Genomic DNA, 72089 nt, shown 5'->3' with positions numbered 1-72089 from the left:
GCTTTGAAAATATTTTTTTTTGGTTTTTTGAGACAAGGTTTCTCTGTGTAGCTTTGGAGCCTATCCTGGAACTCGCTCTGGAGACCAGGCTGGCCTCGAACTCACAGAGATCCGTCTGCCTCTGCCTCCTGAGTGCTGGGACTAAAGGTGTGTGCCACCACCGCCTGGCTGAAATAATTTTATAATAATTGTTTTAAAATGATTGCAATTTGTTCATTTATCATATATATGGGGGGAGCCATAGTGCATGTGTGGAGGTCAGAGAACAGGTTTTGAGAGTCAGTTTTCTTCTTTTACCATGTGGGTCTTGGGGCTCAAACGCAAATCATGTTTGGCCACAGGTGCCTTTGCTTGCAGAGCCACTTTGCTGGTCCCACACCATGACAGTTTTTAATACTGAGCTAAGCTGTATCTCTGAAACACAAATTCAAATCAATATTGCATCCATTTTTCCCAGTGAATTGAAACTGAGGTGTACATGTTGCTGTAAACCACTTGTTGTTAAATTTTCCAATCAAATGTTTAGTCCTGGGGATAATATTACCATTCACATCTCTGCTTCCCCTTCTTTGAATAGTAAAATACACAAAACCAGCCAGCAAGCACATACATATTTCTATCTCTGTTTCTCTATCATGAGCACACAGACAGATGAACAGACAGACAGACAGACAGACACACACACACACACACAGAGAGAGAGGGGGGGAGCAAGAGGTCTTGTACCTAGGAGTCCCTGCTATTTACCAAACCTGACTTGCTAGGATGTACTACACACCTAGTAGTTTGTATTCAAGGATATTCTGAAAAAAAAAATGGATTACTCCCAAAAGAAATTCAGCTATGAGAAAGAAATTGTTTAGGACAAATTTTCTAGGTACACAGAGCCAGTCTAACATTCCCAGTCTTGGCACTGACTGTGTGAGCATTCTTAAATGCCAGCTTGAACATGAAAGAGAGGGGCAAGAAGGAGCCACGGCCAGTAGCAGAATGCTGTATGTGCAGTCACTGATAGCCCCTTACTGTAGGGTTGGGGGAGAGTCTACATATTACAGACTGAGTGCGCAAGTGACAGCCATCCCTCTCTTGCCCTACCCCTGTGTATTAAGTTACTTCACAGTGTAACCAAAGCCAGCAATGATTACAGCGCCTTGGGTATTACTGTAGTATTGGTGTATGCTCTGTGTTAAAAGAGAATAATTGCTCCTTTAATTTTTTAAATTACAGTTATTAATAGGAACACACAGTAACAGCATGAGACAGCGTTCTGTCTTTTACTGGAAGGGTGTTAAATGCCTGTTTTGTAAATACAGCACACACGAAGGTGATTATGAAAATAATGGCAGAATTAACAACAGTGAAAGGATCATTTGTTTTAGTCCATCTCAACAAATCTCATTTCACTGCTGTGGACGCAATCCACTTTATTACTGAAACAGCTGACAGCTGATAACATTATCTTTTGTTGCTGAGGCGTTTAATCCCTGTGTGACAGATGTCACTGGACGGGCTGGTACCGAGCTAGCAGAACTTTGCATATCATGTGTCGTGCACGTGATAGCCACCCTGCCTGGACTCAACTCTGACTATTTGGGGGCCTGGTCCTTTCCACATAGGTGCCACTTTCCTTGTCCAGGAAACTAGTTACATCTGCTGTCCTATAGCAACAGAGGCAGGGCTAGAAAGGACTTTAGAAGCCATCTTGTATAGTTTCCTTGGGTTTCTAAGAAGAACCAGTTAGAAAATCTTGCTCAAGATCACATAGCTTGTAGATAGCTGTTTGATGTGGTGAACTGAAGGGAATGTCTGTCAAACTCTGGCCCTACTTACCAAGTTCGGAAGCTGGGGATTTGGCCCAGGTCTTGATCTTTGTATTGTTCAGTGTCTCGAGTATTGTCTTAAACAAGACCATGCAGTAACTGGCTACCTCAGGACCTTCAGGTAAAGCTCTTAACCAAGAGCTCTTAAACAAAAGCCAAGAGTTTTCTGCCTCTCCCAACTAAGTGTAGTGTAGACGAAGGATTAAGTAAAAGACGACCAAAACCTTCTTATACTATTACGAAAATTAGGAAGAAATGTATGTGACAATATATCCACCAACTATCTGAAGTGGAGAGGACTTTCTGAGCTAAAGAACAATGAACAAAGTCACACCGTATGTAAGAAATTCAGGTATAACCAAGCCCCATAATAAACAAAATTTAAAGACAAAGAACATAGTAAAGTATATCAAATACAGTTCATATATTTAAATTAATAATATGTGACACCATCTTGCATGCAACATTTTTACAGACTGAGAAAATGATAACTCAATAGGAAAATCGACAAACATATAAACCATCAAGGAAAATTCAGTGGGTCAGTGTCAGCCCTGCTGGATGCAGACTTAAACTGTCTTATCCTCACAGGAGGGGGTCCTCACTAATTATTTTCATCATGGCTGGTTTTTCTCCTCTTCAAACTCCTGATCCCTGACATTAGAGAATGTCCTTCGAATCATGTAGGGGTAAATAGAGTATTTCAGCAAGGCTCTGGGACACATTGGACATGAGGCACCAGAGCATGGAAAGAAAAGGGGCCACTCATCCACAGCTCCTCCACACAGGGCAAGGGGAGCCAGAGTCACTGGCAGGTCCAACTGTTTGTGGAGGCACCCAGACTGTGATGTACAAACCTGTTCTTTAAAATTATCCCTGGCTATCTTTGCAGTGAGGGGTTCACCAGGACCAACATTCAGGCCCACATAAGGTTTTCTAAGAAGATTTTATAGCAAAGCCTTTGTAGAGAAGGAAGGATGTGACTTCTGTTAGTGGGTGACCTAGTGGATGATCAGGACACTGGGAGTCATGTTTGACCTTTCATGGAAGGGCTGTAAATACAGGTGAGGCTTGCAGCCACGCCCTCTCATCAGCTCAAACACCAGCAAAATGAGAAGTTTGGACTGAGACAGGCTGAGTTTTCTTTTTACTCCGCTCCTCTGAGGGGCGATGGTCCAGTATCCTGGACCTGCTGTGTTACCCAGCACTGGCTTCATCCTCAGGATCTCAGGTGTCCTTTGCTTCACTATCTCAGGAGGTTCATCACTCCCAGCGTCTGTTTTGTTTTCTGGCTTTGATGGAGGTGGAGGTGCTCTGAGAGTAGGAGATTCCATACCCTTGACAGTTTTCTTCTTCTTGGTCTCCTATCACATGGAAGCAAGGCAAAAGAGTAATCTGCTCTTGCCAGCAACTCTGCCTGCATCAATAGCAGCTCCTGGTGATCCCCAAAATAAGCCAAATGCTGTAGCATGGCCAGACATTTATAGTCTGATCCCTGCCAACTTCTTCAGCTCAGTCTCCTCTGTCTCAACCATGCCAGATGGCCCATGTAGTTTGAATGTATTGACTTTCGTCTACCTGTGTGGCTTTGTGTGTTCAGTTGTTATCTACTGCCTCATGAATTTTTCTTCAATTCCTCCACTCTTTCCAATAGGTGCCTCATCAAGGCCTCAGCTCCCACCTTTCTCCTTAATATTGGGGTTTGACTCCACACCCCTCTACCCTAGATGAGGTTAGTTCTCCATGAGGTGTTCCTCTAAGGGCCCTGAGTATCTTCAAGTCTACTACTCTTCACTGTTTATGATAATCATTACTCTAAATTGTTTTTCCCATTAATAGACTGTTCATTTTAAGGGACCCTGTCTGTCTTGTTACCACTATATCCAAAAGATTTTAACAAGCCTTGAATATAAAAAATACCCAAGATGTACATATCAAATGAGAGTTAAAGATATCACTGTCATCCAAATCCTACCATGCCCTTATGCAGTACTCCACCATCCAATATGACTAAATTACATCTCTCTAATGAAAAGCCTAGATTGCTGAGGCAGGGAGGATGGGGAGGGAAGTCCATTGGAAAGCCTGAGAAACCCATGACGACTGCTGGTTCTACTACTGGAATAGACACATACCAGAGACCTAGCAAGATGCCCAGGAACCCATCTGTGTGAGGACCCACCACAACCACACTCCTTCTATCTTCAAAGCAGCCGCTGTGGCTGCAGAAAAATTATTTTTTCCTATTAGAATGAATTAAAAGATACCATATTGTTTTTTAAATGGTAGTGTAACTTGGAGTTCAATCAGCTTTCTAAAACAAAGGAATATGTCTCTATCCAAATGGTGGTGATTTAAAATATCATTTTGACCAAAGAGTATCATCCATGATGGGGGAGTCATCTTACCCCATTCTGCTCTCATACCAGCTGAGCTGACTGCAGTGAGCAATTGGGTACTAGCGGTTGCCCTGGCACCTTTTTGCGCAGCATTGACTAGTTTCCTCTCTGTCTTTTCATGAATGTTTGCTTTACAGTATCCTGTCATTCTTTCCCAGAAGTTGGTCACAAACCCAGGCTGGTCCAACAAGACATTCTCTCTCAAGACCCCAATCTTGAGTACAGTGGCTACATTGTGGAAACTGCACCACATATCCACTCCAGGAAACAGGGTCAAGAGAAAAGGATTGGGTCCATGCTGCCTTCACACCAGATCTATCCTGGTTCCTGCTCTTGGCCCTCTAAAGTGACCTCATCTTCCTATTCATTATGCAAATTTTTGACATCCCTCCAGTGTAGAAGCTTCATGTATAAGGTTAACAAACGGTTTCTGCCTTACAAAGAATCATGGCCCAAACTCAAGTCCACTTGTGAAGATGTTTTGGAGTTCCATGCTGCCTCTGCTTCAGCATCATTGAACATTGTGAAGGTGAGAAATGGAAGTCACAAACCAGCCTTGGAATGTAGGTCAGTGACAGAGTGCCTGCCAGTGTGCACAGAGCATCGTGTTCCATCCTGACACCCTGAGAAGGACAGACAGACAGATAGATAGACATAGAGACAGAATGAGAAAAGATAGATGTAAATCTACCTAACCATGAGTAGAATGTGGATTTAAAACTAAACAACTACTTATAAAAGGCAAAAAACTGCAAGAAAAGACAGTAAATCCTGACTCTTAAAGACAGATCCATGCTCCATTTTTCCTAATTTTTCTATATTCGAAAATCACGTGTGACACAGTATATTAATAATAGATACAAACTTATAGTGGGGAAAACATGAATCAAGGGAAGGAAATCTTGTTTTCGTATTAAGACAATACAGAACCATGACCTACTTCCATAGTTACAAATGTAGTCCTGGCTTCTTTGTTCCAAATTTCTAGTTCAATTTCCTGCCAGGGTTCTTAATGCACAGTAGCAAGGTCAGCGCTTAATCAGCTCTTAATCACCGTTTTGTGGAGCTGCGATAGCGTGGGATCTGGCAATCATCTCTCCGTGAGAGCGACCACTCTGCCACATATTTCAGGATGAAGGATGACTCACTCCAGTGCAGGCTTGCTGGTGGGGAGGGACAGAAGGTCCAATGGTAAACAGTGGGAGCCATGTCCACAGGAGCTCGCTGGAGTGAAAGGCCAGCTTTTATCCACAGAGGGGTTTTAAAGCTTAAGAAGAACATTTCCTTCTTTTAGGTTGATTCATTCTAAATTAAGAATTCATTTGGAAATGGAAAAAGACAAAGAAAACTGTGTCTACTGCGATGCCTAAGAACAATCTGGACACTGGTAGGAAAGAGCTGTGCTATCTGACTTTTGTGTTTAATTCATTCTAGTGTGCATGAAGCAGGAGGCCACCAGTACCTTCCTTTCCATGTATGTTGGATTCCTGATGCTGTTCTAATAAATCACTCCAATTTCAGTGACATTAAAAACAACATGAATTCAGGCTGAGGAGATGGCTCCGCAGACAGAAGCAACTATCACCAACCAGTGTTGTGGCATATTAGTTAAAGATGTATTACATTCTTTTATGTCTTCATCCAGCAGCTGGTGGAAGTAGAAGCAGACACCCACAGCTAAACCTTGGACTGAACTGAAATCCAGATGCAGAGAATGAGGACTGATGAGCAAAGGGGTCCATACCAGGCTGGTGAAACCCACAGAAACAGCTGATCTGAACAAGGGAAAACTCTTGCTCCCCAAACTGATAGCTGGGAAACCAGCATGGGACTGATCCAGACCCCCTGAATGTGGATGTCAGTGAGGAGACCTTGGGAATCTATGGGGCTTCTTGTAGTGAATCAGTACTTATTGCTACCATAGGAATGGACTTTAGGAGCCCATCCCACATGGAGGGATACTCCCTGAGCCTAGATACAAGAGGGTTGGCCTAGGCCCTATCCCAAAGAATATGACAGACTTGGAAGACCCCCCATGGAAGTCCTCACCCTCCCTGGGGAGCAGAAAGGGTATGGGATGGGTAGGGTGGTAGTTGGGGGGGCAGGGGAAGAGGGGAGGGAGAGAGACCTGGGATTGACATGTAAAAAAGGAAAAAACTGTGTTACTTTACCTGCTAAAAATACCTGATTCGTCTAATAAAGAGGTGAATGGCCAGTAGCTAGGCACGAGAGGGATAGGCTGGGCTGCCAGGCAGAGAGAATAAATAAAAGGAGAAAAAGAGAAGGGAGGAGAGGAGGGTACCAGGGACCAGTCACCCAGCCACATAACCAGACATGGAATAAGAAGGAAAGATATACAGCAAAAGGTAGATGGAATAATTTAAGAAAAGTTGGCTAAAAACAAGTCAACCTTAGGCCAAGCATTTGTAAAAAGAATTAGTCTCTGTGTATTTATTTGGGAGCTGGTTATCTGGCCCCCAAAGAATAAAGGGTAAAAGAACAAACTACAAACAAGACAACCTGAGCTCAACCCTATATGATGGAAGGGGAGAACCTTGCGCGTGTGCGCGCGCGCGCGCGCGCACACACACACACACACACACACACACACACACACACACACACACTTACACTTACAGGGACTTAATTTTGAGTTGAAAAAAAATATTCCAAAGCCCTTAAAAGTCCTCTGAACAAGTACAATAACTGTTACTTTTTGTTCAAAAGTTTGTTTTACATCTCTTACTTAAACACAGTGGAGTAGTTTGGCTATTTTAGAAAGAATTTCATAGACATTAAGGAAAATATTCCTTCTGTGTTTGAGGGGACATGAACTCAAGCTTGTAGACAATGGCTTTCTACACCCATTACTCCCCATTGTGGAAATAGGCATGCTTTCATTAGTTTGCACTCTACTCATTCGGGGTTTTAAATTCTGGAGTATCTGTAATCCTCACCTTTGCATAACAGAGCATGAAAAGTCTGTGACAAGTAAAGTCCTAGCACAAATCAACTCTAACATACACGTCATCTGACTATCAGGCATGTAAACAAAGTTCTCCCAACTACTTCACTGCAAGCAGGAGCTACTCGGAATGTGTTTCTGTTCATCCTTCTTTATGTGTAAATACTTCGTCACTGGATCACTGTGTGTTGCTGAAAATAGTAAAAAAAAAAAAAAAAAAATTGTTTAAAGTATTTCCTCAAACATATTTAAAATTCAGATCAGCTACCTCAGTTTGCCCAAGTTAATGAGAATTCTTTTCCCCACATTAATTATATTTTAATTAAATCACCAGAAATGACTAAATAGATCTAAAATGATTTGAGCAACATGAAAAGAGTTTTAAAAGCACAATTACCATTTAGAAATGCAATTCAAGAGGTGAGCCATATTTAAGAGCCTTCCTTTGTAAGATGTGAAATCAAACATCATTTTCCACAGAGAAATGTTCCCTAAGATAGTAAACACCCAGCACAACGTACAAAGCCTTCACTGATACTTTCCAATTATCCTAATATTCCTCCCTTGATCTTACCTCAAACCATTTAGATAACAATTTCCACATTCTATAAGCCACGACCACCATAAGTAATGGACATACTGGTGTAGACACAGCATCCAAGTCTGGACATGTTTTGTGAGAAAACAGAGCCCTGGAACACTTGCAAAGCTACACTTGAGACACAGCTCTTGGAAGGGGAAGTCAGGTTAGGGTGGGCATCTAGCTTTTTCCAATGAGAAGCTGGTTCTTAGTCTTGCTGCTTTAGCCGGGTGTTGGTGGCGCACACCTTTAATGCCAGCACTGGGGAGGCAGAGGCAGGTGGATCTCTGTGAATTCGAGACCAGCCTGGTCTACAAGAGCTAGTTCCAGGGCAGCCTCCAAAGCCACAGAGAAACCCTGTCTCAAAAAAACAAAACAAAACAAAACAAACAAACAAACAAAAAAACCAAAAAACAGAATGTGGTTCATACACAATTTAAGAAAAAGAATTTAGTTCAGCCAAACAATTTATTTGGATTCTACTAGTTACAGAATTGGATGGGCCTAACAGTTTATGACTACATAGGGATTAATTAATATTTTTTATTTATTCAGGATTGGTTATTTTGGCTCTAGTTTGAAGACCAAAAGCTTAGGGCTGGGGATATGTGTCAGCTGGTAGAATGCTTGCTAATATTCACAGATCCCTGGTATCAATCTCCATCATTTAAAAAAAGCATGGTGGTATATGCTTATAATTATAAATTTAGGAGGTGGAGGCAGGGAAGACAGGAATTGAAGGTCACCCTCAGCTACACAGTGAGTTTGAAGCCACTCTGAGCTACAGGTGACCCTGTGTGCCCCTCCCCCAAAAGGAAACATTGATGAAATGATTTGATAGCTGGGACTTTGAGCAAATTTGGGAGTGGAGACTGTTGGTTATGGATGAACCCAGCCACGCCATAAGGCGGTAGTTGCCGCAGCTGGGTGATGAGCACACACAGCTCCCTTAGAGTCTTTGCCTGACTTTGCCTACTTGATATTTTTCATGATAAAAGGGAAATGGAGAAAGCTATGCCTGCTGCTGGCTGCTGGAAGATAAGAAGACTAATTACTAGCTTTGCTGAGGAACTTCAGCCCAACTGCCATCTAGATGTGAGTGGCTCTAGGTAATCCTGGGAAAACAAGAGCTTTCTGGGTAAGGGTCCTGTGATCTTTCAAAACATCAGGCTCCGGGCTCCGTGAGAATCGATCATGATCCTGTATCTGGTTCTCTTTGAAAATAGGTGTGTAGGAACGAGCTCACCCACACCCGCACTTTTAAAAATGTATAATTATACCCTTTTCTTGTTCCCAAGAGGATTTAAGATATTTGTGCCATGTGAAATCAAACTTAAATAGTTTTGCCATTTAAAGTTTCTCTCCCTAAAATAAAGCCTTATGAATATTTATTTGACATTTGCATAAAAAAGGCAAACACCTTGTCATGGGACCCTTTTGTACAGTTGGCTCACATCACTCAAGCTTGGGATGAGCGACTTTCCTATTTATACACAGACTGTTAGTTTTGCTTTGGATTAAGAACAGAAGAGTTACCTTGTTAAGAATTTTGCTGTTCTCCAGTAACATCTATTTCAAATTCTCATGTCTTGGTTTTTTCGGGCTGATTTTGGTGGTAGGAATGGAGCCTTCTGCCTTACATGTGAACAGAGCTGCTTCCATCCCTCACCCATGCAAGGGTTAATCCTGCTGGAGCTGGGTTGCATTGTCCCACAAAAGCCTGAGGATCAAAAAAAATAGCCACTCCCTTGCTAAACTAAACAGGGGCCGAATCACCAAAGACAGCTCTGACTGCCCAGAGGCTAAAAAGTACGAGGGAAAAAATATGTTCAATTGAAGCAGAGAATTACTCCATTCCACTCACTTCTAATCAGTCTAAAGAATGAATCCCGCTTGGCTGAAATTCTCCAGTTAATCTGTTAGCAACCAGAGTGTGACTGCCTGAGTAACAGAAGGACGGGCACACTTCAGGCACAATTGCTCCAATCTGAGGAACTTGGGGACCAGGAAAACACAGAGAATTAATTTCAAATCAAATTAACCTGGACTAAGGTTTTTTTAAAAACATTTAGTATTATTATTATTCATACCACTAACTATAGGTTGAGAATTCAAAGACAGCTAAATCCTAGTCACTCAAGCTGTGCCTCTAGACCTGTAATTTGTCCCATAATGGAGGTCAGTTCTCATTACTAAACTTGGGGGCATTTAATAGTTCAGATAGCAGAGGTAATGGAAAGCTGGTGACTAATCCCTGATGAACAAACATCTCCCCACCCCAAGTCATCTGAAACAGGAGAGAACATTTCTTTTTGAACATACAGAGCAGAGGTGATCCTCCAAATTATTGGAAATATTAAATGTCCCCCTCCCTACAAAGCCCTCCACATAACTTTCTGATTGTCCACACACTGGAAATGCCTGGCTTTCACTGGGACTGCATCTTCTTGGCACCTAAGACTGTTTAAACTTCTGGATTCTCAGCTTGAAGCCCAGACCAATTCAATCAAATGCAGACACCAATGTCACTTATAACTCTCCAGAGGGCTTTAGTATGTGTCCAGCTTAAAAGCTGGTATTCTAGATATATGATCTCATTCAATTTTCAAAATAATTCCAACAATAGGTATGTTCCATTTCTGTTCTGTGCAGGAAGAAATATGCCCAGCTGTTGTTTTGTAGTTTGAAATTTGTAAGTAATTTCTGACCTACATTTGTCTAAGGCTTGAACAAAGGGTCTCACTGCATTATCTAAGGGAAATCGCTATTAAGATACTGATCCTGAAGTAGCAGAACTCAAGGAGAAATTGGTTTTCCCACCTCACAAGCAAATGCCATGGACCCAGAGAATGGAGCCCAGAGAGGAGGTTGGGGTGTTCTGAGCTTCAGGTTACGATGACACGGTGATGGCTTAGGCTCACGCCTTGGAGTCTGGTCAGAATGCCAGAGTGATTGTGTTATTCGGAAGCAAATACTTTCTGGCTGCAGATGAATGCTGTTTCCCTTGAAGGTGAAGGAGAAGACATTGCCCTCTCCCTCCAACAACAACAAAATACCTTACTGAGAGGAGGAGCCATTTTTTCCCCTCTTGCATCAGGAGTTTTAGGAATCCAAAATTCTTTTGAGTAAGGTTTGGATAAAGAAAGAAAAAGGACATATCCCTTAACAAAGCAAGATGGGGGCCAAAAAGAAAGACAGTTTGGATTTTTTATTGGGTGGGGCTTTCATTTGTTGGTTTGTTTTTAATATTGCTGTGGATTCATATAGATATGGATCGATCATACTAGATAAGTAAGTACTATATCACTTACTACTCTTACTGTATCGCTTGCACTACCGGCCCTGACACTTGGTGTGTTAAAAACCCAATTGTGTATCCTCATCCTCGACAGACACTTCAGTAATCCCAGAGCTTCACCCCAATCACGTGGGATGTTGTGGGTATATATCTCTGGATAAAGCTCTGCCTAGAAGACAGCGAGGGCACTGGATAGTGAAAAACTGAATCTGCCCTGTTGTCATTCCCCACCAGCCCACTGCACAGCAGGCACGCTAGCGGGTCCTCAGACTGGTGCCAGAATAGCAAAAGGGAAGCCACACACTGCCCTCAGGCCAGGAGTGAGCTCTAAGAAATGCCTCCTCCAGGGCCTGTTAGTTATGGGTAGGTGCCTCTAAGCAATGGCACTCTCATCTCTGAGATGAAAAATGAGTGAAGAGTGACATCCCTAATGGACTCAATGCAATGCCTGCAGGTGTCAGAACACAGTGTTTTAAAAACCCAGCTAACCTTCCTTCTGTGGGATAAGCTTCCCTCTTTATGGTCAGATTTGTTGAATTTATTTATTCTGCTGTGAAACTTAATGGCTTCCTCTCATTCCTAATCTAGAGGAGCCAGGCCTAAGTAGAAGATTTTTCTTTTATTTTACTTGAGACAAAATCTCACTATACTATTCACGCTGACCTGGAATATATGAGCTCAACTGATCCTCCTGCCTCAGCCTCCCAAAGATCTGGGACCACAAGTACATGCCACCATGTTTAACCCAATTGAAGGATGCTAACAATTAATGGGGGGGTGGCAGGCAATGCACACTTACAAATATAAATTGTATTTGAATGAGATTCATTGGTCACATTTCCTAATTGGTCTACAGTATGGAAAATGATTCATAGCTAGTCAAGAAAATCATGTCCTGCTTTAGACAGGATGCTTGACTTATTTATATGGAAGAGAAGCTTAGCTTCCAAATGCAAGATAAAGTACAAGGAGCAGTATAAGCCAGGGGTTCTACCAGCTTCCATTTCCCAAGTCTTCTCACCAATTCACCTTCACTGCAGACCCCAACCACCAAAGGGTGCCATCACATCACACAACTCTTTGTGGTATGTGCCATGTCCCCATGTGACAGCTGATGGAAGGAATAGGGCCATCAAGATACATACAAGGACATAGAACCTTCTCCCCACCAGAAAAGCCCCGCAGCCGGATTATAGTAAGCCCACCTCTCTCCGTGGATATGGACTGTACACACTGGCTCTGCATCCTTTAGCCTTGCCTTCTGCCACTTTCTACTTACTCTGTTCCTGCCCAGGCCATCCCCTTGACTCTTCTTGGAATACAACTTGCTCCCACAGCAGGATTCCACGTGGCTCCTTCTTGCATAAGAGCTCCCACACACACACACACACAAATACCACTTCTCTTAATGGCAGGATCCAAGCACTAATGTCACCTCCTTTGAAAGATACCTACTGACTGGCTGTCTCAATTAATGTTCCCCTTCTTCCCCTTTTCTCCTGTCACTCCCTCCCTTGCCCCTTGCTGGATTCTTTCACAGTTGGATACCTCTCTAACTCTCGCTGTTTATTATTGTTGTACTTTTTTGTCTGTTGCCTGACTAAAAAGCTGCAACACTCAGTGCTTGGACAGCATTGTTGGCATTTAATAAATATCATCCATAAGTGAATGGGCAACTTGCCATCTCACACTGCAAGAGAAAATAAGAAATTATAGAAATTAAAGCCATGTAGAATCCCCATCACTCAGAAGGCAGAGGCAGGTGGATCTCCTAAGTTCGAGGCCAGCCTAGTTTACTGAGTGAGTTCCAGGATAGCTAGAGCTTCATAGGGAAACCCTGCCTTATAAACCAAAAGAAGGAAAAGGAGGAGGAGGAGGAGGAGGAGGAGGAGGAGAGGAGGAGGAGGGAGGGAGGGAGGGAGAGAGAGAGGGAAGAAAGGAAGGAAGGAAGGAAGGAAGGAAGGAAGGAAGGAAGGAAGGAAGGAAGGAAGGAAGGAAGGAAGATGAAAGTTCAGAGATGGGAAAGGCAGTCCCTGATGAAGGAAGCCCTTAGGGGTCTCTATAAAATGAGTATCAAAAGGTTGCCAGTCTCACTCACTGGACTTAGGAATAGTGTTGGACGATAACTAGTGGTCCCTTGTCAGAAAGCTGCAGGGATAATCATCCCAGGAGATATTCCAGGCATCTCCACAAGATGCCAGAACAGACCAGTGCCTCTGGGCCCTGCTTTCCTAACATGACAAGCCATCCTTCATGCCTGCATTGTCCTTGTTCTCACAATGAACATTCTAGCTCATGTGAGTCGATGCTGGTCCTCAGCATTGCCATCTAATGCCTCAGCCATGATATTACTCTGGGAAGGGGCTGGAGTAGCTCAGTGACTTCTCGAGAGTCACCCGAGCTAGGAATGGAGGCAGGGATCTGCCCCCAGAGTTGTCCTCCGACCCCAGAACAGAGCTGCCTCCCATAGCTACTGTCAGCTCCTCCATCCTACATGTAGCTTGCTAAATATTTAAAGCAATTATTTAGTTTGACAACTGCTTTTGGGAAATTCTGTGAACCCTTTTGGGGATGTGGGAGCACAATTAATTTATCAGTGGCGGTAGCATGATCTTCACACACACACACACACACACACACACACACACACACACACACACACACCAGAATGTTTTAACAACCTGAGTTAAGTACTTTCCCCAGGCCAAAACCAGTTATTTCCAAAGCCTTGCCAGCCTGAGGGCCACATGGATAAAGTGCTGACTCAGAGTCGTCGCTGGCTGTGTCCTCTTGCCACCTGATGAGTCCTCTCCTTCTCTGCCTCCTCCTCATTCGCACTTGGCATGCTGCCTTTGTGTCTCATATCCACTTTGGCCAGTGTACAATTTGAAGTTAAAATGCCAGCTGCAAGGCTGGCACATGCGGTCATGTGCCAAAAGCTCACGTGGAAGCAGAGAGCGCTGCTGCTGCTGTTACTGAGCAATCACGGGTGTCATGCCTAGCATAAATTCTCAGTCTTTTTCATCCAAAATGTTTCTGTCGCAAAAAATGTAGAACCCCCATGAAAAACCAGAAGTGGTGTTGGCTCTTCTTGTCAGATGTTAGCAAGCAGTTCTGTCTATGTCTGTGGAAGTGTGTGTCTGTGTGTGTGTGTGTGTGTGTGTGTGTGTGTGAGAGAGAGAGAGAGAAGAGAGAGAGAGAGAGAGGGAGGGAGGGAGGGAGGGAGGAGGAGGAGGGAGGGAGGGAGGGAGGGAGAGGGAGAGGGAGATGTGGGGGAGGAGAGGAGAGAGCGTACCCATGCAGACAAGGCAATGACCTTTTTGTCTTGCCATTTGGGATTTCTAGAAAAGAGTTGGATGGGGGTATGTTACTATTACAGGATCAGGCATGCCTACAGCTGCTTATCTTCAAACCCCTTTTCTGACAAAATGTATGTATGCGTTTGGGGGCCCTGGTAGTCCACACATTCTTAGAGAATTCCACATCATCAGAAATCTGTGTTTTCATGCCCTGTGTTGCTGAAATTCAAAACTGAAATTTTTTTCTTGCTGGTCTGTGCAAAACATAAATATGTTACTGGCCAAGTTCTAGAAAATAAATGGTTTTAATACAAATTGCATACCCCCCCCTTTTTTTTCCTGGCTGCTTCTTGTGAACAATCGTTCCAATGACCATGCCTCTTTGGAGACATTTCCCAAAGGATATGATCAGAAACAGCAGAGCCAAGTTATCCTACTGACAAGAATTTTTATGTATACCTTAAGATATGCCATCAGGGGCCACCTGGTGGTGGACATCTTGCTACATTAAGATTATTACTAAAAAAAATCAGGTCCTGTCACCTCACCAGGTAATTGTTACTGTTTCTTTGAAAGATGGCTTTGCATAGTCTACTGGTGATGATAATTTTGGTAACCCTATGCCTCAGCCATTTTCATTTCAGTAGTGCCAAAAAATTTCAGGGTGACACTCAGGAGGCCAGATTACAAAAATGCTCCTAACAAACAGCGTCACTTGCAACAGTGAGAAGCAGAAGTGTCAGTGTGCCTGTCCACAGGGAAATGGTAAATTGAGAGCCAGCACACAATAGAATTCTACACAGCAGTGAAAATGAGAGATTACTGCTACAGAAGAAAATATGGGTTAGTCTCCCACCCGTGGTGCTGAGTGAAAGAAGTCAGGCATAACTTGAATTCATTCAAGTAAACAGGTCAGAAAGTCTTGATCTCTGTAGGTACACTTGACCTTGAATACCTGAGTTGTAGAATTTCTACAATTAAAAAAAAATTCAGAGAAAATGAATAGGGAAGCACTAAAGTCATTGCTTCTCCTCAAACAGCTCCTGGAACTACCTGTCTTCATCACCGTCCTTTCTCTCATTCAAACCTGGGGTATAAGACCAGAAGCCAAAGGTGAGAGCGTGTCTCTGTGAGCCTCCAGGGGCTGCTTTAAGTCATTAGAAGTACTTAGTCTTGAACTTTAGAGTTTCAAATTCCATGTGACCTGCCTCCCAAAGGCTTTTTGACTTGATGAAAAAATTGCATGCCAAGAAAGCATCAAAATTCTATCAAGATTAATTATGCAATTTCTGTCTATAAATGACATACCTCCTGTACCCAGTGAAACCCACCCATGCACTAATTGGATATGACAGCTGCATCACCAACAAAGCCTCCTCCGCCTCAGTTCCCAAAGGTAGGTGCCTGCTGCTGGGGAGGCACTGGCAGCCCCTGTGGGGATGGAAATGCAGTAGACTCTCAGGTGAGCAATGTGTGACCACCCAGGTTTGCCAAGGGGTGGATCTTACTGGTGGGCCACCAAAAGGTAGCGTGAGGGAGTGAAGAGGTAGGTGGAGCCCACTGTGTTTTCACCTTTGGAACTGAAATCCATTCCTGCCAGAGACTATGCTCACTCATTTCCCATGGAGTCGTCTAACGAGGGCATCAAGCTTCTTCATTGCTAAGGTTATACAGAGTATTGTTCTCTCTTTGGCCAGGAATTCAAAGGGCCCCCTATTCACTACCTACATTGAGGACTCTGGACACTGAAGATCTCAAATTGTTATCACCTCTAAGACAGAGGAAGAACGGTCTGTCCTCTTGTGTATCTGCTGTCTCTTTCCTCTCTCTGAATGAAAAGACAAATGGCTAAGGACAGCTGAGTTTTCATGGAAATAATAGTTCTTCTTACTCTTTTCTAGAGTATTTGAGCTGGAAAAAAGACATAGCAATTAAAAAAAAAGGCAATATCCTCTCCCCCACATCCCTTAACCTCAGCCCCCAACCCATCATTCACTTCCTACTGGCTTTTGTTCAAAGGAAGATGACAGGAGAAACGTGGAGTGCTGCATCCATGTGCACATCCTTGGGGAGAGGGCTGCCCGGCTATTTATTTATCTTCACTAACATTATCTGAAGAGCTCTTTTTATGTGCAGAGGTAAAATCTGTAGTCAGGGCTGCAGCATTATTCCGCTGATGATAATTCCACTAACGCCTTTTGGAAACAGTTCCTTTGGAAGTGTTCTTGTGAGCCGTGGGGCCATTCCAGTGTAAGTGCTGAGGAAGTGTGAATGCATTTATAGAGCTGGTTCAAACAGAGAGGAAATTGTCCCCTCAGATATATTGTTTCTTAGAAGGAAAGATGGGTAGAGTTGAGAATAAACCTAATCCTGAACAATCCTCTACCAGGAAAACTTAAAACTTATTCTGCCAGTATTCCTTCTCACTGAGAAACCTTTACATGACCCCGGGTACACATATCAAACATCTGCTGATAGTAAAACTTAAATAAATGTGTTTTAAAAATCATTATTTGTGATGCATGTAATTTTACTACCTCAGAAAGAGGGAAGCAGACTTGCCTTTTAATGAGATGGGCAGTTTGTTAGTTTTACACAAGAATTAAATCTCAGTTGAATGCTTGATTCTGCAGGACACAGAGCATCTTAAATACTTTTCATAGCTGACATAGTTTGATTTTCATAATCTTCAATGCTGAGGACACCACTTCATATAAACACATAGTATTAATTGGCAGAAGTATGTTTACAGCCATTTCAGAGATTACTAGAATTCTATCTCAATCCCAAAGTAAAATTAACTTAATGATTTTTTTATGCAATTCAAGTCAACAATTGAAAACTCAGTTTTCACAGCCTAACGTTCTAACAGGATCCAATGGCAAGACACACTACTTTGATACTTATGTACTGAGAAATGATGGTAGAAAAGTACTGGCAGTGCTTGTTTCCCATAATTGAACCATTATGTTTCTGTAGAGCAAAAGACTTTGCATGTGCAATGCAAGCATGGTTAGTTGCATGCTTGCTTAATGGGCTCTGGAGCTGTGTACCAGGCAAGCCTGGAATCACCCCTGTGAGGAATCAGCCAGGCTCTGGCCACAGTTGCAATGAGAAGGCCCATCCTAAAAGTGGGCATTACAGTCCTGAAACTTCTATGGGCACATGGTGCACAGATAACAATGCAGACCAGATGCCCATACACATGATGTAATAAAGTTGATTTTTTAAATAAGAAGTCTCACTGGGCACCAGCATTGCTGTCCTCTGCTTCCTGAGTGTTGGCTTGCAGTGTGACAACACATGTAATGCAAAAATATGCATGCTGTGTGTTCAAAAGAAAGGTTGCAGGGAAGTCACATGACCAGTGCGTGTCCACAAACAGCTGGATCCATTAAGCATTAGATTTTGGAATACTTTGGGTAGTTGCAAATTCAGACACCTTTTACTGACACTGAATTTTTCTTGTAGACCAGGCCGGTTTCGAACTCACAGAGATCCACCTTCCTCTGCCTCCCAAGTGCTGGGATTAAAGGCGTGCGCCACCAATGCCCAGCTAGACACTGAATTTTTCTAACCAATAGCATTCAGTGACACAACCCTCTGTGGAGTCACGGCTCACAGTTTAAGAAGCTGGGCTGTAAACTAGCAGTCTTCGGAGTATGCCCCTTGACTGGCAGCCTTGGGCACTCACTGCCTTGACTAGTTAGAAACACAAATTCAAAATCCATGCCACACTGCATGTAAATTTCTAAATGTCCACAGGGTTGTGAAAGTCTGCTTCCATTTCCACGTTCTCACATAAAAATAACTCCTAACACCTTCAAGTCTCTTGCTAGATATCATTTTAGGATACTTGTGTGTACAATTTCATATTAACACAAAACATCCTGGCCTGCCTTCCTGTGTGTTGTTAGGCTGCTCAGTGTCAACTGGGTCACTTCAGTGGTTCACTGATCTGGTTTTCACAAGCCTGACAGTAGAAAAAAAAGGAAAATTACCCAATGCAACTTCCCCTCAAGAATCAGCTTGGTTTTCTTCCTTAATTAATTATTCTTTTCTTATGGAAACCCATCTTGAATTAAACCAGGAATTTTTCAGTCTCCAAGACAAAAGGCAAGCTGTTTTTCTCATCCCTGAACATTTCAGAACTCCTGGGGGTGGAGGCTTGGTTGAAGAAAGTCCAGAGACAGGGTGGGTACAAAGGTGACATCTGAAATAGATGGGGAGAACAGAGACATCTTGAGACATGTGTATCTGGAAGCTACCCTGGAGGGTCCTGTGTAATTGGTTACTCACAGTTTTCTTTGTCTTCAGAAAAGGATATGGGGACTCTTTTCCTTTTTTGGTAAATTCAAAGAAATGAAAAAGCATTTCATGACAACAAATGATTTCCCCAGCAGAGCCTGTCTTTGTTCCGGTTCATCACTGAATGTGTGCTACTAGATGTGTGTTTGTGAGCCAGGGTGGAGGTCCACAATGTCAAGAAAGCACATGAACAAGACAAGGCTGTCCACTCTCTCCATACTTCAAGTACTTGAAGTCATAACTAGAGCAACAAGACAGCTAAAGGAGTTCACGAAGATACAATTAGAAAGGAAGACGTCATCTTTATTTGCAGATGATATAATAATATACGTAAGTGACCCTAAAATTTCCACCAGGAAACTCCTGCAGTTGATAAACACTTTCAGCAAACTAGTGGCATATAAAATTAACTAAAAAAATCAGAAGCCCTCCTATATACAAATCACAAACTGTCTGAGAAGAAAATCTTTGAAACAACACCCATCACAATAACCTCCAATGATATAAACTATCTTAGGGTAACTCTAACCAAGCAAGTGAAAGATTTGTAAGATAAAAACTTGAAGACATTGAAGAAGATATCAGAAAATGGAAAGATCTCCCATGCTCAGTAAGATTAATATAGTAAAAATGGCCACCCCACCAAAAGCAATCTACAGATTCAATGCAATAGTCATCAAATTTGCAACATAATTCATCACAGATCTTCAAAGGATAATTTCAGTTTCATATGTGTCTTAGCTAGGGTTTCTATTGCTGCAATAAAACACCATGACCAAAAAGGAGGATGGGAAGGAAAGGGTTTATTTGCTTACTCTTCAACATTGCTGTTCCTCACTGAAAGAAGTCAGCACAGGAACCCAAACAGGGTAGGACCCCAGAGCCAGAAGCTAATGCAGAGACCATGGAAGGGTGCTGCTTACTGGCTTGCTTCCCATGGTTTGCTCAGCTTGCTTTCTTATAGAACCTAGGACCACCAACCAGCCTAGGAGAGGTGCCACCCCCCATGGGCTGGTCCCTCCCCCATTAATCACTAATTGAGAAAACAACTTACAGCTGGATCTCATAGAGGCATTTCTTTAACTGAGGCTCCTTCCTCCTAGATGATTCTAGCTCGTCTCAAATTGGCACACAAAACCAGTCAATATATATATATATATATATATATATATATATATATATATATCAGAATAGCTAAAACAATCCTAAGTAATAAAAGAACTGGCAGAGGAATCATCCTCACTGACCTCAAACTGAACTACAGAGGTGAAGTAATAATAACAGCATGGTACTGTCACAGAAACTGACACATCGCCTAATGGAATCAAACTGAAGACCTAGACATAGGTCCACACACATACAGTCACCTGATTTTTTATAAAGAATCCAGAAATACACACTAGAAAAAAGACAGCATCTTGAACAAATAAAGTTGGTAAAACTTTATGGCTGCATGTAAAATAATGCAAATAGATCCATATTTATCATCCTGAAAAAAAAAAACTCAACTCTAAATGGATCAAAGACCTCAATGTGAAGCCAGATCCATTGAAACTGTTAGAAGAGAAGGTTGGGAATAGCCTTGAATTCATTGGCACAGGAAAAGACTTTCTGAACAGAACACCATTAGCACAGGCACTAAGATCAACAATAAATGGGACCTTATGGAACTGAAAAGCTTAGGTAAGTAAAGGACACCATCATTTGGACAAAATGGCAGGCTACAGAATTGGAAAAGACTTTTTACCTATAGAGTACTAATATCTAAAATATATAAAGAACTCAAAAAAGAAAACTGGACATCAAGAAAGCGAATAACCCAATTTCAAAATGGGGAACAGATCTAAACATAGAATTCTCAAAAGAGGAAACACAAATGGTTGAGAAGAAAAGTTCAGCATCCTTAGTCATCAGAGAAATACAAATCAAAACTTTGAGATTTAATCTTACACCTGTCAGAATGGCCAAGGTCAATAAAACAAATATTCTGGTAAGGATGTGGAGTAAGGGGAACACTCATCTGTTGCTCACAGGAGTGTAAACTTGTTCAGCCAGTATGGAAATCTGTGTGGTGTTCCTCAGGAAGCTGGGAATCAAACTACCTCAAGATCCCGCTATATGACTCTTGTGCATATACCCAAAGGACTCTGCATCTTACCACAGAGCCCTTGCTCAACCATGTTCATTGTGGCTCTATTCATAATAGCCAGAAACTGGAAACAACCTAAATGACTGTCAACAAAAGAAGGGGTAAAGAAAATGTGATACATTTACATGACAGAATATTACTCAGCTATTAAAAATGAAATCTTGAAATTAGCAGGTAAATGGATGCAGCTAGAAAAAAAAATCCTGAGTGCAATAACCCAGGACAAATAAGGTATGTATTAATTATTTGTGGTTGTTAATGATTATGTGTTCTATGAGTAGGCTACTGTCTGTATAACCACAAACATTGGGTATAGAGTAACAGATTGGGAGGGGAGGATTGGATCTCCCTAGAAAGGGAAAATAGACTAGGTAGTTATAAATGATTTGGGGGAAGGGGAACTAAAATGGGATTATCAAATGGACCAATTGAGGAGTTGAATGGAAACCTAATGTAATAGAAGCTTCCGAAAATATACACATATATGAAGGTGTTCTAAATGGAATTACCAAATAACAGGGAGTTAGAGCTCCCAGGATGACATCTCTCATTACCAAATGAAGACTCCAGTTCTAGGAATAGGTTACATCTAATCAAGTTGTTGGTCAAAGGGACCCCCATGGGAACACCCTAACAATCCAGAATATTGCCAAGGCTATGGCTGCTCTCCACACTGCTTTACTCACTGTAAAGCTTGCTGATGAAAGCACCTCCACATCTCATTGAACATGAAGAAGTTGAGCTGGAGTCTTCACCTCTGCTGACTAGTGTTCAGAGTATCACAAGGTACTCTTCAGGCTACCAAAGAAGAAAGGTAAATGCCAACCTAGCTACAAAACCTTTGATCTATGAAAATTACTTGCATGTAAGAAGTGCTAGTGCAAAAGGGCTGCAAAGCCATGGATTGGATCAAAGGCCCATTCCATGACATGGAACCCATCCCCAGCACTGCTCGGATGACCAAGAACCCGAGACTAGAGAGGCCATGGACCTGGGAGAAAGACAAATAGTACTGTTTTGCTAAAGGAAAATAGCAATAATGTCCCGCGCGCTGTATTTTCTCGCCAGCAAGAAATACACGCAGGACACTCGGATCCTTCTGCAGACAAGCTTTAATGCATAAGCTTACCAGAGCGGAGACACTGAACCAAGAAAACCATCCCTTATAAAGGCTGGCCAGCCGCCTGGGACGTGTTACCCTATGAATGGCTTCAGCTCCTCAGGCCAAATGAGCCACGGGATAGGCAGAGATCAAAGGAATGGAGATTACCCAGCGCCTGTGAAGTAATTTACATCTTGGTGTCTTTAGGCACCATTATTGTAATGGATAATGCAGGAACCGGCTCCCTACATATCCCCCTTTTTTTATTAATTAATGAAAAGGCTTTATATTTTTACAAGCAAATAGGTCACCCATATGTTGAGGGATAGAGGCAGAGGTTGAACCTTCCCAAATCAAACATTAAGACTGTGTATGAGAGTCGCCATCAGGCTGTTAGCTTGACCCGAAGTACTCTCGACCTGTCCTCTGTCGTTTTTTTGGGAAAGGGAGTCTCGGGGCAGGTAACCCTTATGCAGGTCAACATACCTCCCAGAGAAGCCTGTATATTAGGCAACTCTGTGTGATGCCTTTGCTCAGCATCCCTCATTGGGGCTGCTCAAACCAGACATTCTACCCTGTGCAATGAGCCTAGGCTCCGGGTGTGCAAGAGCTGTCTGGCCGGCGGCCTATTGCTTAAGCATAGTTAGCCAAAATATAAGCGCTTGGGCGATCTCTTGGTTTGAGCCCTGGAGCTTACATGCCAGCCAAAAGTAACATCAATCCGCAAACGGCTGCATCAAACAATTCCACCCCCACCCCTTTTCTCACAGACCAGCCAAAAATAACAGCAATCCGCAAACGGCTGCATCAAACAATCCCACCCCCACCCCTTAAGCAGTGGCAATCTCTCCGCCAAGGACAGGAGTTAATCTGGATAACAATAGCGGCTCTCAACTCCCGGGGAGAGGGTGGAGTTCCGACTTTTGAAGGTCCGAAGAGGCTCTTCAGGTTGAGTCTTTCTGGGATCCATAGAGGATTTTCTTCATCCTGTGGGAAAACACAATATCGCTCCCCTGGATCTTATGAGAATAGGATCCGGGCCTCTCCAAAGATCAGTTAAGATATCTTTTTATTTTACCATTTTTTTTTTTGGCCTTTTAGGTTTTGAGGTGAGACGCTTGGCCCAAGCGTTAATGTTTATGAGGCTTTAAAGCCCCAGGCATTTTAGGCCTTTAAGAAGTGTTGAATAGCAGGCATGGCCTTTTCCCCTATCAAAGACTGGGAAAGCCATCTGTAATTTTCTCCGCTCCTCTGATGGTAAAAAGGAGTCGGTACCAAATAGTGGGGGTGCTGATGGAAGCACACCCGCTGGATTAATAGGCGATGGCCTCATATTTGTTTTCACTTTTGGCAGCCGATATCTATCGGGGTGGTATCGTGCTGCCTCCTTCTCTAGCTCTGTTTCCTTGCTAGAGTCTAAAATCTCAGAGTCTGAGCTGCTCAGCTCCAAGGCCTCTAGTTTCATTGTAGGGCAGAGGCTAGGTTTTGAGTCTTTATTTCTCTTAAATTTACCGGGGTGTGACCGGTTATCCCCTATTTTTTCTCCCTCCTTTTTTGTTTCTTTTTTATCTAGTTGAGCTGTTTTCTCTAAAACTTTATCTCTTGAGCTTTTAGAGTCATTAGAGCTATCAAGATTTAAAGTTTTAAACTTACTTATAGAATCATCTAACAAATTATTTATTCCCTTGTCAGTAGACATCCCAGGAGGTCCTTTTTTCTTATTTATTGTTGTTCTTAACAAATTATTTACTCCCTTGTCATTAGACATCCCGGGAGGTCCTTTTTTTATATATTTTATTGTTAGGCGCGCCCCATCTCTCACCATATTCGGTTTTTGATATGTAATTTTGGACTTCTTTAAGATTGCTACAGCAGTGAGAAAAGTCAAAATAGCTCCTAGTAAAAGCATAGAAGCCTCTATATTAACCTCCCACAATAGCAACATTCCCAAGCCAAAGTCCAGAAAAAACATACCTCTCCGAATTTACCACCCTGTAGTTCTGAATCCGCCTTGTAGCCAAGGGGTCCACGATGCCAGAGATGTTAAGCTTCCCGGGTTTCGGCACCAGATGTCCCGTGTGCTGTATTTTCTCGCCAGCAAGAAATACACGCAGGACACTCGGATCCTTCTGCAGACAAGCTTTAATGCATAAGCTTACCAGAGCGGAGACACTGAACCAAGAAAACCATCCCTTATAAAGGCTGGCCAGCCGCCTGGGACATGTTACCCTATGAATGGCTTCAGCTCCTCAGGCCAAATGAGCCACGGGATAGGCAGAGATCAAAGGAATGGAGATTACCCAGCGCCTATGAAGTAATTTACATCTTGGTGTCTTTAGGCACCATTATTGTAATAGATAATACAGGAACCGGCTCCCTACACAATAACATAACTCCTAATGGCATTCTGCTACACTCATAGATCAGTGTCTTGCTCAGCCATCATCAGAGAAGTCTCCTCCTTCATAGAGATCCACAGCTAGACAGTATGCAGAGAGTAAAATACCTTGGAATATTTGGTCCTAAATGGGATGTCTCCACCAAATCCCTCCCCTCACAGTTTAGAGAACCCTGTGGAAGAGGAGGCAGAAAGAGTGTAAGAGCCAGAGGGGATGGAGGACACCAGGGAAACAAAGCAGAACAATCAATGCATATATGAACTCACAGAAGCTGTACAGGGCCTGCACAGGTCTAGGCCTGATGGTGTTCCATGCCAAGAGGGGAAGTGACAGCCTCCATCCTTAACCCAGAAGCTCTCTCTAATTGATAACCACTGGCAAATGAAAAATTAGTTTTCTCTGATGGAGTCTCACCTAGGAGACTCACTCATAGGGTCAGGCCCATAAAATAAATTCAGTTGTATTTTTTAAATGTTTTTTTTTTCATCTCATAATGTGGTGGCCATGTCAGAGGAGCAGCAGGTGGTGGGTTCCCCAGGCTGCAATACTGCAATATCATAATGATTTGTCTATTCTTTCCTTCCTTCCTTCCTTCCTTCCTTCCTTCCTTCCTTCCTTCCTTCCTTCCTTCCTTCTCTCCCCTCTCTCTCTCTCTCTCTCTCTCTCTCTCTCTCTCTCTCTCTTTTCCTCCCTCCCACTCTCTTTCTTTCTTGTTTTTTTTTTGAGACAAGGTTTCTCTGTGTAACAGCTCTGGCTGTCCTGAAACTTGCTTTGTAGACCAGGCTGGCCTCTAACTCACTGAGATCCACCTGCCTCTGCCTCCCGAGCACTGGGATTACAAGTGTGTACTACCACCACCTGGCAAGGGAATAGTTTTATTCATGTCAAAAGATTCTGTAGGAACAACCAGAACAGCAAAGAATAAACACGATTAACTGGGCAGTGGTGGCACATGCCTTTAATCCCAGCACTAGGGAGGCAGAAGCAGGCAGATGTCTGTGAGTTCAAGGCCAGCTTGGTCTGCAAATTGAGTTACAGGACAGCCAGAGCTACACAGAGAAATCCTGAGTTGTAAAACAAACAAACAAACAACAACAAACAAAGAATAATTACAATTAGTTATTACCAGTGACCATCAAAACAAAAAGATTAAAAGGTAGTCACAGATAGGAGTGGTCGAACACACCTTTAATCCCAGCACTAGGGAAACAGAGGCAGATCTCTAGGAGTTCAAGGCTAGCCTGGTCTACACAGCAAGTTACAGCACAACCAGAGCTATATAATAGAGAGACCCTGTCTCAAACAAAACAAACAAAAAATGGCATTCAGTCAATTGCAACTCAAAATAAAGTAGATAAAGTAGAAGATGACAATGACAAGAGGTCACAGCCATGGTGACCATCTACTGCCTAGTCTAGAAAGGAAGACTTTATAGAGAGGACGGTCTTTCTTTATAGAGAGGATGGTCTTTATAGAGAGGATGGTCTTTTTTTCTTTTTTTTCTTTCTTTTTTTTTTTTTTTATGTATACAGTATTCCGTCTGCATGTATCCCTGCAGTCCAGAAGAGGGCACCAGATCTCATTACGGATGGTTGTGAGCCATCATGTGGTTGCTGGGAATTGAACTCAGAACCTCTGGAAGAGAAGCCAGTGCTCTTAACCTCTGAGCCACCTCTCCAGCCCGAGAGGATGGTCTTTATAGAAAGGATGGTCTTTATAGAAAGATCTTTATAGAGAGGATGGTCTTTATAGAGAGGATGGTTTTTCTGAGCATTGTGCAAACCTCCCTCCCCAGCCCCTCAGAGAGGTTTTGGCAAAGATGGCTGTGAAGGTGGCAGCAAGCCTAATGTACTCATTTCTACAAAAGCCCAAGATTACATTGTAGTCTTCTAAATTGTTCACCAAATGAGATTGGCTCCAGGTAAAAAATAAAAAAATGAATCTTGCTATCTTTAGCTCTCGTTAAGAGAGTCAACAAAGATAACAAAGGCTCTGGCTGACAGTGTCACAGCAAGCTCTGACGGGTGCCCATGTTTATGCCTGTGGCCCACGGTGATAACTGCTCTTGGACCAGTACCAAGTCTCCTGTCCTGGAGAGGTTCTCTCAAGCACAAAGCACATGGACACACAGATCCCAAGTGTCAGGAGCAAAGCTGACTCTTGCTCTTGCACAGCCAGTGTGAAAACTACCCTGGATTTGTTTCATCACAGACCTGGAAATGTCCATTTTGAAGGAGGAAACCTCAATTCACAGATCCCTAACAGTGGAAGCCATGGCTGCCATGCAGGCCCCTGTGGAACGACACAGGAAGGGGTGGGAGGAGGAAGAGCCTGGGGTCAAAAGCCAGGCAAAGCCTTTACTGAAAGCAATGGGCAGGAGGAGCCACTTCAGCAGGCTGCTCCATGGAGATTTCCAAGCAGCCAGCAGCCAGCCTTTCAGTGGTCCAGCACTAGCAGGAGGCATTGGCTTGATGTGAAAGAGCTGGGTAACAGCAGCAGCTGGGGACATGTGCTTTGGATCAGTTGGTTTACAGGCAAAGGCACATTTCCAGGAACTGTTTAGTATCTCAGGGAATTAGCTAGTCCTGGGAGAGCCAGTCACTTCTGGAGGCCATCAGATGTCAAGGCATGTCAGATATACAAAAAGAAGGCTTCCTTAACACATGCCCGGTCTTCTAGCCTGCTGCTATGCACTCTCTCTCTCCATATCTCTCTCTCCATCTCTCTCTCTCTCTCTCTCTCTCTCTCTCTCTCTCTCTCACTCACACACACACACACACACACACACACACCTTACTATTGTTCTCATTTTTTACTACCTTTCTCTTTTTTTGATGGTCTCACTATGTAACTCAGACTGGGGCGAACCCAGGACACCCCCCCCCACCTCCCCGTCTTAACCAAGTTGTGATTACAGATGTGTGCCACTGTGCCTGGCTAACCCACTCTGCTGAATGAAAATGAGGACATGACAGCTCCAACATATGGTTGTGGAGACGGGTTTTACTGTAAATGTGAGGGAGAGTACAGTCAGAGACATCTGGAAAAGTCCAGACTGAATTGGGCCATGAGAGGGAGGGGGAGGAAAAGAGAGTGAGGAAGGACGGAGAGAGGAAGGGGAGAGGATAAGCAGATGAAGAGAGGAGCCGGTGACCAGGAGGCCAGGAAACAAATGGCTGTGTTACATAAGGATAGGAAGCTGGGGCAGGGAAGCCCAGCCTCTGGGCTGAAGAGGTTTAGGGTAGGGGTGAGGTGAGACGGGCTTGGAGGAGCAGGTATGGGGGCCTGGCATCTGCCATTCTCATTTCCCTCTAATTATCCCCTCTAATGTGCAGAAATTGTTGACAGAACATACTTGCTGTGTTGCTGAAGCATTGTGGCTAAACACTGGCGTTTGTGACACTCGAATGCCAGGATCACTCAAGAAACCTAAGAAAAATGTCTCACTCTAGACCCTTAAACTTAAGAAAAACACATTCCTTGGTCTTACTCCAGACCCTTATAATCAAGATTTCTGAGATGGATCCAAGACTGAGCTCGGTAGTTAGTTGAGCTGGGCTACAGGATGCCCAGAAATGTAGTTGAATATGTCTGGGTGTATCATGAGGATATAACAGATTGCTCTCCCCAATAAGGGTGGGCCCTGGTGCTGGTCCACACAATCCCCAACTTATTTTACTTCCAGTGATTCCATCTTGTGTGTCAGAGCTGCAGTTTACCTGGTATCCTACAGTTACTACTGCTATGATGAAACACCATGACCAAAGCAGCCTGGAGAAGAAAGGGTTTATTTAACTTACACTTCCCTATCACTGTTCACATCCAAGGAAGTCAGGACAAGAATATAAACAGGGCAGAAACCTGGTGGCAGAAGCTGGTGTAGAGCCTATGATGGAATACAATGGCTTGCTGGCTCCACTCCACACACCTGCTGCTGTTCTTGGTGGCTATCCCATGGTACTGGCATCTCCAAACTGTTGGGGTCTTCTACTGCAACTGATGTACTTTGACCAATAGCCTCTCCTGGGCTCTCTTCAGGGACACCAGCCCTGCCACACAGTGCCAGGCCTCAACTGCTCTCCATGACCCCTTCATGCCTTCAAAACCAGCACCACCTGGGTGACTCTGACACTACCAAGTTTGGCTGCCAGCACAAGGTAAACCTTGGCCATGTCTGGAACACAGCTTCTGTGTGCTAACTCTCAGGAAACACTTCCCAGAAGATTTTGCCTCAGTGATGCTGGTCTCTTCTTAATCACTGTTAATTCCTCAGCTCCAGCTGACCAGCATTGACTATCCCAGAAAAGCAAAGGTTTTACTTAGGAGTTCTGGTATCTTATTAATCACAGCTGATTCTTCAGTCCCAGCTAACCAGAACCATAGAATCTTAACTCAAAATAACAAACAGCCCCGGTAGAGTCTTTAAACTTCCCTCTGAAACTTCACAAGCCAGTCTGCATTGCCCTTAACATTCTTATCTTCCAATTTCCTAAAGAACAGTCCCACTGAGATCTCAACACACAATGGCTTTTCTCACTCAAAGTTCTAAAGTCCCTCTACAGTCCTCCTAAAAACAATAGTCAGGTCAGTCACAGCAATACCCTAATATGCTAGTGCCAACTTCTGTCTTAGTTAGGGTTACTACTGCTGTGCTGAAACATCGTGACCAAAGCAACTTATGAAGGAACATGTTTCTTTGGCTCACAATTCCATATCACTGTTCATCATCCAAGGAAGTCATGGCAGGAACTCAAGTCATGGCAGGAACTCAAACAGGGTAGGATCCTGGAGGTAGGAGTTGATGCAGAGGTCATGGAGTGCTACTTAATGGCTTGATTACCTACTTATAGAACCGGGACTACCAGACCAGGAGTGACTCCACTCCAATAGTCTGGGCTCTCCCCCATGAAGCACTAATTAAGAAAATACCCTACAGGCTTGCCTACAGTCTGATCTTATGGAGACATTTTCTCAATTAAGGCTCCCTCCTCTCTGATGACTCTAGTTTGTGTCAAGCTGACACCTGGCCTGCGGATCCTCCAACTCTCTGCTCCTCTCTAACCATGAAATCTGTTTTAGCACAACCCACAGTTCCTGCTCTTAAAAGCTTGGTTCACTAAGGGTTGGAGTTACATGGCTATCGGAGCTACTTATTAAGTTGTAAAAACCTTCCAAATTTGTTCTTATTGATCAATATTTTAATTAAAGTCAATTTTGAATTAAAATTGTTTGGACTATTCTAAATCATTTGAGTTTCCCTACAGATTTTTAGAATCAGCTTGCCAATGTCTGCAGAATTCCCATTAGTTTTCCCTCCTTCCATTTTCTCCTTTGCTTCCTTCTTCCCCCCTTTACTTCCTTTCTTCCTTCCTCCCTCCCTTTCTTCCTTCCCTGGTCCAGTGTCTCACTCTGTAGCCCAGGATAGCCTTGAACCTGTGTTGATCTTTCTGTTTCAGCCTCCTGAGTACTGAAACACAGATACCAGACACCACACACCACTCTCTCTGATGTTCACATTGTAAATACATCTAGACAGTAGATTGATTTCAAAATAACTGATATTTTAAGAACACTGAATCTTTCTACAAACCTGGCACAATCTCTCCACTTACTCAGCAATCCACACTGAATAGAAATCATATCTGGGACTTGGAGATCGGAGCTTTCCTGGGGTGGGGCCAGGCAAGATGTCCTCATTCACCATAAAATCATGAGTGGACATATTCAATAAAACTCTCCAGTGGTTGCTGCTAAGCTGTGATGCTCAGTGGCTTAGGATAGAAAATGTGTTTTTAACTTCTGCCAGTTTCAACTTGTAGTGTGTTATTCGTGCTTAACTCCTGGAAGTGCTGGAACCTCTGACTCAGACTGGTCTGTACAGACTTTGCAGAGGTGCACTCTCCTCTGGGGATTCCTGAACCACAGGATCCAGGCCAAGACCCTCAGGGCAGCTTGCTGTGCTTGCCAAGTGGCACCATTTTCCCCACCCAACCCCTCTGTCCATCAGCTCACCCTCAAATGTCCCTATCCTAGCATGCTTTAGAGACAGAAAACTTCAAATTGAGGTTTATCAGCTGTGTGACCCGCGGCAGTCCATGCAATGTCTCTTTGCTTCAGTTTTCATCTGTAAAATGAGAATAATGGCAGCAACTTTTCACGGCAACTTACGAGGGTGAAGGAGGCCAGGCCACAGACAGGATAGCCAGCAAGGATGGCTGGGGCTATCATTTTGCAGAGGGACTCGTTCCTGCACTGGGCCCTGAGTCACCCTAATCCTTTCTGCCCTTTTGAGGATGCCTCACGTGTCCCCTACCAACCTCCTCCAGCCTGGTGCTTCAGGGCTCAGTGCAAAATTTCACTTTCGGAAGCTCTGCTGCCAGCCTCCTCTTCTGCAACCCTTCCTTAGGGCACCTAGGCTCCAAAGTCCCAGGCTGCCACAGGCAGCTGCTCATCAGTCACCTGCAGGCTGCATGGGCCCCTGTCTGTGCTCAGGCAGAGCTGCCCAAGTAAACGTGTGCCTTCAAATGCATGCACCTGAAGTCCTCCCAGACCCTTACCTCCTGGTATGTTAGCACCCCTGTCATTTGCTGAAGTCACAAGGCTACTCCTGATGGCCCATGAAACCCCACAGGCACTGGCTGAAGAGACCACTCCAGCAGACACTTCTGCAGCTTAGGCTGTGCCCAGATCAACATCTAATCACGTTTCCATCACAACACGGTGAGAAAACGTGTGGCTGGACCTTAGCAACAGTCTCTCCAGAAAGCTATCCCTATAGAGAGCTTATTAAGTTAGCTGAGCACACGTGAGACACAGCTAAAAACAGACCTGTGTTGCCTGGAACCTCATTGGCACATGGCAGAGCTGGAAAGGACAAAGAGAGGGCTTTGCTGGCAAATGAGGACAGAGAAATGGAGAGACCCTGCTGGGCAGGCAGGCCCAGGTCCCTGATCTGAGACCCAGGCCACCTATCTGCATTCCCCAACCCAACTCGGACTGTCAACCAGCTGCTCTGAGGTCCCCACACTGGGGAGCACTCCATGACCCCCACAGCCTCTTTGTGTCATTTAGGACCCAAGAAAGAACTCTACCTAGAACTGGCTATGAAGAGTGTTTGGCAGAGGAAAGGTTAAACTTTAACATTCATTTTTTCCTCCAGCAAGTCTCAGGCCTTAATATGATGCAAACATATTCTTGCCAGGTGAAGTTGGCCAGACTTGTCACCCCAGTGCTCACAGACAGAGGCAGGATTATTACGAGTCCAAGGCTAACCTGAGCTCCAGAGTGAAACCTTGTCTCAAAAAGGGATGGGGTACTGGAGCTGCAGTTCAGCTGACAGGGTTTGGTCCACAGCATTGCATAACCTGGACATGGTGGGGAAACACCTGTAATGCTTAACTCAGGAAGCCAAAGCAGGAGGCTCCGAAGCTCAAGCTCAATTCTTGGCTACATAGTTAGTTGAAAGCCAGCCTAGTATATATGAGACCGTATCTCAACAAAATAAAATAAAATAAACAAAAGTTCTGGGGCTAGAGAGATGGCTCTCTGCAGAGGATATAAGAACTTATCTGTTCCCAACTGTCTATATCTCCAGTTCCAGGGCATCTGACACCCTCTTCTGGGCTCCACTGGCACTGCATACCTGTGGTGTAGGTACAGGCATGCATGCATATATAAATTTTTTAATTGTATATGTTTTAGAATGTTCCATGTGGTGCATGGAGCATGTAACAGTTCAGTGCAACATACCAAATGCTCTAATGGAAACAAGCAAAGCCTTCTGGACGAGGAGGGGAGGAAGGAGGAATGACACTGATATGCAATTGGACACAGCTGCATGGAAGAACACGCTTGTCCAGGACCCCCAGCACCTGCAAGTTTGTCCTCTCCAGTACCCGGCTGACTCTCTCAAGCTCTGGGGAAGTGGCAAGTAAGAAGGTCTTCTAAGAACTTGATTGTGGGGGGCCTGGAGAGATGGCTCAGAGGTTAAGAGCACTGGCTGCTCTTCCAGAGGTCCTGAGTTCAATTCCCAGCAACCATCTGTAATGATATCTGGTGCCCTCTTCTGGCTTTCAAGGATACATGCAGACAGAAAACTGTGTACATAATAAATAAATTAAAAAAAAAAAAAACTTGATTGTGATCTGTCTCCTGTCTCCTGAGTAGCCTTGAAATGTTGTTGCTTGTGTTGTTCCTGGAGAACCAACTGGAAGGTGCCTAAGGGACTGTGGCTTTAGAGTACAAACATCAGGGACCCTGTACCATTTGCTGGCCTTCCTCTTCCTTATGAAGTCTTGGGGGTGAGTGGGGTCAGGGTGGTAAAATTGGTCCCTTGCTTCACTTTGGTACAAAGGTAGACAAACAGATTGTGGCAGGTTGCTGGGTCTACAATGGCTTTGCATTGCAAGACAGTCTAAGCCACCTTCACCAGAAGCTATCCTTTAAGAAAAGTTCAGGGAAAGTGAATTCTGTTCCTTTGCCCTGGAGACTAAGGTAAGTGTTCTGTGTTACAGGGCGGCTAATCTAGAGGACAAAGCACAGAGAATCTGTAGTCAATTTCTCTATCTAAAGACCCAGCATGAGAGCAGTGAGGTCAGTGTGTTTAATCTGAAGTCCTTGCGGGCCATCGGCATAAGAGGAAATATTGGGATAAGAGGAAGTATGTCAGGAAATGTTAGAACAAGAGGAAGTATGACAGGAAATGTTGGAACAAGAGGAAGTATGTCAGGATTTATTGGGGGTGGGGAGCAGGTATTCAGGAATGTCTAGAATTTAAGTCTAGGCCACCAGATGAAATTTCCTCACCAGCTTCAGTGGGCAGAGTGTGTGTAGCAGAATGAAGAGAGTGGTAAACTCTGAAATCCAGCCATCTTGAAAACCACCATGTGGCCTCCTATCGGAGGAGCAAAGACTCAATCGTATTTCACTAGGGGAGAGAGCAGCTCTCTAGGCAACGTGGAGATGGCCATGCTAAACAGTATAAGCATCAGCAACAGACAAGTCCATGAGTTCCCAGAAATGATGAGAATCTGTTCTCATAGGCTGTGAAGCACTGTATAAACACTAGGGTTTTGTCTTAAGGAAATTAGTGTCCACATTCACTCCAGTTCAAGCCAGAATCCACAGTTCATGGTCTCTTGGACTCCCATCTTCCCCACTGAAAAGTATTCTTCCACAAGTTTATTTGAGGCACATTTGTTGAGCATCCTCTGTGTGCTGGGCAATGGACCCAGCATAAGAAGACATGGACAATAATACCCTTGAGAAATTCAGATTCCAATATGTAGAATATGTATACATTCTACAGGCATCAATTATACCAGACAGGGGCAGCATACAGTGGTGAACTATTGAGTTTACAGTAGCTTTGCACTGCAGGATAGTCTTGGCCACCTTCAGTAGAAGCTATCCTTAACCCCAAACTAAGGCAAGGTGGGTGAATACAGACCCTTTTCCCTGTAGACCACAAAATGTGAGCTTTCCCATGGAAGATCTGAAAAGAAACCGATGGGCTGTGGCTTCCTCTAGGGAGGAGCAGGGATGGGTATTAATGGATTCTTTAGCAAGAACAGACTCAGCTGTGGCCGCCAAGCATACGTCTGTGCTTTGAAAGTCCCCATGAAGCAGTCCTTTCATGGGCAGCCTAAGGCAAAGTAGGATAAATCCTTATTTTGTAAGCTGAACATCTGATACAGTATTCTCATCCCCCAGGAAGTGAACGTCCCAGCCTTGCAGGCTACACATGCATCAAGCATCACTTAGTGACTTCATTTTGCAGTCACTCAAAACCAAGTTATGTTTCCATGTGTGGAACTACCTGCGCTCATGCTAGTGGCTTTTCAACTTCCCAGTGATCCAGGTCACTCTCTAGTCCCGGGAGTTAGGGAATCATGTTCTAGTTACATATATTCCAGGTCTCAGAATAGCTACACATGCCACCAACTCTGTTCTTTGTTCCTCCTGTCCAGCTGTCATATTCCTTCAAATGATCATAGCGCCCAGTCCCATGTGCAAGCAGGGTTAAGAGAGCCAAAAAGTAGGCCAGAAATTCCCAGTCCGGCACCCCAACTTGTGATAGCCACTGCAGGGCGAAGGGTTGTCTTAATCCCCTGAGAGGCTTCTAACACAAACAAAAACCACTTACAATTAATGGTGGAATTAAAATAGAAGTCCTTCATTCTCAGAACCTGGTCCTAAGATCTGAAGCTTCAACATCTATAGAAACTTGGTTCTCAGGCCCTGCCCAAACCAGTTGAATCCACAGGTACTCTAGACCAACATTCTGCCTTTGTCAGACCCTCCAGTGAGACCCACACTTGCTGAAGTATGGACAGCACATGGTGGTTAAAGCGAAAGCTAAAGAAACAGTTCAGCCTAACCTGATGTCTCCTAAGCATGTCTGTAAGTGGCTGTTGCTTTAGACATTTAATTTACAGAGATGCTCACTCTTTGAGAATGTAAGAGAAGAGTGACATTTGCTTGCTGTGGCTGCAATCATACATGCTGCAGTGTGGTGACTTAAACAGCAAGAATTTCTTTTCGGACAGTTGGGAAGCCACAGATCCAAGAAGAGGTAGCATCAGGACACCCTCCCAATTTCAAATACACTACACACACGCATGCACACATGCATGCATGCACGAGCGTGCGTGCGTGTGCGCGCACGCGCGCGCGCGCACACACACACACACACACACACACACACACTGTACGCATACACTAGTTTCCTTCTCTTACAACAACACTAAATGGATTGGACCAGAGCCCATTCTAACACCTTTTTTTTTTTTTTTAACTTAATCATCCCTCTAAAGATGTCGTTTCTAAAATACTTTCGTTATTTTGAAGTTAGCTTCAGGACATGAATTTTGGGGACCATAGCAAGAATCATCTCTAGTGGACCTCTTTGTCAGAGTTGACCAGTTCTGCAAACCCTGTCCTGGAAAACTAATCCACCCTCTTGCCTCATCACTCCACATGCTCTCTGGATGGCAGAGGTTTCTGCAGGCCCAGTGCAGTCTGGAAAGAACATCTGTGCCACTGGTAGAGGAAGAAATGAAGGAGAGAAAGGAAAGAAGGGTAAGGGAGTAAAGAGAAAAGAAAAAGAAAGGAGAAACTGAGGAAGGCTCTAGCAAACTCAGCAGGGAGAGCAACGGCAGAGGGAGGCTACCCACCTTTGTCTCCATACTGACCCCATCTGGAAAGCCAAGCAGGGTGCCAGACTCTACCATTTGAAATATGTGTGGTCTTGGCTCACCCCCTTCCATTCTTGATATCTCTGTTCATTCATTAGTTCATTATGTCACAAACACAGGCTCTCAGGTCCTGCCCCAGGTGTCTTGTCCTTGTGTGTAAAATGGAAATAGCAAACCCAATTTGCAAAGTTGATAGGAGGTTCTAGGTGAAGCCCTAGAATAAAGCCTAGCATGTAGACAGTGACTGGGGAAACTGGCCTCCCTGGAAACACGGGGACTTTGGTCTGTGCTTCTTCACAGAATTCTGTCTCCAGCTACACAAAAGAATGGCTGGTACCTAAATGATATCTCAAGGGAGACTAGGAGAGAGAAGAGAGAGGCAAGTGTGTCACCCTGAGTGGTCAGTCCCATGACTGCTGTGACGGGAGTGGCCCAGTTCCTGAGAAGGCCCAGAACACAGTCTCCTTCACGTCAGTCAGCCCTTGGCCCATATCTCTCTTCCTCCGCTGTGCTGTGGCAGAGAGAAGACCTCACCCTTGAGACTTGAAGTCAGCTGCAGACCAGCCTGAAGGCCTTCTTTTAACACCCCTTCCCCTTCACCTCCTTCTGCTTCCCTGTTCCTCATGCTAGGGTCTTCTCATTCCCCATAGGCTGCTTGGGGCCTCTTGCCAAAAGGGAAAACGGAGTGGACAGAGCTCCAACTCTTGAACATTCTCTCTTGACACTTTACAAATTCTCTCTTGCTATTCCCAGAGGTCTAGTCTATGGAGTTAGCAATGAACAAGTCCTCAAAGTGGTATGACTATCTCTTCAAGGTGCTTTAAGCCAAAGGCTATGATTACAGGAAACTGGTGCTGGCAAAACCTTTACAGAGCAGCTAGCTTGACCTCTCTCACCCCCAAAGAAAATCTGAAGTGTCTCAAAAAAATACAAGAATGAGTAGTGTTCATAGACAACGTTTCCTTGTGACTGCCTGACCCGGTCTCCCTGGAAGCCCAGGCTCTTTGTGCTGACCTACATTTTTTGAGTTGGCAGAATTTCTCCCTTCTGTGTCACTGACTTCTCAGAACCTTCAAACTTTGCCAGGCAAGTCCCATTATCACCTCTAATTAGAAAAAAGAACTAATTTCCTGACACATGGAACTCTCCCAAGAAGCTATCCACATGGCTAGGACCTTCAGAGTGGAACACTGCAACACCAATTCACACACGAGACCACTAGAGCAGCTCCTGCCTTGCCAGCCTCTCTCTTCCTACACCCTTCCTTTGGACAATAAGTGAAAAAGAATGTGCCTTGTTTCTTGAGGCAGGAATCTTCAGACAGGAGAAACACCTAGCTGTGTTTGCTGGGAAAATGTCCTTACGATGTGTTCCTATGCCATGTGCTTTCACAGGCTGTGTGGACGTTAAGAACTTAGCTTGTAGATCTTTGTTTTGTTGTTGCTGCCACTACTGTGTTTCCAGGGGTTTAAACCAGGGCCATGTGAATGTTAGGCAAACACTCTGTCACTAAACCCCCTCTATGTCTGGTGTGAACTATTTAGATACCAGGCAATGAAGACTCTCGCTTCTGAGGAAATGAGTAACGGAAATGTTTAATTTGGTGTCAATAAAATGTCAATTGGGACGTTTTATGTGGTCTGCAATTTACTTCAATACATTCTTAAATCATTGCTAGTATAAAGGATTCAGGCATTATGCTGGCCTGCCCTTGTTGCCTGGAAGAATGCACTCAAGCAGTACCCTGGTTGGCCCAGGGTTCCATGGTTGCATAGTTGGCAAGCTTGTGCAAAGGGCCCCTTAAAAGACAGACTCCACCCACTTAGCTCTCTCTTTCTTGCTGTTCCCCTGGGGCAGACAGGATTTTTCCTGTCTCCCTCTTTTCTTCTGTCCTCTCTGTCTCTGGGTCTCTTTACCTCTTTTCTCCTTTCTTCCCCTCTTTTCCTTTCTAATAAAACTTCTCACTTAAGCTCTGTCTGCCTGGCGCGTTTGTCTTCTCGCTCACCCCTCCCCCTTGGTCACACTCACCTTCCATGGAATCTGCCAAGGTTCACCACATGCATTATTCCTAACAGCTAGAAGATCTCTCATTCCCCTCCAGACAGTCTTATCTCTCGAGTGTGTGGGACTGGGAGTGTGTAGCAACATGAGAATGCTCTGCAAGTGTGGGCATATTGAGGGAGAATCAGGCTTGGAGTCCAGGAAGCCTTGGAACAAGTCTACTGGAAATGCATAAAGTTCTTACCGCGCACACGAGAAACGTGATAGCAAGTTCAAGCATTTGATGACAAACTTGAAAATGTGCATGACATTGCCCACACAGAGTCATAAAATTGAAAGAAAATGAAAACAAAACTTTAGTTCAGCCAGGCTTGAGGAAAAACAAGTTATGAATCTCCCTTTCTCCATAAAAATCATGTCAAAGTCATGGCTACATGAAGAGATAGTGAAGAACATAGGCAGAAAAAAAGTGGGGGGATGGAGAAATGATGAACTGGTGTGTTGTTTACATTTGTGACAGTTCTGGTTAGCAGTGACTTCCTTAGTAAGCCTGGATGAGAGCCCCCAAATGATGTGAGCTTCAGAGTTCACAAAGTTTATACCCGAGTCTAGCAGGACGTGCCTAAGGTGGAAACAGAAACCCTTCCTAAGAAATCAACCACCTAATGACAGAAGTGACTTGCCTTTTCAAGTCTAAATGGAAGCTTTTCCGTATGAGAAGAGCAGGTCAGCATGGACAGGGGCTGGACTCGAAAGTGACAGATAGTCCCGTGGCTAAAGGAAGCCTTCTCGTTTACACAATGCTCACTGATTTGTTCAGTTTGGAAGCTGAACCTTAAGAGGGTACCACCTATCAAGTGAATTTTATCCCTAGTTCTGGCATGGTAGGTCTCGCAGGTCCACCCAAGGAAACAAAGAATGTGTTCCTTTCCTTGGATTTATGGGAGCACAAAGACTTCATCTGACTTCAGTTTCTGGAGAAATGCCTCTGGAAGCCCCCTACACACTGATCCAAGCCTCAAGGGATGTGACCAATGTCTAACCCCTTGGTCTACTCTGATGGGCTTTCTTTTCCTTCCTTTTGTTTCGAGTTATTTTATACTTATGGAATTGAAACTTTATGGAATTGGGGAGGTGACTGGAAGCTGATACAGAGGGACTGAGGTATTGAGAGTTCTCTTGGCCCTGTCCACCGTGGCTCTGGTCAACTGGCTGAGGAATGCTCAACCTCGCACATGGCTCCCTGATTCTTCTACAATTTTCTTTTATTATTGTGTGTGCTTATGTGTGCAGGTGCACATTCACATATATGCCTGTACACATGAATGTGTGTGTGCATGTGGAGTCCACTTTTTTGTTTGTTTTGAAACAGTCTTTCATGGCCTGGACCTAGCTCAGTAGGTTAGGCTGGCTGTCCACTAACCCCTGGGGACCTGCCTATCTCTGCTTCCCCAATACTGAATTACTAGTGTGCACCACCAAGCCCTGATTTTGTACACTGGTTCTGGGAACTGAACTCAAACACTTCACTAACTAAACTATTACCCAGAGCTTCTTTTATCTGTGTGTGCGTATGTGCATGTGCATGCATGCACACACAAGTGTGTACTTGTTCCTCTGTGTGTGTGAACATGTCTGTGAGTGCACATATAAACATGTGCATGCACACGTGGGGGCCAAAAGCAGAATCAGGTGGCATTCCTTGATCACTCTCCACCTACTGTTTGAGAAAGACCTCTCCCTGAACCTAGAGCACACTGATTTCAGCTAGCCTGACTAGCCAACAAGCCTTGTCTCTGCCTCCCTGGGCTGTGATTACAGGTGTGAGCTGCCAACCCTCTTAATGGGAGCTGAGGACTGGAAACCAGGTCCTCATGCTTGCATAACAACCATTTTCCATCTCCATGTCTCCTCATTTCTATTTGGGAATGTCCACTTATTTCATTTTCAAATAGGCTAAACAAAACATTGCTACAAAAGGAAGCGCACACACACATACACACACACACACACACACACACACACACACACACACACACACACACACGCTTACACACATCCATACACACATTCCTATACATTCATACACACATACATACACACATTCATATACGTATTTTCATACACATATACACATACACACACATACACATAATACACACACATGCTTACACACATCCATACACATATTCATATACATACATTCATACACACACATATATATACACACACATACACACACATGCACACACATACACATTCATACACACACATACACACATGCTGTAAAAGTCCCCATCTTCTCTGTACAGCTCACTCACACTGTTTTAAACATTATCGAATGATACATACCCCAAAGAAGAATTAAAGCTGCTATACCCTTGATTCTCACCTCCAAAATCACACAGGGCTTCTTAAAATGTACAACCCCAGGGTTCCCCAGCATTATCCGAGTCAGACTCCTAGGGGAGAGCTCTGGACCTGGGTTTTAAGCACAAGCCCAGGCACTTTTTTTTTGAGACAGGGTTTCTCTGTGTAGCTTTGGAGCCTATCCTGGCACTCGCTCTGGAGACCAGGCTGGCCTTGAACTCACAGAGATCCGCTGCCTCTGCCTCCCAAGTGCTGGGATTAAAGGCGTGTGCCACCAATGCCCGGCCAAGCCCAGGCACTTCTAACCCTGTGTCTGAGTGAGTAAAATCCTGGACCGGAAGTGCCCTCTCATGGCCACAGTCCCAGGATTCCAAGAACCTCAGCCCCAAACCTTCTTGTCCTTTCTCAAGAGACACCTTTGTTTTGCTTAATCTTGTCTTATGTGTTTTTGTTTTTTTGAAACAGGGTCTCACTATATAGCCCTGGCTGTCCTGGAACACATTATGTAGACCAGTCTGGTTTGGAACTCACAGAGATTCTCCTGCCTCTACCTCTTGAGTGCTGGGATTAAAGGCATGTGACACAACACTCCGTTCAAGAGATTTCCAGCATGTACAAGGGGACACATGTGCAGATATGTTACTTCCTAGAGGATCAGGTCAGATGCAAGGAGAAGAGACACAGGAATCTACAGGTTGGCTTCACAGCTGGCCTGCTGGGTACCCAGAAGGGGAGTGAATGAGATCTAACAACACTACATGTAATTGGGCTCCATGCCCTGAGAAATCTGGCTTTGACAGCTTCCCACCCAGCTCACTGTGGCCTCATGGCTCATTTAGGGCTTGAAGGCCCTGTGGCAGCTCAACGATGTCTCAAGTGCCTTGTTGTACTGTTGTCTGGCTTCCGGAGTCTCAGCTATTTGTCTTTTTTATTAGCCCATGTCTTGGGGCAAATCATTCCCCTATGTGTAGCATAGGGATACACAGTCATAAAAATGTTCTTATTTGGAGGTGAATAATTCCCTTTATCTTGGGTTTGTGACAGGGAGGTGGGGCACACCTTAGTAGCAAGGCAACTGTGACCCGCTATCATTGGGTCCTAGAAACCTGAACTAAAGGCTAACTGAGGCGACTAGTTAACATATCCAAGGGGACACTGGCCAGCTCCCCCAGCATCCCTCAGTACCGGTGGCTCCTCCCAGCACTTCTCATCTGTCCCCACCCTAAACCTCTTCCTCCCAGGGGTTGGCTTCCACTTCCCCTTCCCCAGCCTGATCTTCATTTTGGTTTCTCTGGTTTCTTGGCCTCTTGGCCTGGACCACCTTGGTTGGCAGCTCCCCTCTTCTCCCTCCCGCTCCCTCCTCTCAGGGTCTGGTTTAATCTGCTAGCCATGTTCAGCCTGGATTCTTCCCTCTGCCTGCTTTCCCCCTTATATATACCTACAGTAAAAATCTTCTCCATACTTTAGGAGTGGTCATATTCTCCTCCTTTTATTTTTTCATTCAACTATTAAAGGGCTTGAAGAACATGCATAAGATCTTGGAGTTCAGTCCCTGGAACCCTGAAGACACTACTTCAGGAGGTCTTGAGGGACACTAGACATTGCATTTCAAGACTCTTCAGCGAGACTGGTGGGGGTGCCCTGAGGATTTCACTTGAATAATCATGGCACTGATGTTAACTGCCCTCTTGCAGGTCCCATTTTGAGTCTTAAGTTTACAATAACGGTACCCCTAGCCTTCCTCTCCCTTTCTAGACTGTTTTTAATGAACGTGACAATGAAGCAGACTGATGTGTCACCCATCCCAAATTGCTCAGAACAGAAGAGGAGAGAGCCATGAGAGCAGGACCTTGACAAAACCTGGTTTGTAGTCAGCAGAAGTCTTCCTCACAGAAGCCAGAGCTCCTGACCTTGGTCAAGAGACCACCATGGTGTTTTCACTTCCACCACACTTCACCACAGGACGGCTCCAGGTGGGGCAACCTCACAAGGTGGGTAGAGCACTTACCTAAGTCTTGTTAGTATAGATCCCTTCAGAATATTGGAGACTAAATGCCAGTCAGCTCTCCCAAACACTGACAGAGGAGACAGACTCTGGATCCCATGTCTAGTAAGGGGGACTAGGCAGGAAGCCACTGTCCACCAGTCTGTCCACCTGGTTTTCTCCTATTCCCTGTGCCATTTAATTATCACAGCAGCCTTGTGCCTCACTGTACAGTCACACATGGGAAATTTAAATCTCAGAGAGGTGCATTAACCCTAAGGCCCTGGGGGAAGAAAATGGCCTCCAGGTCCAGCCCTCAAGCTGCTGTTCATGCTAAAACCTAACCAGAGTCTTGGATGTACCTTCTGAGCCAGCTGACTGGGGCTCTCTGAGAACTAGCCTTTCTACCTGGCTATTCACATCACCCTTGTTCCCCACCCCCGCTAACAGACTTCCAGACGGCCAGATGGTGCCACACCCGGAGTCAGTGATGCCGTGTGCCACCCCTGTCTTTTTATAGATACTTCTACCAACTGCTCCATCCTTTGACCTTTGGACTCAGAACTCAAACTGAAAGATACCAGAAGCAAGCTACTGTTCCCAGCTTGCAGACCATGGGCCTTTTTCATCTCCACGACCCTGTGATCCAATTGCTTATCCTGTTTGTGGAACAGGATAGCAGCTTGGAGCAGAGCTTTGGAGTTTGGTAGATCTCCGTTCAAATCCAGGTCCCCTTGGATTTCTAGTAGTCAGTATTCATCTTTGAAGCTGCTTTCTAGAGCTTCCCAAAGGGTAATGATCTTACTCGGGCACCATGAAAACACAGGGAATTGCAACGGCAGAACTCCAAGTGTTGGGTTCAAATCCCAGACCTTTATAACCAACCGTCTGACCTAACCCAGGCTACTTAACCTTTCTGTGCTTCAGTCTTTACATGTAAGTGGAGATACTGATATGCTTACTTCCCAGGGTGTGATGAAATTGTGAGAGATTGGAGTCACCCACGAAGAGTTCAGAGGAGACACAGTTTCCAAAGACATAAAGTTCCTGGCATGGACTGTAGAACGTGCTGAGTGGTCACCGAACACTGGTAGCTACTGGTTGTCACTATCACGACGAGCAAAGAATAAAGGCCTAAGCCACATCCTGTGAAGTAGAAATAAACCACAAACACAAACCAAATACCAGGGTGGACTGTTTTACCCCAAGCTGGGCACTGTGTGAGGTCACTGCCAATCCATGTCAGTCAGAGAATTCTGCTTCTCAGCCTGTACCTTCGGCAGAACCCCATCATTTTGCCACGGAGGGTCTCAGTACTGTTTGTTCTGAATTACAAGTGTGTTGGGCCTCACTTGTAGCTGTCCTGGGATGCATATGGCTCACAGGCCATAGGATGGACACGCTAGCTAAAGAGATGATCTGTCTCATAACCTTTGGGTCTAAGCTTCAAATTCTGGTTCCATTTCTAATGACAAGTTCAAGCTTTCTTCTCTGAATCTGTCCCCTGTCTGGGACATGGATTCAGTCATAGTGTCTGCCTCACAGGTGATGGTATGAAATAGATGAAGCCACTGCTATAAAAAAGCTTTCCACAGAGTCTGGCACACTCTGTTCTATTGCTGCTGCTCTTAGGTGCTGGTGTGGTCTGTGAATCTTGTGCATTTCCCTCCTGCCTACACCCATGCCTAGGCCATCCTTTCAACCCCTCACCCTGCTGGCCCCTTCTCATCACCAGCCAATCTTCTGTGCTGGGCAGCTCAAGTGACCTCAGGAGTGCCTTACCAAGCTTCATCTACTGTAAGACTCTCTGTGCTAAAATTAAATCGGCTAGGAAAAGAAGAATTTCGAACATTTTCTAAATTGAACTTGCAGGGGCAAAACAAAGGAGCTTAGCCAGTCTGCACTGGTTTTCTATTTTCTGCCTTTTCCCCTCAGAGACATGGAGGTGCGTCCTTCTGGAAGAGGGCTGGTTGATAGAGGAAGAGGACTGGGGAACTGTACACATCTCAGTCTGTGCCTGGGTGTCTAACCCCCAGGTGGGAACCATACTGCTCCGCTGACAGCACTCTAAGGCAGGTCAACACTGCCATCTGTTGACCATGAAGAATGACTGTGGACTCCCAAGAAAATTCCTCTGGCCACTCCTTCAAAGCATTTTACCAGCCCTTTACTGGTGCCGAATCCCTGGAAAAGACAGTAAGTATCCTGTAGGTTTGCAAACTGTGCCAGATTTACACAACCAAACACAGTCTAAAGTGAGCCTCATCTTCAAAGTAATTCTTAAACAGCTGGATGATTATATGCAGACTGGGTGTCCTTTTTGCAAAATACTTGAGCCTGGGGCTAGAGCCATGGTATGGAGGTTGTGATTACACACTGCTGTTAAGGACCTGAGTTCAGTTCCCAGAACCACACCAAGCAGCACATAACCACCTGTAGCTTCAGCTCCCAGAGGAATGGTGCTTCTCTCTTCCATGTGCATATGCCCACACACTACTCATAATTAAAAATCAAATCACATCCTTAAATAAATAACCCAGACTAAAAGTGCTTCGGGTTTCAAATTTCCAGACTTGCATATACCTGCAAAATATAATGAGGTGTCTTGGCGCTGGGACATAAGCCTGCACATAAAATTCACTTGTATCTTATACATTTTTCACATAACCTGGGCCATTTTCCACAATTTTGTGCACAAAACAAAATTTCACGGCCTAAGGTTTTCCACTTCTGTCATATAGATGCTCAAAAAGGTGAAGATTGGGGTATTTGATGTTTGGGGCTTTTTGATTAAGGGATTCAGCTCCCCACTGGCCTCCCCAATATGAGTGTAACATGCTACACAGCCCATGTCCACAAGAGGGACTCAGGATGCCCAGGTTCTTTCCCTCTAAGAATGATGAAACAGAATCGTAGATTATCCTTGCAAAGTGTAACCAGTGAAGAACGGTGAGTAACTTCTCAGCACGCCTGTGAACTGTGCCTGGAGATCACAGCCCAGCAGCAGTCAGATTGTCAAACAGAAATTGATAGGATACCAAGCCCCTCTGCAAACAGACAACACCAGCTGTCCCCAGCAGGGTTTTTTTTTTTTTTTTTTTTTTTTTCTTTTCGAGACAGGGTTTCTCTGTGTCGCTTTGGAGCCTATCCTGGCGCTCGCTCTGGGGACCAGGCTGGCCTCGAACTCACAGAGATCCGACTGCCTCTGCCTCCCGAGTGCTGGCATTAAAGGTGTGCACTACCAAACACTTCGGTATGACACTGTCTTCTACAAGTGTGTTGGGCCTCTCTTGTAGCTGTTCTGGGATGCATGTGGTTCACAGCCCACAGGATGGGTAACCCTGCAGTAGAACACATAGTTAGAGCCCTTGGGTCTGGCTGGCCCCATTACTAACGACCCTGTGCCGGCATATGAAATATACGTAGGATCAAATGTACTGTGCTCTGAACCTCAAGTCTGACTCCCCAAAGCTGTGAAGTAACAGTGAGAATACACAAAATTCTGTCGGTAGTGAGGGGAGATGCCCCCAGCTCCCTTCTACAGTCTCAGTAATACCCAATGGCAAAGCATTAGTAGAGGATTTTCTGAACTAAGTATAACATTGAGAATTACAATGCTTAAGCCGGGCATATTGGCTTATACCTGTAAAGTAGCACTTGGGAAACTAAGGCAGGAGGATTGCTATGAGTTCTAAGCCAGACTGGGCTACAGTGTGAGAGGATTCATCACAAAAAAAAACAAAACAAAACAAAACACCACAAAATCGCAAGGCTGATGCCCTACTGTGAAAATTACTACAGAGCAGTGAGATGGCTTGGTGGGTAAAGCTTGCCGCCAAGCACAGTTTAATCCCTGGAATCCACATGGTAGAGGAGAACTGACTTCCTCAAGTTGTCCTTATGCATAGATATAAACTAAAATAAATGAGTATACATTTTTTAAAAATAAATTAAGGAGAGTTGTGATAGAAAGAACTTCCTGTGACACCCTCTGCAGGGCGTCATGACCACACACTTAGAATTTATTGAGCCCATGGGAAAGTACATCAAGCGAGCATAACAGCTGGGGATATGGCTGCTTGTCACCCCACCCTGTGTTCATCAGAACAGCTCCCTTCTCATCCTTTCAAGCACAGCAGGTGTGCTCAGCCACCAACCAGTTGGAAGCCCAGAATCCCCAGGCAGAGCTGGGGCCAGAGAACCTGCCCAGCAGGAGGAGTCTCAGGCACCAGCAGCCTGAAATCCAAAGTATCTGTCCACCTTTAGCTGTCATGGAGCAGAATGGATTCCTCCACACCGCCTGGCCACCTGCCTATATGACCCAGGGGGTTGATAGGCTATTGGTGTCAGACAAGACTCTCCCTTGTAACAGGCTTTCTTTTGGGTGCCAACCAGCTCCCAAATCATGACATGGAGACATATTATTAGTTATGAATGTTCGGCCTTAGCTTATGCTTGTCCCGCTAGCTCTTTGAACTTAAATTAACCGTTTCTCTTCAACTATGTTTTGCCTTGGGACTTTTTACCTTTCTTTCACCCTGTATGTCCTGCTTTCACTGCTCCTCTAGTCTGGCGGCCTGGTGGCTGGCTGGCTGGCCCTGAGCGTCTCCCTCTCTTTGTCCCTCATTCTCTCCTCCCTCTTATTTCCCAGGCCAAGATTCCTTCTGCTATTTACTCTCTCTGCCCACCAGCCCCACCTATACCTCTACTGCCTATCTATTGGATGCTCAGCTTTTTATTAGACCAATCAGGTGCCTTTGGCAGGCAAGGTGAAACAGATGCAACACATCTTTACATAGCTAAACAAATGCAGTAATAAACAAATGTAACACGCCTTTACATAGTTAAATATTGTGATAAAAATTACAAATTACTGCAAAATGAGAATGAAGGAGGGCATGATGGTGCTTCTTACAAATGTAAAACTATACATTTAAATCAGTGCCAAATTACATTAACAGAAGTATCCAATACTATGACTACCATCAGACGTACCAGTTGCTTTTAAACTGTGCTTCTCATTTCACTAATCCATTCCCAGAGGTCCTAACACTTGGGTGAGACATTCTCCATGCCTGCTGGTTCAGAGGACAGCTGGGAATGGCAGCCTCACTGGCCACCTGCACACTTCTTTTCTCAGCTAAAGCTACTGGGTGATGATCTGGGAGTCTGAAGCCGGTTCTCCCCGAAGAAGGTCTCCTCTACCTTTCTCCCTTGTCTTCCCACACCTGTGAAGCTGTTCTGGTGCCCTCAGCACTAGGGAGTGCTGGGAAGTGTTTAATGATTTGCAGTGGGGAGATGAGAGTCTTTCACACTCAAACACACTCATGCACTCTCCTCCTCCTCCTCCTCCTCCTTCTCCTCCTCTTCTTTTTCTCCTAAACATGGTCTCATTGTGTTGTCCATGTTGTCATTAAGCTTAGGCTCAAGCTATCTTCTCTTCTTAGCCTCTTGAGTAGCTGGAACTATAGGCAAGGATCACATACTATTCTATGTTTTATCATTTTTATACAAAGCATAAAAGGCTTTACATAGGAGCTGGGGAGATTATTCAATAGGAGAGTTCTGTGTGAAAGCAAAAGATCCTGAGTTCAAATCTCCAACACTCATAAAAGTCTGCTGTGGTTTTCTCTTCATATCAACAACCCCAGCACAGGGTGGGGTGGGTGGGAGGTGGGCAGGGAAGACAACTGGATCTCAGGAGCTTTCTGGCCTTCCATCCTAGCCAAAATGTAGTATTTCATGTTCAGGGAGAGGACCTGTCAGTGATGATGATAATTAATAATAGCAACAATAATAAATAATAAGAAATTATAGATAAAGAAAGACGCCTGAGGGCTAGAGAGATGGCTCAGAGGTTAAGAGCATTGGCTGCTCTTCCAGAGGTCCTGAGTTCAATTCCCAGAAACCACATGGTGGCTGATAACAATCTGTAATGGGATCTGGTGCCCTCTTCTGGCCTGCAGGTATACATGCAGAGCAGTCATACATAAAATATAAATGAATTAAATTTAAAAAATAAAAAAGAAAGACACCTGAAGTCTTCCTCTGGCCTCTGCAGGCACACTCTTGAGCATACAGCTCGTGTAAAAAAAAAGAAAAAAATTTAGTGTCATTCACAAAACTTACTATTTCAGTAATCTCCAAAAGAGATTATACAGGCTTTTTTCTACTCCCACTCAAACAAACAAACAACAACAAAAAAGCAACAACAACAACAACAAAAAAAAAAACTTGGAGGTCTTCTCTGTCTACTCTGTCTCGGCTGATTACCGGCAACGAGCCAAACCAGCATTTTATACTCAGAATCAGGAGCGTGAGACCAGAAGCGAGGTCAGGGAGCAGAAGCAGATTCCAGTAAACACCTGTGCAGCTGGGGCCAGGAGCTGGGGGCAGCAAACCTCCAGTGGAATCCATCTGCAAGCATAAATTGCAATGCCACCCACAGTCCCGGGCATCTTCCCCAGACCTCATCTAACGTCCAGGAAAATGAGATGCAGAGAAGCCAGAGCCCAGGGAAGCCATGAAAAGATGGGAATCTGTCGTTCAGACCCAGCGAAGGAACCACCTACAGCAGACTGTATACTTTGCTCAAACCTTTCATGGGCCACTGGCTTCAGGAGGTGGGAGAGCCTTTCATCGCCCTTCCCCAGAGGCCCAGCCCAGCCGCTGGCCGACTTCCAATTAATCTGAAATCTGCTTCCCGGAGAATTCCCTTCAAAAAGCAATTTGCATTTTATTAATGAATTCATAGAGACAGAAAAGCCTCCCAGAAATCATCAGCCCAGGCAGGCACATGGGGGAGGGGAGGCCAGACTGTTCCTGGGGAGAGAAAGCTGAAGTGACTGGAAATGGAAGTCACAAATAGTATTCATAGAGAGTGACAGCCTCCTCCAGGGACAAGACAGGGTAATAACTTTGCTTTCAGCACAAAACGCATAATGCTGCTCAGACAGAAGGCCCAGGTGGCAGTATTTTAAATGGCCGAGCACTGGTGTGGGCTGGCCTGTCACCATATCACTGATGTTCATTCCTTTCCCACTTAGATGTTGCTGTTTAAAAAACAAAAAACAAAAAAACAAAAAACCTTATTTTCTTACATTAAACTGATTAATCTGTTTTTGCCATTTTAGAATCATCTTGTAAACTTTATTTCATGATGAGACATCCTGAAGACAATTTGTAAAATGGCAGTTTTTAAAACAAAACAACAACAACAACAAAAACCTTAGCACAATGCAAATTCAGTCCAATTGACATGGTAAAGCTGAAACTTTTTAAATCTTGTGTTAAAACTACCTCAACTGGGAGGGCACGGACTCCCACCCCACCTGAGAAGCCGCTAGCCCTGGACAGATACTGGGAGGAGGTATTAGTTGTCTTTAAGGTGTGACCCCCTGGCAAGATGGCCATGCTCCAGCAGATGGCCACACACTCGTGATTATTTGGGTAGCACACATTTGAATTAGTGTTTGTGGTTGGTTGGCTTTTAAAAGGGCACGGAGTTGCTCTTTTAAAGGGTAGGGAGGTGAGAGCAGATCTGGGAAGAGCTGGGGAGGACGTGATCAAAATACACTGTGTGAAATTCTCAGATAGTTAATAAAATGTTATTTAAAAGACCACAACTCAACTGCTAACGAGCTCCACACTCTACCCATCATTTAAAAACTGCATCTCCCTAGCCCCCAACGTCTCCTTGTGTTCCCTCATTACTGTCACAAGGATTCTGATCCCCCTCCGGTATAGACGGTCTCAACTGATTATGATCGAATTTATAATGTTCAATTCAATAGAAATGTAACTCGATTTTTAACTTCTTTCCTGGACTAGTGATAGAAATATTGCCTCTTGCAGCAGCAGCAGCAGGAACCAGCCTCAGCTGCCAATCACCTGTGCTCAGGAAGCCAAACAGCTGGAACCCACAGTGCACTGCTACTAACTATGAAGTCAGGAGGTGATGACATCAAGTGCATTTTGTTTTTCAATTTTTCACATCTGTATAGTGTGTGTGTGTGTGTGTGTGTGTGTGTGTGTGTGTGTGTGTGTGTTCATGTTTTAGCATGTGCATGAGTGTAAGTGGGTGCCTGTGCACATGTGTGTGCTTGCATGTATATATGCCCAAGGCTGATGTCAGGAATAGTCTCCAACTGCTCATTATCTTGTTCATTGTCAATTTCTTAATCAAGCCCAGAGCTCAAGGATATGGCTAGTTTTGTTAGCCAGTTTGCTTTGGGGATAGCCCTGTCTCTACCTTCTGAGTCTAGAGTTGTAGGCAGACCACTACATCCAACCAGCACTTACTGAGTTTCTGGAATCTGAATTCTAGTTCTAGTTTTTATACAGCTTATAAACACTTTAACCATTGACACATCTCCTAAGCACCAATTAAATGTATTTTTAACTGATATCTTGACTTAACATACATTTATTATATATAACTTCAGACTGTGCGTGTTTTTGCTTCGTTCCTAAAGTGTATGCTGTTTTACTTACTGGCACTTTATTTATGAGCAGTATTCAAAATCTATCCAAGCTGGTATCTCATGGTACTCTAGCTGGGTATAACAGCTGCAAGACACCCCATGCTGCACCCCATGGTACCTTACCTCTTGCTACACTTGGTAGTGGTGCCAAGTTCTCCCACCTCCACCATAAACAACACCACAATGAGCAGTCTCAGTGTGGAGCTGGTGAGAGTTTCTTTGGGAAAAGCACACAGGGAAGGAGTGACAGGTCAAGATGATGTGCTCACTCTATTCTTCAACACAGGGCCGATTGCCCTCTTCAAAGCCTGAGCCAGTGCTCGTTCCCTGCGAATACTGCTTCCTATAGCCTTGCAAACACCTGGCGTCATCCAACTTCATGTTTTTGCCAGGCTAATTAGTATAAATTAGTATCTCATATTTTCATTTGCATTGTTTGATTACTAATTACTCTAAGCGTCTCCTCATAATTTATTTCACAGTGTTATGTAATTAGTTTCTGAGGTGGCTGACTCTCCTGTCCCCACCCATTAGCAATTTTTTTCTATCGGAACTTATTTATTTATTTCTTTATCTTACAGAAGATCCTTGTATATTCTGAACACCAATTCCAGACAGTTTAGATATTCTATTTTCCCCAGCCCTTTAGTCTCTTTGCTTTATTCAAGGTGTTTTTTGATGCCCTGCTAATTTGTAGCATCCTCTCTATCCTTTATTTTTTCCACGTATAAGACTTGTCTCCAAGTCTTCCTGTATGTTCCAATGAGGCAGAATGTTCTGGGTTTACTTCAAGACTACACTGAGTGATCCATTCTTACTTTACAGTGTGTCGATGTCTAGTTGAAGAGGCCCTTTGCTATCTTTACTCTTGTTTTTCAGGTTAATTAATTATGAACATTTGTTTACTTGTATTACTGTTACAGGAATGTGCCTCCAAGAATGCAAGTGAAGTTTTCATTTGATTTGAATCGTTTGTAGCTTATATACTAAATACATATATTAATAACGGAGTGTATATCTCCCATTTGTGTCATTCTAATATCGTCCAATTTTTAACCGATGTGCTTTTTCTCCTATTTATTATTTATTTACTTGGACAGGAGCATGTATGTCATGTGCACATTGTGGAGGGCAGAGAACAACTTTCAGAAGTTGATTCTCTCCTTCTGCCGTGTGGGACCAGAGTTCAGTTATCAGGCTCAGTGCCAAGTGCTTTTACCCACTGAGCCATCCTGCCAGCCTGGCTTTCAACAGTGCTGTCTTGCTCAGATGGCTTTGACTCTTGTTTCTGTTGTGAACAGTGCTTTACTTTCGACTACCGTCTTAGAGACACCATTGATTTTATAGGTTAATATTTCTCTTAGAGCATTGCTAAAGTTTTATTCCTGCTAACAATTTATGAATTCTGTAGATTTCTCTAGAAAGAGGGGTTCATCTTCTGAAAATTATGAATGATTCAACTCTTCTTTTTCAATTGCTACACATAGCTTTTCCCCCCTTTTTCTTGTATTGTCCAGCACCCCCAAACCCAGGCAGTGACAGAGAAAGGAGCATCATTTTTCTAGTTCTGTCTCAAGAAGATGCATCTAAGTCTTCCTCATTGCAGACAATCCTTTATTTGCTGGAAGGTTCTGGCCCAAAAGATTCACAAACTTCCAGAACTCCTATCTGTAGCCCGGTGGGCTTGCTTTTAAAAATACGGTGTTTTAAACATATTTTTCCTTTTCTAGTGTTTTTTTCTTCTTTTTTTTTTGTGAAGACTGGGATAATTACAAAATTGTCCTTTAGTCTCTCTCTCTCTCTCTCTCTCTCTCTCTCTCTCTCTCTCTCTCTCTCTCTCTCTCTCTCTCTCTCTCTCTCTCTCTCTCTCCTGATTTACAATGTAATGGCTGTTCGGGCCTGGGCCCCTCATTTATGCCGCTCTCGGGTTCACTGCTCTGGGGTCAGAGTTTTCTGCTCAAAGGCGTGGATGTGCGGGAGCCTTCTGCTAAGCACTCATTCACCAGCCGGTGTCTCTGGAGCAGTGGCTTTCCCTCGAATTTAGCCAACACCACCAGGACTCGGAAGCTGGTCGTGCAATGATTGAGAGTTGTGTCCTCCACTTCCACACACTCTGCCTCCAGGTCCCCCCTCAGCTTCTCGCAGAGGCTGAGTTCCATGGCCAGAGCCCGACGGGGTCCACAGGCCGCTGTGTGCAGAACCTCGCCTCGGGTCCCGCCACACGCGCGTCCTTTAGTCTCTTAATTGAGGCCTTCATTCATCCAATGTCCATCTGTCTTTTCAGTCCTTGACTAACTAAGGCTTGCTTGACTTTGATGTATTATTTTCAAAATAAGCAGTTGTGTTCAGCAAATATTTTATTCCCTTGTTATGTATCCATATTTATAAGTGAAGTGAGTTTATCATAGATCTTCTGTCTATGGAATCAAGATTATACCATATCGTAAATTGAATTCGATAGCTTTCATTTTTCTATTTTGTGATACAATTTGTTTGCTAATTTTCTTGTCACCGTGAGAGAAAAATGTAAAAGGAAGGGGGAATTATTGCATGGCTGCTTGGGTCTTTCTCTGCGGCCTCTGGTGAGGCACAGTGCCACGTTGGCAGAGCATTTGGTAGAGGCTGCACCTCGAATCAGCCAAGAAGAAGAGGGAGGGGGCAGAAAGGGGACAGGCAAAGTGGTCTACTTTCTCCGCCCAGGCTCTACTTTCTAATAGTTCCTTTGATTAGCTTAGACACTGTCATGTGTCACCAGCTGGGGACAAAGGTTTCAACATATGAGCATTTTGGAAGGACACATCATATATCCAAACCACAGCAACTTTTATAACTTCAATCTGGGGCATGGCAAAATTCACCCACAAGACTGGTTGAGCCTGTGGTATTTTGGAAGCTTGTTGTTTGCCTTCCTGTTCAATTTATTTCACAGAAATTGGACCCAGAAGTTGTAAATTGAAACTAATGTGAGTGTGTATTACTTGCTATTGTCTAGATGTTGATTGTCCCTGTGAGTTAAAGGCTTGGTCACCAGGGACATGATGTTGGGACAGAGTGCAACCTTCCCAGTGTGGTTGCCTGGGGAGGATGCTCTCTGATGGAACAGAGGTACACATGCTCTCTCTTCCCCATTTTTTCTCCCTTGCTTATGACACAAGTATTTGTCTTCATGCGTTCCCATCACACCCAATGTGTTGTCTTCTCACGGGCTCATTTGCTCAGGGCCCATCACCACCTTGAAAACTGTGAGCCACAGTAAATCTATTCTTGTTACAGCTATCTCAGACACTTAGTTATATCGATGGGAAGTTGACGATACACTGTGTGATCCAAGCTTTCAGGTGTTCTCCTGTATGGTCTTAAAATTCCACACTTCTATTACTCTGTGCTTTTCTTGACTGTCACACTGGAGGTGACCGAATATCTGTGTTCGTCTATGCTCTCCAGTCTCCCTGTCACAGTTATTTCCCTCTTTCAATTCTGAATTTTAAGTTACTTTTGTTTTGTTTTTTCTTGATGAATCTTTTCAGAGACTGTCTTGTCAACACTTCAAGAAGCCAGTCAATTGTTTTTTTCACTATTTTATTGAGTCTTGATCAATAGAAATTGATTATTTTTATTTTCTTGTTTGCTCTGTCACTCCTTTCCATCCATTATTCACATTTCATGCTTTCCGAAGATTAATTCAGATCTGTAAATTTTTTAAAGTTTTCTATCTTGGTGCCCCAATGAGCACTTCTTAAATCCCTTTATGAGCTCAACTCAAAGGTTATTTGGTAGTACGCTATTTTTGTTTCCAAACATGAGGAATTGTTTGGCAGTGTTGTTTACTATTTATAATAATGCATTTATTATTATCCGGCTACCTAATGAAGGTTATTTTTAATTTTGGTTGTGAGCCTAGCCTTTAACTGCTGAGCCGTCTCTGCAGCCCATGAAGGGTATTTTTAATGTTTCACATATCATTTGTTTTTTTGAAATGCTTTTTAATTTTGTTTTTTAATATTCTCTCATTTACTTAATCTACAGGTTTAATTGTAATGTAGGATTATCTATTTCTGTCTCCAATTCTTTTGTTAATTTTTTGGAATTATGTGTGTGTTCCCATGCCTACGTGGGACGGCACAAACGTGGAAGTCAGAGAACAACTTGGAAAAGTTGGTTCCCTACTTCTACCACATGGGTGCCAGGGACCAGGCTTAGGCCACTAGGCTTGGTGGCAAAAACCTTTGCCTGCTTAGTCAACTCTCAGTTCTTTCAGTACTTGAAAGAGTTCAAGGGTTCCATAGGACATATGTCTAAGGTAATATCTCTGCTGTCTGCTATTTCTATTGTGCAGGTTTAATGATGATCATCTTTTGTTTGTGTTGTGGAATACTCACCAGAGAAGACTGCTCAGACATGGATTTAAGCCAATAGAAAGTCTTTATTAGCCAGCCAGCAACTACACTGGGTGTTCATGATGTCAGTGAAGCACTGAGCCTTTCTCAGGGTGAGCTTGTAAGCACAAAACCATGCCCTGGGTTGACATACTTCAGTTACCAAGAACAGTTAGCCAAAAGTGGAACTCGAGAAGCCAAAAAAGCAACCTTAGTACATTTAGAGACTTTCCTATCGCTATGGACTTCCAACATCACCAATATTAATACATATTCATGACTGATTAGCAAAACTACCAAAAAGAAAAAACTCACGCCATCTCCAGCTTCTTTTTGGCTTTGCTTTTTTTTTTTTTTAACTTAAAAATAGTTTTCAGCTGGTTGCAAGGTGTGAAGGCTATTCTTGGTTGTCACCTTGAATGAAATACCACACAGAAATGGAGGGCATACCTGTGAGAGATTTTCTGCTTGATTTGAAGCAGGTGACCCTACTTTTGTCTGGACCTTTGAGACAGGAAGACACACTCTGATCCAGATCTTGGGATGGAAAAACACATGCCTTTGATCCAGATCTTGAGGTGTGAAGACACACCTTTCATCTGGACCACACCTTCTGCTGGAAGCCTTTGAGGACATGGAAAAATGAAGGTTTTGTTCTTTACCTGCTTGCCCTCACCTTGCTAGCACCTTCCTTCACTGGTATTGGAGTCTACTTCTTCAGGATTCCAGTGTATACAGAAGGCCGGCTGAGACACCAGCCTTGTGGGACTGAGCAACTACTAGACTCTTGGACTTTGCATTCACAGCCAGCCATTGTTGGCTTAGTTGGACTACAGCCTGTAAGTCATTCTAATAAACCCTCCTCTCTCATATACATGCATTCATATGTGTGTGTGTATTCTCTGTGACTCTAGAGAATCCTAATACACACGGTTGTGTAGCTCCTTGACAAAGGGATTAGAGATAGACAATGAGACAATAATGACTTTTCTACAAGTACAGATCACTGAATTCTGAACATTTGCTAAGTATGTGAGGTGGGAATGGAAGCTACTCCATTAAATTTGGTTTGTTTTTCCACTCCTCTGAATCAGGAGAACCACTTTGGCCCCACATATCCTACAAATGGAAAACCCAGTGTCAGTGCTGAGGAAGCTTTCCCTTCCCTGAAGCCTGCAGATCACCCAGGAGAGTGAGTTGTTTGTAGTCTGGAGTAGCCACAGAAGGGCTTGCCAGTCTCTATTGGCCTCCTCTGGGCAACTCTGCAACGTGGTCATGGCTGCTTTGTGCCACTGTGATTTGCAAAGCAACACTCCACACCGTGCAGTCTTCCTCTCCTAAGTGCATACACCACTGCTGATGGGACAAACTGAAGGGGGTGGGGCGAGGCTCACACTGGAGTCTATACCCTCCCCATCCTCTCAGCTTCTGGGGACTTCCTTCTCCCCTCCTGTCTCACACGTCAAGGCCAGCTCACCTCTGTCAGCCCAAACCTTACCTCTGTCTGCTCTGGGCCGGAATGATCTCCACTCAGCAGCCTCCATATAAAAGAGTTTGAAGCCCTCAGGCTTTGTCCCTTCCCATGGGAGAGGGAGTATAAGGAGAGCTCAGGACTCAACAGAATGATACTTAAGAATAAGGCTGGCCACAATGAAATAGTTTGTTGTCTGTGTGTGTTTGTGCGCGTGCGCGCATGATCATGCATTCAAATGCACTCCTATGGGTCCATGGGCTTCTGAGGCTGAAAGAAGAGAGGTGTCTTGCTTTATTTCTCTTGCCTGATTCCCTTGACATGGGTCTCTCACTCCACCTGGAGCTGACTTTCCAGCTATGCTGGTGGGCCAGCAAGCTCTTGGAATCTGCCCGTCACTGTTCCCTACAATGCTAGGGCTGCATGCACACATGGCTATATTTAGCTTTCTTGTAGATACAGGGCATTTGAACTCATGCCCCTGATGTTTTGTTTTTTGTTTTTAAAGCACTCTTACACATGGAGCCATCTCCCCAGACTTCTTGATTTGTAAAGGCTTGTTTTTGTATACACAGGTCACATCACAAGGCTCCTCCTACAGCCCTGCGGGAGCTTCCAAGGTGCCCAGGCCTCCTCAGGGTCATGACCTCTCCCCCACAGTATCTAGGAGCAGGGAGCTGGTACATGAGGATGAGGTCAAGTCCCTGGTCCTGTTGAAGCAAGGTGACACAACTTGAAAGGCCTTTCATTATGATCCCAATAAGTTCTGCCAAGATCTGGTGCTGGTCTGTCCCAGCAGCTTCCCTGTCCAGTTCTGATTCCCTCTTTCTCTTGTGGTGCTGGTCTCAGGTCCCCCTCTGTCCCCTCCCTGGAACCTGGCCTAACATGGGTCAGAGACTGACACTGAAGCCTCTACTTTATAGACACTGAGGCCCTGGGAACTTAACAACTTGGTCAACTGGGAAACACGGTGTTTACTGATCTCTGTGAACTCTAATAGTTTCTATCCTTTTTGCTCTGAGCAATTCCTGCACTCACATAGACAGGAATGCAGAAGAATTTCAGTAATGTGCATCAGGCCTACAGTTACAACACCTTATATACCACCCATGCATTCGCGTGCAAGACACACACACACACACACACACACACACACACACGTGCGCGCGCAAGTGCATACACATACACCACATGACTCTTTTGTACCATGCTTTACCACGGCTAATTTATGTCAAAAATTTCCAAAAGGGAATGGGAAGTCCCAGGCCACCCCAACAGTCCAAAGCCAGGACAGAGGGCGCAGGCTGCCTGCCATTTTCTCTCCCCTGAGGCTATGCTTCTTAAGAGTCCAGAGGAGGAGAGCCCCTCAGGAAGGCTCCAGGAATGGCTGCCCCTGCAATAGTTCCTCAATTTCTATCACATGCAACTTCCCATTCCTGAAAAGATCAGAGAAAGGGCTGTACTAACTTTTAGTTTCAAGGCAGGGTTCTCAGTGCATTTTTAAGGAAAAAATGCCACCTGCTGTCAGAGCTCAGGCAGTAACTTTGCTCTGGGAGCCTTAAATTCAACACATCCAACTCTCCTCTCACTTCTTTCCCCTCAGGCCCCTGGTAACCCTTACCAGGTTTTAACCCAGGAAGAATGACAAACTCAGCGAGTTGGTTTTGAGTATATAAGTTTTACTTCACACTTATATCAAAGTAACACACAAGCATAAGCAAACAATCCTAAGAACCATAGACACTAGGCTCACAGCATGAGGTACCTCTTCTGCAGTGGCAGCAGGTTCGGGCTCAGGACTTGTGTTTCTTTGAATTCAGGCTGTAGAGTCTTCTGGGGGCCCGAAGTCCAGGGACTTCCAGTTTCAGACCAGGGGCTCTCAGCTTGATGAAATGGCTCTTTCAGGTTAGGGGAGGAAAGCTCCAGGACATAGAGTCATGGTATACTCTAAAGTTCCCAGTTCTGAGCTGGTCCCTTAAATAACATGCTAAATCTTGCTAATCACACCTTGCCACACAATCTCTCTCTTATCTCCAATAGTCAGATAGTGCGCCTATGCTCCTTTCCTTTAATCTTTCTCCAGCCAGGTCTTTGCCTACCTGGTTGTAAGCTTCTGTCTTCATCTCCCTTCAGCCAGGCCTTTGCCTGCCTGGTTACAGGTTCCCTATACTGCCCCAGGCTCAAAGACTTCCTGGGAGTAGTGAAAGCAGCTGTGCTGGGGGATTCCTATAAGGGGTGGTTCTGACTGCCCTGGCCTGTCTGATTCAGAAGCAGGGGTCTCAATTTGCCATCAAACCCCACACCCCCTGAGGGCTGTTGCTCCCACAGCAAAACTCTGGGCTGTGGGTGGCAGAAACCTAAGGAAGAAAATGAAAATAAGTTCCCCCTCCCCACTCACTGGGTCTCTACCCATCACATTCTCATGTACACGGACTTTATTATTTGTTTCATGCTGGGGACCCAAAATTGCAGTGGGACCCTGTGGCCTCACTGCAGTCCCTGGAGAAGGCTGAGGTCAACCAAAATGTCAGAATTGGATTTGGGGGAATTCAGGGGAATAGGGTGGGCAGAGGATGATTAGTGGGTGAAATGTTGATCCTTTGGCCCTACTACCCAGCCTTTGAAGCAGATTTGGTGTGGAGCTGCAAGGGAAACAATTATGAAGGAAAATGAGTGGCTTGGGCTTGTTGTAGTTGAATGTGAACTCTCTCACAATCCCACTTTAAACACTTGCTCCCTAGGGGTTGGAGCTGTCTTGGAAGATTGTGGAACCTTTGAGACAGCAGTCTAACTAGCATTGGTGTCTCTGGGGGCACCTCTGAAGGTTACAACCAGGCCTTACTTCCATGAGCTTTCTGCCAAATGATAGGACCTGATACCCAGGCCATATCTTCTCTCCTGGGGACTGCCCTGAGCCAGGAACCACAGTAAGCCTCTCCTCTCTTACACTGCTTCTATTGGGTATTTGGTCACAGTGATAAAGTGCCTGATACATCATGCCTGGCTGTTCAGAAAGAAGAAGACGCAGCCTGAGGGGTGCCAAGGACATCAGGCGTGCTCATTCTAAAATGCTGTGTAGTTAGAGGCACTTGGCTGTTGGTGACAGGAACATTGGACTAGAAATTTAGTGCATAGCCAAGGCCACCAGGAAACTGTTAAAGCAGGAGTCCAGAAGAGGGATGGTATGGTGGTTTGAATTGAAATGGCCCCCACAGGCTCAGAGGAAGTGGCATTATTTGAAAGGATTAGGATGTGTGGTCTTGGAGGAAGTATGTCACTAGGGTGGGCTTTGAGGTTTCAGAAGCTGAAGCCAGACCCAGTGGCTCTCTCTCCCTCTTCCTGCTGCCTGACAGTTGACGTAGAACTCTTGGCTCCTTCTCCAGCATGCCACCATGCTTCCTGCCATGGTGATAATGGACTAAGCCTCTGAACTGTAAGCCAGACCCAATTAAATGCTTTCCTTTGGAAATTTGCCTTGGTCAGGGTGATTCTTCACAGGAATGGAACAGTGGCAGAGACAGATGGGGGCAGCTGATTAATGCACCAGTCATGGTTGGGTGGAGGAGGAGTTGGCAGAGGGCACTGAGTGTGACTCTAGTGGAGCCAGGGACACAGCATAACACCGGGACTTGGGAGCTACTCAGAAGGAAAATTATGAGGTCCTCCTTGAGTGATATAATTTGTGTGATAAACTGGCTGGAACTAGATATGTTCCCCCACCTTAACTATCCAAGACAAAGGGTACAGAAGCACATTTTCTTCAGGTTGACATCCAGGTGGCACAGCACAGGGTCTCTGAGAACAATCTGTGAGAAGAGACCTGGTGGTGACAGGTCAAACTAGGGAGAAAGGAACCATGTCCCGGGCCCAGCAGACAAGAGAGAGAATTCACAACAGTCAGCCCCCACCCTACCTCTTCTGAGAGTTGGAAGTGCTTTGGACTCTGCCTCACCCTGGGTCCCCTGAAGCAGAGGGTGAAGTAGCTTCAAGTAGCCTGGTGAAGAGCTTATGTAGGGCATGCAGGGGCTGCCTCGAGGAGAATCAAACAAGAGCTTTTTCTACCTGGAATGCCCAGGCCCACAGAGGTAGACAGGCTGGGGAGAAGGGTAACCCACAGTGAGGAGTGATGGCCATGTTCGCCCCCTGCCGGTGGCTGCCCTGGCTTGGTTGGATCTGTCTGAAGCTGGCTAAGAAGTTCAATGCTCAGTGGAAGCAGCTGGCAAAAACCTGCCCATCAGTCCCAGAAGCCCAGCCATGTGGAAGAAGGTCGTGCCTGCGCAGCTGAAGCTAAGCTCTTCCTGTGGCCAGAGTGGCTTGGTACATTTCACTGGTGGCACCAGGAGAAAGCTCCTTTCTTTGCTTCTTCAAACAGAAGAAATCCTCATCAGTGTACCTGAGTGGTGGGAGCCAAAGAGCCAGCGCTGCCACCACCACCAGTCCCAACGCAGCACTGAGAGAAAAGCAAAGCTAGGCCTCCAACCCGGCCAGCTCAGAGGGGCGTGGCTGGATCAGGAGGCTGTGCAAGGATGAGAGGGAAGGTAGGTACCGGCCCACACCCACACATTAGACTAACTACAGTCCCAGCTTGTGTGTTTCTGTGAGAGAGGCAACGTAATGTCATATGCATACCACCCACTGCATTTATTACCTTCGGAGTTTCTGTTTAGAACGTTTGTGCTTGTCGGATAAGACAGGAACTCAAATTAGGCTCCAAATGTCCCCATTTGTAGTCATTACAGTCACACACAAACAATAGCAAACTTCAACAAATGGGGCTGATTTGAAACATTAACTTTCAGAAATGTTCCCAGCTGACTACAATCAACTTCTATTTTTTCCCCCTAGAGATAGAACAACAGGTAATTACTTAAAAGAGTCAGGGGAATTTTCCATGTACCTAATTTGTGTCCAGAAATATCGACAAACACTTGCCTGAAGTGGATGGACAATTCTCTATACACTTGCTGTCACGGCAGCAAATCTCCTGAAGTGGTCCTGGGGAAGAAATCCTACTTGAAAGACATCTGTGATTTCAGGCATGTCAAACTTGAAATGTGCACGTATGACTCTGTGGGTGTGTGCATGTGCTCCCATAATAGAGTCCCTGTGTTCCTCATTCTCTGTGTAACCCACGCGGAAGTGGGCATGAAGTGATTAAAAAAAAAAAAAAAACTGAGGAGAATCTCTTCTAAAACCTAGAGTCAGTGACTGCTGTGCTATGGGGGAGATTCGGTAACTATAGCAACTTGCTTTAGAAGTTGTTCTTTCCCTGCCAAAAATCAGGTAGGCCCTGAAATCTTCCCACTGTCACATGGCAGGAAGAGAGAAGCCATTCAAGAGAGGCAGTGGGCCAGCACACAAGAGGGCACATGAAGCAGAGCAAGCCTCCTGTAACTCCTGTGCTGCGCGGGTCTGAGAAGGAGCAAGCTGCGAGCAAGAATAGGGCAGCCGAGGAAGTCCAAGCATAAAGAGTGGATTTTACACCCACACAAAGAGAATGAGATTTCCACAATAGCCCAGCTGCAGCCATTCCAATATAACCTGGCATGGGACCCAGATAAGGATCAGTGTACAAAGAGCCAGGACAACCACCAGGACCAGTCAGGGCCAGGATTTCCCTCCAGGCTTCTGGATAAGCCCTCACCAGTCCCTCAGCAAGGAGGCTGCAATTAACACTGAACTCTACCATGAACAGATTCTGTAGTTGTGCCATTTTTTAAAAATTAAAATGAATTGTTAGCAAGTCATAGATCTTTGGTCCCATAGGGTGAGCTCATATGTCTCATCAAAACCTTCATGTTATTGTTAGTCTGGAGCAAACACCTTCTCAAATATGGTTGGACAAAGGCTCCCATGCCAGGTGAGCCTTCAGCATTCAGGTCCCAGGAGTAGGCAGCAGGCAAGTGTCCTACACCGCGTGGCATGCGGCATCTTGTGCAGGACCCCAAATGAGGTGCAGCCCAGTCTCCTAACCCTGCCATTCAGTCTCCACCCCGTCTTAATGCACCCCCTCCACTTGGCAGTAGACCTGCCTTCTCTTCAACTGAGCGTCTGGTGCGACTCCACTCTCCCCAGCTCTACGTGGGCAAAGTCTACAAGACACTTCTCCTCCATCTGCCCCTGCTCCCCACTGCATCTCATTAATGCCGTGGGTCTATACCTGTGTGCTGAGCGTGCCTCTATTTATATCTGCAACTCTTGGAGTGAGCGACCCAGCCGCACAGAGGTCTAACAGAAAGCACAGGCACCACGTGCCTGTCTTCTCTTAGTGAATGAGCGATTCTGCAATCCAAGTGCACACTGGATATGAGCCCCCGAAGCCCCTCTTCTCTCCTGCCCCGGGTCCCTGCTTGCCATCTCTCCTGTTAGCTCTAGTAGTCTCGGTTTCCAGCCTTTGCCCTCCCTTTCTTGCAGTTTCTCCTCCACGAGGCAGCCAGAATCTTTAACAACACACACACCACATCCTATCACTACTGTGCTCAACTCCCACCTCCGTGCCACACCAAGAAGAAAGTCAGTGCCCCCCCTTCTGAGTTCAGCATGATCAGATGCTCCTGTCTGCCCCACTCCTGCCCCTCTCAGTCCTCAGTCTGCTCTGGAAATTGGTTTTCTGTTTTGAACTGCACATTGGAATGGCTCATTCCCTCTGCCCAGGTTTCTGTTCTCTTCCTCTTTTTTTTTTTTTTTTTTTTTTTTTTTTTTTTTTTTTTTTTTTTTTTTTTTTTTTTTTTTCTGACAGGGTTTCTCTGTGTAGCTTTGGAGCCTATCCTGGAACTCGCTCTGGAGACCAGGCTGGCCTCAAACTCACAGAGATCCTCCTGCCCCTGCCTCCCGAGTGCTGGGATTAAAGGCGTGTGCCACCAACGCCCGGCCTCTTCCTCTTATTTTAACAATGTACCCATCCCACTCCAACCTTTGCTGCACTGACCACTTGGATCATATCATAGGCCATCTGTCTTCCTCAGATAAATGTGAGGTTCCTAAAAATGGATTTTCCCCCCAGTGGTCTTCTTTCCCCAAAGACACAGAATGCTATAATACCTGGTACCTGGCCTGTGGTAAGTAAATATTTGTAAATACTGAATAACAGAAAAAACAAGTTACATTTGTGTAACATGTTGGCTATGTCCTCTTTCAGTGGTTTTTACTAAATGATCTTTTAAAAAATCAGGTAGAAAATTGGAAACATTTAGAGTCAGCACATGGCCCTGTATCTCATGCTTCTGCTACAAGAGGTTTCAGAATGTTGGCTAAGAGGAGGGTAAATAAGGACAACATGTTTCTGCTCTATCAGATGGACTTTTCATTGGGGGCACTGGAGGACTGGGGGAGGCTTCCCCTCTCCACTCCTTTCCTGGGAGCATACAGGTGAACAGTTGCTACCAACTGTGTCCTGTAGGCTCACTGCTTCCTGGTTATCCCCCCCCCCCCCCCCCCCGTGCAGGAGTGTCCTAGAGGGATTCCCCATGCAGTTGTGGGAGCAGATACTCTCCACAGCATCACAGCATTTTAACAACTATGGTGAGAGCTCATGAGCATTAACAATGTGTGCACATTTGCCAGATGGAGTCTAGGTGGCTGAGCAGCATGGCCAGGACAGAATGTAACCTTCTAGTCCCAAACACACAAAGCATGACCTCATAAACCGCTTAACCTCTCTAGCCACAGTTCAATGCCAGAGGATGGAGCTGGACAGCCTGTATCATCTCTGTGGTGTCTTGTGACCCACACAGAGGAGCAACCAGTCACAGTGGCCACCATGAACTCTGAGGCCTTATGTAGTTTATGTGCTTCTCACTAGATCCTTATAATATTATGACAAAATAGGGCCCACTGTTACTCTAATTATTCAGATGAAGCAACTAAAGCATAGAGATGCTGAAAAACTTGTCTAAGGGGACTCACAGAACAGGTGAGCTGCAGAGTTGAAGCAAATCCTGGCAGTCTACCTGCTGATCATAAGAGGGTGGGAGGGCTCTTAGCAAACCATGGGTGGGAGAGCCTCCCACAGACCCACAGAGTACCTTCTCTCCGCACAGGGGAAAGATACAGCCAAGAAGGTGTGAGCGAGTGATTTGCCCAACGTGACTCTGCAATTGAGTCACAGGAGCAATGTGGATTCTCAGGACTACTTAATAATGTCTGCTCCAACAAGTGAACTCTCAGGGGTGGGCATCCCCCAGTAGTAAGCCTTTGGACCTGCATTAGATTTATACCACTTAAAGACAGGCTTAGGCTGTCTTTTTAAAAAAACCTGAAATTTTCTTTGGAACTTGGATACAGAATGGAACCTGGCTTTCATAAGGATGCTACTAAACGCCATTGTGGGGTTCGGGTTCTTCTTTACAGGAACTTTCCCCACAAGTCCACTGGCGGCTGAGCCTGCACAAGCTGAAGCTAAACTCAAAGCACCTAAGATCAAGCTCTCCACCACAGTCTACAGACTAAAGTTAAAGGCTTTTAGGCAGTCTTCACTCATGCACCCTGAGATCACCTGAGTCTCTTAAAAAGACTTTGCTTGTAAGTTGTATGTATGTGTATATATGTGCAGAACAGTGAGGGTCCAATAGGCCAAAGGCCTCAGACCTCCTGGAGTTAGAGCTATGAGTGGTTGTGAACCATCTGACCTGAGTGCTGGGAACCAAACTCTGAAAGAGCACTAGATGCTGGTGTCTGCTGACCCCACTCTCCAGCTCCCCACCCCCAAACGCTTTACAAGGTTGTATGGGTCCACAGCACACTGAAGCCACTGGAGTTCAGAGCCGTGCACTGGCTATGTAAAGTGGGAACTGATGGGGTAATTGTGTGCGTTTAGAGTGTAGGCCGAGCTGCTGTGCCTTAGTCAACTGGAGACGTTTGTTGTTTTTGTTGAAAACACCCAGGTGTGTGCTTCTTAGACTTCCAGAATGAGGGTGGGCCTGAGCCACATACTCCCCCAAAACTTTGTGGGGAGACTGGCTTTTTGGGAGGGTGGAGGGGAGGAAGAGGGGTGGGTGGAGCAAGTCTGTGGAAGACCACATATCTCCTGGTTACTTCCTGATCTCCTTAACTTTGAGAAGCTAATAACATGTCACAGTACTCGAAAGGCACACGATCCAGAGGAGGCATGGACAAGTCTCCCACTTTTCCATTTCAGCTTCTCACATTTCCTTCCCATTGTCACCAGTTGGGAGTTCTGGAATTGCGGATGCAGAGACACCCAAGAGAATACTACTTCGTTAACACTGTGAACTCGACATATTCCAGAGTCACTTGTACAGCCTCTGCTCATGTCTGTGAGGGAGTTCCTAGACACGGCCACTGGGGTGGAAATTCCCTGTAACTACAAATAACATTATTCCACGGGCTGGGGTGCTGGATACAATAAAAATGAGAACGTGACCCGAGCACTTCCTCTCTCCTTCCTGACTCTGGATTCAGTGTATCCTGCTTCCTCGCACTCCTGCTGCCATGACACCTCCACCACAGAGATGAACTATACCCTCAATCTGTGAGCCGAAATAAACAGTCTTCCCTAAGACGCAGTCATTTCATATTTTATCAGAAAAACAAGAACACTAACAGTTAGGTACATGTATATGGGTTAACTCGCATGGAAACCTTTGTCATAGGTCAGAATTTGCAAATTCTGTGTCCTAAGCCTGCTCAGTGTGCCATGGAATGCCTGCTCTCTGCTGTACCAGAGGGGGGAGCTCTTCACATCTTACCGTCCATCCCTCCCAGACCTCACTGTGGAGCAGCAGTCCAGTCTTGCTCTTTCTTTGGTGAACGTGCCTCACTCTACACAGTAGTCCTGCATTTACTGTTAGGTGGACAGATGCTTACAGATAACAGGCCACTCAAGACTTCCAAACCTCAACTGGAAACTCATGATTCAAAGGGATATATGGTCCATGGTTTCCCCCACCCCAGGAGCAACCTTTCACATAAGTAATTGAGGCAAAGGATGAGGGCCTGGGCTATGTTATTAAATGCTAGGATTAAAGGGAGGAGTAATGGAACAATGCAATGGGAAATATGTGCCTCAGAAAACCCCGTTCAGGGAATGTGGACATAGAAGTGAACAACTCTGCACCTTATAATCAAGACTCTATGCTCAGCTCAGCATCATGAAGGGTGCATCCTCCACAAACAAGACTTTTCTGGAAAGGGTTTCAAATGCCTTTTTTTTTTTTTTTTGGTGGTGGTGGTGGGGGCTGAATTCTGTACTCATGTTTGAGAGGCCACCAGGAAGGAGGCATGTCTGAGAGGTAGTCTGTCTCTCACCGTTCTCTGCCTCTACTGCATCTTAAGCTTCTGCCTGATCCCATGGGGCCATTCTGCTACAGGGCTGCCTGTCTGGCACCTGCTAAAGTAGTGAATAGCATGAGGCTGATAAAGGCAAAAGCTGTGCTCTCTTTCAGGGAGAATACCCCGGAAGAAATAGAGCCACTTATAAAAAGAAAATAAGGGAAAAGTAGGGAGGGGAGGGGAGAAAGAAAGGAAGAAAGAAAAGAGCAAGGGAGGAAGGAAGGAAAGGAAGGGAAGAGAGAAAGAAAGAAAGAAGGAAGGGAGGGAGGGAGGGAGGAAGTGAGAGTGAAATTTATGGGCTCCTGGAGTTTGTTTTCACAGCAAGCTAGCTGTCCTCAAATCATGGTGGTTGCTCAGTCACTAGCCTGGCTCTGCTATCCTGACCATGTAATTCCAATGCCTTTCCTGCCTCAGCATAGATTACTGACATTGACAGCCTACTGGAGTCTGGAACGGTGGGATGCATGGATGACTTTTCAGTAGTTCATTCAGTTATCTTAGAAGCTATCTGCAGAGGATGAGTGATTCTTTCCCCAGTTTCCTGACAGGCTGTTGTAGTGGGGTTTTCTGTGGTCCACAATTGGCCTCGACTTACTGGGACTATGAAATGTTTGCTGTCTTGTGGAAGAAAGCTTTAGAAAAAAACCATTGCTGTATGCAAAGCTTTATAGGCACATGATACTTCTGAAGAGGCAATTCTTCAACCATCAGCAAGATGTAAGAAACTGAGTTGGTTGATTTGTTATCAATGACCATATATACCTTCAGACCAGAGCTCAGTAATGCTCTACCTGGGCTCAGCAGGGTCCAGGCACAGAGGACACTCACCACTTAACCCCCTTGAGGCACCCAAAACTGGAAACACTCCCTCCGAAGCGGCATGGCCACGGGAGCTAGGCTATTTGGGTCCAAATACTACTCCATAGATGACCGTCCACAAGCCATTTGTGTAACTGCTCTGAGCCACAGTTGAATGCAGGAGGATGGCACTAGATAGTTTGTTACATTCTCTGTGTACCTTGCAATTCCATACATGGTAACAGTCACAATCAGAAGTAACACTTGTGCTTATGTGCCTTGACTTCTGTAAAGTGAGGACATGAATGGAAGGACATAACACACATGAAACATCTAGTGGTTTTAGTCAGTAGTGGAAACATTTCATACCACTTCAGATTGTGTACCGTTTTGCAATGAATTTTAGTTGTCAAAATGTGGTTCATTTTTAAAAATAAGCATTAATTTCTTTGTTTTTTCAATATTCTGGTGTGTACAAGTATCTTTGAGTTTGGGCACAGCACACTCATGGACATCACAGGACAAGCACACACAAGCTACCATCTTTCTATGTACACCAAATAAGATTTGGGAGAAGTGACATGTAAATCTGAAAAAGCATCTCAGTACACAGTAGGCCCTAAGTGAAAACTGGGAGCTGGGGAGATTTCGATAACAGCTGAACAGAGAGAAAAAAATGAACATTTTGTTTTTGTTTTTCAGCCACAACATTTTTATATTGCACCATGGAGCTATACAAACATTTGTTGAATATTCATGCCAAGTGCTCTCTCTTTAAATGAAATGCCTGTTGCATAAATGTTAATTAATGTTTGTTGATCTGTTGAAGAGTGACGGTAATCTTCAGCATTTAAGTTTAGAGGCTGAGAATATTTTATTTTAAAGTGTCATCATTTAGATAATATATCTGCAGTGTTTTGCCATTTAGCTAGGGTGGCTTTCTCTAAAATACAACAGAAAAACTTCCATTTCACCTTGTTTTTAGAGGTCCTAATTTGATGGTGGTCAGCATGATCCTATTAAACACCCAGGGTCATGGTGTTGTCCCAGTGAGGGTTGCCGCCTAGGCCATGTCTGGGTCTATGGCCCTGCAGCAGCAGAGTCTGGGGTGATGTCCATGGCTCCTATTACCCAAGAAACCTGGGGCCCAAACTCCGTCAAAGTGACAGTCTCTTGCTCATTATCATTTGCTCTGTGTAAGCCTTCCCAATCTTGAGCATCTCCACTTGAAGACCCTGAGCTAACAGAATACACGGCTAGAGACAAGCTCTTCTGTGCCCGCTCGTTCACTAGTGCATACAACAAAGCCACTGGAGACATGGAGAGCTTTGCTGAGGAGATGGAGTGAAGTCCTAGTCCGTGCAAAGAGAAGCAGGAAGTGGAGCAGGTACAGGGGTGCCACAGACAACAAACTCTCCTAGCACTGTGGACAGAGAGACTAGGTAATGAGGAAAGCTGACTGTGGGGTCCATAGGAGAAAGTTCTGGGAGTGAGATTGCAATCACAGAGAATGACAGCTATCAGAATTAATGTCTTCCCATGATGTCATCTTTCAACAAATATTATCTTGGTACATACACACATACATTTTGTGTTTCTTTCCTTCTTATCCTAGTTTGGTCCTCACTAACGACTCCTAGCATAACTATGGTCTCTAGCCAGGGGCATAGTTCAGTTGAGAGCATTTGTCAAGCCCTCACAGGCCCAGCACTTGCCCATTTTAATAACTTACTACCATACATTTTGTATTTATTGTTCCCATGCATTTATTTTTATTTTATCACAAGTGTATATATGAACACCTACATCTATTTATATTGGTTTTATGTGTACATATGTTCAGAAAATGTGTATATTCCTAAAAACACATGGCATTGTTTCATTGTATAGCTTTCAAGCTGTAAGCACATGGTATATCATTTTTTCCTGCAGCTTGTGCGTTCTCATATAGTACTTGTGTTGATTTAGTTGATCCACTGTCATTGTCAGAGTAGTATTCCAGTGTCGGAACAGACATAACTAATTCGCTTGGTTTCTTGTTGATGGCATTTCTTAGATGGCACTTAGGATTGTGTTCCCAGAACAGGGAAAGCTCTTTAACACTTTCATGTATACCTAAACAAATCAACTGCTGTGCAGGGTGCCCCTCCCTGGTGCATCTGAGAACTTCCAAGGACAGAGACAAAGTGTCCAGAAGTGAGATGACGACCAAGAATGACAGAATTCTCTCAGAGAGGCTAGTGACACTCAGCTCACCACTGTTAGAATGGAATAGCTAGGACAGGCTGACACCTGTTAAAGAAGTTGGGTGGCTCTAATAGTGTGTGGCGCTGGGTACACAGGCCAGGAGAGATCAGTTTGTCTCATTTCCTAGCAGAGCCCCGAAGACAGCAGGCAGGTCTAGCAACCTAGAACATTTTTGATGTCAAAAGTGGTGAACTTGGGCCCAGACAGGAAAATATCCTTTTTTTCCCCCTCCCATAGAGAAAGGAAGAGCCTGTATGAAAGGGGGGGTTTGTCCTAGTACAGGGCCAGAAAGCCACCTGGGCGGCTGAACAGCCTCTCTAATCTCTCTGACCTCCACCCACAGGGCTGGGAACTGATCTGAGGTAGCAGTAGCATTTATGTTAACCACAGGTTCTGCTGGGTTACAGGTGAGAGAAAGCGTGGGGCTCTAGAAGATAGAAGAGCCCAAGGTAGCAGTCTGTGGAGGAGGAGTTTCCTCTCTATTGGGGGAAGGGCAGCTAGTTATACACAATACAGTATCCAAAGTAGGAGAGGAGGCAGTGGCCTAGGGCTGGGGCTTGGGAGAGAAGAGTGCCTGTGGGCAGCAGCTCTGAATTTTTCTCTCAAGGCAAAGAAAATCCTTGAGAAGGGCCATAAACCCCTGCCTGCGGAGGACTGCAAACCCCTTGCTGACCAAGGCAACACAATGATTTCTTTTTAGGAGATGAGAAAAAAAAGTCTTAAAAATCTTACAGATATAACCCCAATCATGCAAATATAAATACTTAAATATATCAAAATATCTAGGTTACAAAATTATCCTTTTCCCTACAATTTGACATGCAGTTCCTACATAAAAATGTAATTTGAAAAAATGTATTTGAAAAACTTTTCAGTGCTGGCAAGTAAGTAGCTTCAACTATATTGACTAGCATATTTTCTTTCTTCCCTTTCTTTCTTTCTTTCTTCCTTTCTTTCTTTTCTTTTCTTTTCCTTTTTTAAAATTCGAGACAGGGTTTCTCTGTGTAGCTTTGGAGCCTGTCCTGGAACTACCTCTTGTAGATCAGGCTGGCCTCGAACTCAGAGAGATCTGCCTGCCTCTGCCTCCCAAGTGCTGGGATTAAAGGCGTGCGCCACCAACACCAGGCTGCATATATTCCTTAGAAAGAATTGAGATGTGGGTGGTTATAAATTTTGCTTTCTACATAACCAATCAAAAGTCTTCTCGAATTTTCTAAAACAGTGTAATTCTGACTTTCTGTGCAAGCTAAACTGTAACAGGATCATTCATTACTCACACATAAGGTTAGGGCAAGGGGCTGCAGGCTCAGTATTCTGAGATGTCCTCTGCATCATTCTAGTTAACCTGACACACACAGGAAGCTGCAATTATAATGAAGACCAACTCCCTTCATTTCCTTAATTGTTGCTCTGTTACATTAGTGTAGAACTCACACAGTCTCTAGACCAGCATGAACAAGAGGGTTATAATTTCTGTCCATCTGTTTTAGGTTCCACTGTTATAAATTATGATTGGACCATAATAAAATTGTGTTTTAGTCAAGTATAAATTATCACTACTGTTTGGAACTTAACTTTTTTTTTTTTCAATTAAAACACTCAGAGGTATCTTCTGCCTCATCTACTTGGCATCAGAGTGGTACCAAGACCACAGGCACAGAATTTCAGATAATTAGAAAATAAATCTTTTATCAACTTTTAAAAAAGTGCTTTCTGAATTAGAATGGCCCCTGGAGGCTCATAGATTTGAATGCTGGTCACTAGGGAGTGTGACTGTTTGAAAGGATTAGAAGGATTAAGAGGTGTTGCCTTGTTGGAGGAAGTGTGTCACTAGGGGTAACTTTTGAGGTTTCAAAAAAGCCCTGTCTCTCCTTTCTTCCCCGCCCCCACCCCTCCATGTGATCAAGAAGTAAAGCTCTCAGCTACCACTCCAGTACCATGCTTGCCTGCAAGCTTCCATTCTCTCTGCCATGATATGGACTAAACCTCTGAAACTGTAAGCAAGCCCCACATTTAAATACTCTCCTTTATAAAAGTTGCCTTGGTCATGGTGTCTCCTTACAGCAATAGTGATGAAGACAGTTACCAACATATATAAAGCCCTTGTGACAATATTTTTAAATGATCTGTTCTAAGTAACAGTAGAAGCCACAAAACTTTATTATATCCTATGCCAGGGAAGGAGCAAAATAATACATTTTTAACTATATCTCTAATAACCATGATTTGGAGATAGTAATGCATTATAGTCCTATGGAATCATAATATAAAATATCATTATTCCCATGAGATGAAATAGCCATTTCCTTAGAAAAATAGCAGGCATCCAAACTCTCAACCTCCAAGTTCCTTAAGTCCTCAAGGGCATTCTAAGTCCACACACGTCCAGGCTAATGTTATTCACAACAGAATTGGATTTGGGAAAAGTGGACCTCAGAGCAGGAGTATGCCTAAGAACAGATGGACTGGATGTCTATCACGTGCTTTCAAACAGGTTGATTAAAAGGTGTACATGGAGGGCAAGAAAGCTCAGCAGGTAAAATGCCTGCTAGAGC

At 44.6% G+C, this 72089-nt stretch overlaps 1 pseudogene; it reads right to left on the bottom strand.

Annotated features, from left to right (window-relative positions):
• Positions 1-52260: 52260 nt before the first annotated feature.
• LOC113831920 lies at positions 52261-52511 on the bottom strand (annotated as a pseudogene).
• Between the last annotated feature and the right edge of the window lie 19578 nt (positions 52512-72089).

Source organism: Cricetulus griseus, chromosome 2 (assembly GCF_003668045.3).
Source record: "Cricetulus griseus strain 17A/GY chromosome 2, alternate assembly CriGri-PICRH-1.0, whole genome shotgun sequence".
Lineage (NCBI taxonomy): Eukaryota > Metazoa > Chordata > Mammalia > Rodentia > Cricetidae > Cricetulus > Cricetulus griseus.
Note: the sequence above shows the minus strand (reverse complement) of the source record. Positions and strands in the feature narration are given on the sequence as shown.